Here is a 72,089-nt window from a genome sequence, read left to right on the forward strand (position 1 = left end):
TAAAGACATTTTCAAACATAATATTGATTAGAAAAGTGTTGCTGTTAAATGAGATGAATAGTGACTTTTCCTGAATTGTTAAATATTTGTCAAACTCAGCTCTGTCAATTCACAATAAGATTCAATATGTGATTTGATTCAAGTGTATTTAGTACAAAGTCCGGTAAAAATGACATTTGATATAATGAAAAAAAAAATTAAAATTTAAGTTTATTTTCATTATTATTTAAATGTTCTGGTTTTGTCCAATTCATTTTTCAATTTTTCTATTCTGACGATCATGCTTAAAGAAAACTTCAATGTTTTTGAATACAGAGGTAAACACAAAGCGAAAAAAAAACTCAGTTTATGATGACTCCAGCAAAAAAGATTCATTTTCTGTTCAAATCAATCTTCAGCAATTTTAAAATACTTGATCAGATAGGAGTTTTTGAATAGGAATGATGGCTAAACTAAATTGAAACTTGATAGATTAAGCGTTCTTAAGTTACCGGAAGGAAATAAGTTAGCTAACCAAAAGTTAGCGTAACTGATTTGTATATTGAACTATATTCTGGATTTTTTTCTGACACAAGGGTATCCACTTCTCAAAATTCTCAAAAATTCAGGCTCAACAAAGTTTGCCGGGTCAGCTAGTTGAACTACAAAACCAAACATATCATAATCAACATTGGTAACTCTCAGCATGCTTCATACAGTCCAGCAAGGACATGCACTTCAACACCACCTTCAGGAGAAAGTTCTTACTAAAAGAGTCAAGTTGGCGTGTTTCGTCGAGAAATTTCTTGATTTGTTTTTATCAGTCATTCTTTTTTTTTCAACAATGTTTTCATTTATAAATAACGATGAATACTACGGCTATATAAATCTAATATTTGGTATTGAAAGGCTCCCGTTATAAACAAGTAAGCAGTTACAATTAAGAATATTCCGGATATGATTTATGAAAATTATGTTATAATTCCGCAGATGTCTACAAATCCATCTATCGGTACCTGCTTTCGTTGCATCCAATTGCACATAATCCCGTTCTAATGAATGTCTCATCCACCCCGGGTTATTTGAACCGGATAGTCCAATCCGGGAATTGCCTCGTGATGTTTTTCCCGAGGAACAAAACTACTTTTCAACTTTTCGAATTTCGATGGCTTTGAAGCATTCTATGAAGATTGCAGATACTATTTTCGATTGCAGAAAGGCAAACAAATAAATGCTACAAATGCTGGTCAAAAACCTCCCAGAGACTTTAAGTAACTTCCGGACAGTCGAAGAGTGCCCAACATCTGGAGAAAAAAAATTGGCATTCTCTAATCCTTCTAACGGAAGATGGCCTTTTTTTTAAAACGAACCTTAATTAAAATAAACTAAATTAATTAAAACTTTCAACTATCTTTTCCTATTCCACCAAGCCGTAAAGTTTTTCCGAAATCCCAGACTGTGCCTCATTTGTTGCATTTTTCTGAATATCAAATCTAGGCTTACAGATTTTATTTGAAATTCAAGTTTAAGGTTTTTCGGTTTTATTGGAGTACAATATTCTTAAGGATATACACACGTTATTTCTAATGATTGCTATACTCAGCCTTATGCTTACCCCCAACACTGACAACTTCTACGGGTTGCAACCGCCTGCTTGAGGTTCAAACCTCGGGCAAAACTAGTGGACTTCGGAATTAATAAACGAACACAATAACAGCAGTTAGGGCAAAACTCGTGGATAACTAGGTTACCACCAAGGTGTGTATATATTCAGGAGGTGTTACCGAATATCGAATTCCCGATTCAGCCATTTTGTCTATGTAGGCTATGCAACTATTCGGAACTCATGAAGTTTGTTTACCAACAAACCACCGAAAAGCTGAGCAAAAAATAAACAAACTCATTGAGAGCCCCGCTCACTCCTCGCCTACTTACTGTGAAAGTTGTGGTTTTCTTGCCAGCACAAGGAATTTTACGTGACAGGGCGTCTTTCACGCTGTTGGTTTTTGGAATTCGTTCTGGGAATATGAACTAGAATTCTTTTCACAGCCATCACCCAGATTTTTTACGTTTTGTTGAAGTAGCTATTGGTTTCTAAGTCAGTCAGGTGATAAACTGTTTTTCACTTTTTAGTCACTAATAAATATAGACACTATAATTTCATACAGGTAGTCTGGCAAAGAGAATGACGGGAGCCAATCGAACTGTCAGTAGCGGGAGCCAATCGAGCAAACTTTCTAAATATTGCAAAATCATGGTTGAAGTATTGTAATTCACTAAGCTTTTTTTTTTTTTTTATTATTTATTAACAATTTTGTAGCAGTTGGATTAGTCTGAAGACTGTTGTCGACTGCTGAAGCCGGCGATACAGATGTGCACGTGATTAACACTTGACCCCTATGACTTCTTCGGGGGTAGATTTGTTGGTGTTCCGGCAGGTAAACTTCAAAGTCATACTTTGCTACAAGGAATAGGATGAGCTAAGGAAGGATATTGGTAGGGTTTGAGGATTGCAAAGCTAGAGGATAATTTCCTATCCTTTTTTGCTCCCAAGAGTCCATATAAGTAGGTTTTACCGCGCCTACGTCGCGTTGCTTTAGGAGATTGTCTTGGGAGTGCTATGCAAGAATTAAAGTTTTTTATGATGGCGAAGCGAAGAGATAACCAATCCCCCGACTAACCAAACTATCTTTGTACCGTAAGGCTTCGTCAAGGTGGATCAGTACCACTAAGCTGAATTAGTTTAAGATGCGTTGAAGAGAAAAATCTTAAGGTTATTTTTGAAAGTCTCTAAATTTCTTGCGTTCTTTAAGTCTGATGGAAGTGAATTGAACAGATTCATTCCACGATAAGCTAAGCTATTTTGTGCGAAGTGTGTTCTTGCTCTAGGCAAAAAGAAATTCATGTTTTCAGCGCTTCTCGTATTTCTGTTGTGAATGTTATTTATATAAATGAGTTCAAGGTTCGATTTCAGTAGGTTTCTTGAGATTTTGAAAAAGAAAGTCAAGGTTTCAAATTTGTTAAGCATTTCCAAAGGTAATAGTTTTTGACTGTATAGTAATCTAGTGGAAAATAAGGCAGGCAACTTTTTAACATATTTGAGAGCTTTGTTTTGAAGAATCTTAAGGCGTTGCAAGCGTGTTTCAGCTGCATAGCCCCAAATGGAATTCATGTAGATCAGGTGGGATTGTACATAAGCATAATAAATTTTCCAAGCTGTTTTTTCATCTAAGTATTGACGGATTTTTCGTAGAGCGAAAACATAGGGAGTTATTTTTTTGCAAATATGGCTTATATGAGCGTCCCATTTCAGATGTTCGTCAATGTATAAACCAAGATATTTTATTTCAGAGATTTGTTGGATCTGCGTTTCATTTATTGACAATGTCAATGTTCTAGAGTGACCTCTTAAGGAAAACACCATAAGTTTAGTTTTCTTTAGATTCATCGACAAATGATTTTTAGAAAAGTATTCGGACAGTAATTTTATGTCCCGTTCAATTAATGTCTTCAAATTCATCATTCAATTTTTTTTTGTATGGGTTTATGAGCTACCTGGCTGACCCGGAAAGGAAAAACAGATCGGGGGACAGAAGAGGAAAATTTACATGAGAGTAGAATAGCTTAGAGTAGGATAGCGGCAACAGAGCCCGAGGGTTCTGAAGCACCAGTTTAGGGAAGCGTTAAGATAGTGCTCGACGGACTGGGACAATTGGGCCCTACATGAGCTTCGAGTTAACCCAACCTCCAATTCAACCGAGCAGTAACAGTATGGTAGCAAAAGTTATCATATGCTAACGTCTCAATATCATTGTCTGAAGGGTTCACTATCTTACCGTAGTTGAGTTATCCCTACCTGTCACCTAACCTTACTCGATTTAATGAATTTGTGATCGTTTTTAATCGAGATTAACATAGATTGACTGATAAAACATATTCCCGAATTCAGCACAAAACATCTAAATAATAAGCTATCTCCCAATGCAGCAATTATTAAATTTCGCTAAACACAAATATTAATTGTACCAATTTTTTGGAAAATCAAAAAGTAAAATAGAGATACAATTATGAATTCCATGATCAATACCATTTGTACTATCATTGACTTATCAAAACGACAGGATATAAACCATAATGCAAATGGCGATTCTGTTCTTCTAAAACCTCATTGCTAATTTCGAACAACTTTTCAAAACAACCTTCCTCGATCTTTTGTTTGGTTAAAATGAATGTCAATATTTAAAACCCCGATATTATTTTCCTGGACGAGAAGGTTCTTGTTTATCAAAATCATACCTTCTATCTTCTACATCCTTATTTGAATTTCAAACCTAATCAAGCTATAGATCGAACTACAAAAAAAAGTATAAAAACGAGAAAGAACTAGATTCAGATGGATTGGGTAATTAAAGATGTTTCCCAATGTGTGATTCCTTAGAAATTCAAAATAAATACGCGGCTGCTCTGTAATTATATTAACAACTTGGATACCATAAAACAGAATTTCTAATTGTCTATCACTCCAACTTTTGTATTAATTTTACATTATACAAACCATAAAATAAATAGCATGATTGAATTCATAATCGGACCATACTGCTAATGACAATGCTGTTCTTCTAAAATCTCTAACTCTTAACAACTTCTCAGAGCAACTTTCCTCAATGTGTTTCTGATGAAATAAATTACACTCCTATTTATAAATCTCCAATATTATTTTCCTGGACTATCATCTATCTTTTACTTCATTATTTGAATTTCACACCTAACCAAAAAAAATAGACAAATCTTTCAAAAAGTATTGAAACGAAAAGGAAATATTCTTGACAGGAAACTGTCTAAACAGCATCTTGATCCAATTAGCCTCTAGTTCTTGTAAAATGCTTGATTTAAGAATAAGCCTTCGAAATTCATAAACCACAAATGCACACTTACTAGAGCATTGGGGAGAAGAATACTATTACTTTATCTTGCCTAGTAGCACATTAAACATTGAATACCTAACCATGTGCCAATTGTTAACATCCTCATCCAACTAATTCTTGTACAATTAAATTGTCTATCTAATTTTGGCAGTTATCATTCATTTACAATACTGTCTATTCTAATCTAACTTGCGCATGGTGGAAAAGTGGAAATATCAACATTTAAACTGAAAATTGTGATATTTCCACTGCGCAATGCTGTTGTTGTCCAACGGAAGGGAGGGCAAGTGTTTCAACTCCCATTCACCTTATCAACATGGATCATCAAAGAAAAAGTATACGATATTGAACCACCTTTTAATTTACTTTCTATGATCCCATATCGAATAAGGCTACGTGCAACCGCCCTTTCAGGTTTATGTTAGTTTAGAGTCTGTTTCCAAACCGTCAACTTCCATAAACACAGTAATGCACGCCGTCGCCGTGACCCATTACAGCCTAGGGTACGGAATTCACTAAGCTTTTTTGGCTTTTTAGTTATATTACTTTAGTTTTATTTAGCAAAGTTTTCACTATTTTTTCACCTATACATCATAATATATTTTTAAAAGCGATTTCGCGATGAAGTGACAAACATAGCATGTAATTTAAAAATCTGAGAAACTATTTTTTATTTTGAAACTAGAGAGAGCTATGAAGAGCTTGAACATTATCATAGAATGCTCGATTGGCTCCGCGCGAATGACATTTCGATTGGCTCCCGTCATTCTCTTTGCCAGACTATATGAAATTATAGTGTCTATCTATACTAATAAACTGTCTCCCAAACCGATAAGACCTGCTTACCTACTTCTTCACGTTTGTTCTCGGGGGGAGGCTTCCTTAAAATGGTTAGCTTCTCATTCAGGAAAAAATGGATTCCGCAATGATCGGTGTTCTGAAAACCTAAAAAATCAAGCAGACGATAAAACGCAAATTTTCTTGATGCTAATGTGCATCAAATTAATAAAAAATTGTATAGAATTAGGTTTTCAAAAAACTGCAATAATAACACATTGCAAACCAAATAAGAGATATTTCGTTTTTTCGCTAGCCGTTAGTATGCTCCATTAAAAAGCATAATTCAAATGTTATGAATCCAAAAATGGAACCTCATTCTACAAAATGTAACACAACACTTCCCGTTACTCAAATATCTATATTAAATCAGCAGAATTTTGTCTATTGGTTTTTGAAACATAAAATGTCAAATTTTGGAGCCCTTAATGTGTTAATTATGACAATACACTGGGAAAATATGAAATTTTATGCAGTTTTTTTTGGGGAAGATTATTCTTGAAAAGTAATTTTTTTCATAAAGAATCAATTCCATAATAGAAATTTTGTGGATGGTTTTTGAAATATTTTTTTTTGCGGATAGAACAAAAAATTCAAATTCTACTCTTTATGTGTGAATTTCAGCTGAATTGTGTTAACAAAAAAAATTTGTTTTGAAAAATTGGAATCTGGAAATTCAATTGACAAGCATTCTTTACACATTAAGAACCGCGAATAAATCTATGACGAGAAACACCGAATATCGCATTCTGTATCTCAGAAACCCTTGGACTAAATTTTACAAATTAAGCATTTTCAAGCAACGGCAAATGTTGTGTTCAATTTTGTCCAATGAAGTTTAGCACTCAAGTTCAGTCCTTTCGAGTTATACTTCGAAGTTTAGCACACTGTTGGTAAGCGAAATTCAAAAATTGCGCTTTTAAATTTCCATACGATTTCTGAAGATCATAATTTTATGAACGAAGTTATAGAGCCCTCATTCATGAATCTATTTTTTAAATCTGTATGTCAGGTTTAATCTAAATTCACTAAAAATTTAAATTATTCAATTTCGATCTGTTTTGTGAATCAGAATTAAAATAGAAATTTTAAAATGATCTGAATCTTACTTTTCAATTTTGGATTGCCATTTTAAAGCTTTTTTTTTCAACTTTGTGTAAAAATTAAGTTCAAGAAATTCGAATTTGAATATCAGTTTGTGTTCATACCTCGAGCGGAGTGGTCGTCTTTTTTGCTGCTACGTTTCATTTGCCCTTGAGTAGCCAAGCTACTGTGAAATTTTGCTATTGTCTAACACAATAGCATATATCTAGTCGGAGATTTGTGTGATTTTGGGATCCAAAATGGAGGAAGCGAGATCCAATTCGCTTCGAATTTATTTTGGACCAGGGAAAGCTGAGCCGTCGGTCTACGAAATTTTTCAGTTTTTGAAACTTAAAATGAATATTGTCGGTGAAAATCTCTTAGCTATGTATAAAGAGGCCAAAGAACATAGTGTTTACTTGAAATTCAAGAGTAAAGAACTGCTGAAAAGTACATTGTTGCGGTTACCATCTTCGATGAATTTTGACTATAACGAGAAAAGTTCAACTGTAGTGACGTTCTCGGAAGCATCAAGCGTGTTTAAATACGTGCGAATTTTTAGTTTACCTCCGGAGATAGATGATAAGGAGATTTCGGATGTGTTTATGAAATTTGGAGTTATTCAACGAATGGTAAGAGAAAAGTATGCGAGTGAAACGGGATTTCCAATCTGGACGGGAGTGCGTGGAATACACATGGAAATTAAGAGTGAGATTCCGGCGACAGTGCACGTGCGAAATTTCCAAGCCCGCGTATTTTATGAGGGTCTTGTAAACAAATGTTTTGTGTGTGGAAGCAAAGAACACATAAAGGCAAACTGTCCTAAGCGTATCACAGTCCAGAAAAGGTTGACTCAAAAATTTCCGCAATATAGTGATATTGTTGCTGGTACTAGTAGCTTATTATCGACGGCTACCGACGTAGAGAATGTGGAAGTGAGCACACAGAACCAGACAATTGAAATCGAATCACAAAGTAGCTCGTGCAATCGGAATAACGACGAGGTAATCGAGGCGGCAGGAAACGAGCTAAGCAGTGAAGGGAAAAATATTGATCAACGGTCTGAAGAAACGGAAACACAAGTTAATCCAGAGCGTGAGAGCAGAGACGTGGGGACTGAAGAGATGGATTCTGCATCTTCAAGAAAATACTGGGAGCGAACAAAACGTGGTCGAAAGGAAATTAACACTAATAACAGGAATGAATCCGAAACATCTACGGAATCAGATTCGGGATTGATAGTTATTCCTCCATCTCCTAGCTTCTTAGAAGCACAGAGTGCTCTAACTCGTACTAGATCAAAATCGAAACAGCAGAGGCAACACTGATAATCTTTCTTTCTAAGCTCATTTGTTTTGAGCTTTGCTAAGAAAAAGTTTTGTTTCACCTTTGGAGAATTAGTTTTGAAACATATTGAATCATTAAATGATCCAAAAGAAATAGTTATTTTGAAAAATAAATTAAAATAGATGTATACTGTTAAAAAACAACGATTGAAATAGGAGATTACAAAAAATTGTTACTTGTCACATGCAATAAATTAGTTTCAAATAATGTTAAAGATAATGAACACAACTGTAGATGTAAGATCTTGTTAAATAAATAAATTAAAAAAAAAAAAAATATATATATATATATAAAATCATTTTTTTTGTCATATTCGGAAAATAATTATCGAAATATTGAAAATGCATATGATCTCGAAAAACATGATTAAAAATTGATATGAAATGCAAAACCAAATTTGAACCAGGATTTCAAAACAGCTTTTCATTTCTAATTTCTTATAATTATTCGAATTGAAAATAAAGAAATATGAGCAGGATACATAATCCTCAATACGAAAATAGAAACACAACTTTGATTATGGGATGTACGGTATCAGAACCTCGGAAATGAGTTTAATTTAATTCGAAACTTAATATTCAGACCTTAATTTCGATGGTCAAGTAAGAAAATTTTGAAAAATTCAGCAGAATTTTGGACTTGATGGGTTTTTGAGTTTTTGGCATTAGTTTTTAGTCTAGACTTTTATTCTTGATTGACTTTACTGTATTATCAATATTTGGTTCTGAATTTGCAATTTTGAGTGCAGTATAGAGCTCGCTAAACCCCCCCCCCCTCATGGGGGGGGGGGGTTTAACCCCCAAAGCCCCCCCCCCCTTTCCTACGGCCATGTGTTTAGATGAACAATACAAAAACTCCACCGGTATACTTATCCGAAAATAATATTGTTGAACCCGAGCTTAACACAAATCCGACAAATTCTTCAAAACAACGCACCTTAAACAACAACGATGAAAAAAATGTTGACAACAACTGTTTGATTACTGTGATTCCTATATTTTGTTTTGTTTTGAAAAATGTATGCCTTTGGCAACTTCGGTTATTATCGTTTGTTTTTCTACGGTTAGTTTGAAATTCTTTTTTTTTTGGAAAGTGAGGTATATTGGTTTTTATTATATTTGATTAAACCCTTCCTGGGCCACAATACTTCACTGTATGCAAGGACAAGGATATCATCGAAACGGAGAAGGTCATTTTCACCAAAAAAATTGGCAAGAAGGTGATGGTGTGGCAGGCTATTTGCGAGTGCGGCAAAATCTCTAACCCGTACGTCACATAGGAAACAATAAACTCCCAGAAATCAATCAAGGAATGCCTCCAGAAGCGTTTACTATCGATAATTAATCAAGCAGCATGATGGACCCGTCATAATTTGGCCCGATTTGGCATCATGTCATTACGTCAAAGATACACCAGGGTCGTACAAAAGCCAAAACGTTTGTTTTGTGCCAAAAAATATGAATCCGCCAAATTGCACCGAGGCACGGCCAACCGTTACTTTTTGGGCTTTGACCAAAACAAAGCTGATGACATCGGAAAATTTAAAAAGGATTGACAAAAAGTGGTGAAAATGGTTGGTAATGCAACTGTGCAGAAGCTTATGAATCATGTTCGAGGATGAGTGCGAAATAAGAGTAAATCCAGCATTGGGTAGCACTTAAATAATGATACAGTGGGCCATTTAAAATGAATAAAAAATAATAATACAATTTTTTTTTATTTTGAAAGTATGCTTATAATTTCTGGAACAGTCTATAGTAATAAATGCATAAAAATATAGAAATAACATGTATAGATCTTACCAACTATTTGAACAGTTTAGTGGGGGAAGTTTTTTTTTTATAAGAGGCGTTATTTGGAAATTTGAAGCATTCAATTTTTAAGAATCGAAATGAAATATAAATGTTATCAACAAGTCATTCGGAAAGTTATTTTCTCGGTTTTCCAACAACACGAATCATGCTCGTGACCTCTCGTTAAATCATACAATGTGTAAACCGTGTCGTTGAGGTTCATTGGTCTTTGCAGGACATTTGCACACTATCATTAATGCTCTCGCCAGCCCTTATCAGTGACAAATGCAACTCGCTGCAACTGCCTGAGCCCATTCAGAGCGCCCGAATCAGAAACATTTTAATTATATTGCATCGTATAGGAGACCCTACGTTATTTATTCTCCTGTGGCAAACGAGCATCCATGTCTTTTGGAAAGCATGGAAATTTCCCTTTTCGGCAAACACGGCTACGAATTTAATGGCAACCGAAAGCTGCTGCAGCACCAATTGCAACACGCCTGACTGATAACAGGTTTCGGGCTGCCGAATAAATAAATTCACCGGAAAGCAGCTTTAATTAATTATAACGTGCTACCGTGTATAAAAGTTCGGTTCGATGTCTGATTGCAGGCTGTCGCTGAAAGCTGGCGCAGCTGCCGGACCTGTCCGAAAATAATTTGGTGAACACTTCTTTTGGGGCTTTTGGGCTTCTTTTTTTCGGGACGCACTGAGGGGGCAGCTGAGATGCCATTCCGGCTTGGCCTGGCCCGTCCATCGCGGTCGTCAGCCCATTGCTTCCTAAATGATATGCACAGGTCACGATGGACGATAATATGGCCGGTGGTGGTGACTGCCTGGCTCAATGACCTCAATAAGTCACAGGAATTTCGGCTCCCGCGATTCAAAAAACAAAAAAAAAAAAACGAGCGAGAAGGTGACGGAACTTGGCAGCATCCGGATGCATGAAAGCTTTCGGAGAAATTTCCCATCTTGGGAGACAAGAGACGCATAAATCACTTTGGGGGGGAACGTGACATAATCGGAATCATTCAGGGCGTTCCGAAATCGGTTCCCAAATAAGCCAAGCAAAGTGTTGGTCCTTTGAGGCACATTTGGCTAAAACCTGTTTGAATGGTTTTCTTTTCAGGTGTCCGAAAATGCTAGACAGATTTCGAATTCTTACAGCTCCAAATATCGGCGGAAACTCGGCAATCAAGTTTTGTGGGGAAGCTTCCACGGCTGACGTGCCGTTGACTTAATAGATTAAAGATGAAGCTTTCTCAATGATTTTGAATTTCATTTTTACTATTCTGAGATCAGATTCAGTTCTGAATAAGAAAAGTTTTGAATTAGAGAAAATTCTTATGATGGAAAAAGTGTGATTGTTTTACCTTACGCCTTTTCTGAGTAGTAATGTTGTATCCTGATGTGTACAACAGCACCGATGGAAAAATAGTTGCTTTTTTGGTTAAAACTGGGTATCGTTATTTATGGACCTGCATGCAATTCTACTGAGAAAGCCCCTGGAACCGAACCAGGGCGCGAGAATCTCAACAAATATGTCTGCTATTCAGCTTAATAGGTGCCTGGAAAAAAGTGGTTCCCTAAATGCGACAGCGTCGTCGTCGCTTCACTCTTTGGTCCCGATTGTGAACCTCAAAAAAAAGAACGATCAGCGAAAAAAAGGTAGATAAAATTAAAATCAAGCAGCGAGGTACAATGTTCGGACACAACAAATTGCTAAAAATAAATCTTTAATTTATGATCCGTATTTCAAAGTTATGTCCAGGTGTTTGGTTCGGTCGTCGGGACCCATAAAAGAAGCCCGTTAGTGACATGGAAAAAGGCTTATTTCGTCCCGCATCAGGATCGCATTTATGGTCGCAAAAATTGACTTTTTAAGGAGCTTTTACTGGCTAAGGCAGGACAAAACGGCAGGACAGATTTCTTCTCCTTCAGCAGAAGACTCAAAATGAAGTAAAAATGCACTAAATAAAAGCCGATTATGGGTCACTGCCATTTCACACTGCCTGGTTGAGGAATAAAACTTGCAGTCAATCCTACTGATTTGGGTTAACAAATTTTTATTCAAAATTTTCAATGTATTCCAGATTGTTTTGAATTTCTTCACAATTCCGTAAGGCTCCCTTGGCTGCCATCAGGTAAGATTTGGCTTTGGAGAACTGCTTCTGTCGGGCTACCATAACGGCCATATTGTTGAGTGCCGCCCCGTGAGAACCATTAGTAGCGATGCACAATCGCAAACAACGCCTGGCTAGGTGCTGATCTCCGGTCGTCTGAAACGGAAACGGAACAAAATTATTTGAGGAACCTTTATTGGTTCAATACTATTGAAAGAGTTTTGTTCAATTCACAGAGTCCTAATATTTCAAAACGATATTGGGGACTAATCTAAAAACTAATCACAAACATATAAATCGAGTATCTTATCATTCAGTCTTAAATAAAAGAAATGGAAGAAGAAGGTCAGAACTTGAGCAACCAGAAACAGATGAGTGTAAAATTTTGGATTTAAAATCACATAGGGGAGATAAGGGCATAACGAGCACCCAGGGCATAATAAGCACTTCTTTTTTCTACAAAAGTACGTATTTTCTTAAAAAAGTTTTCATGAGGATTTGTTGCGTACTACCTATAGTATAAATTTTTCACCAAAACAGAAATATCGTTTTCATCTTTACAGAAATATCAAATTATAATCAGCTAGGTTCTCAAGTGACGAAAAAATTATAATTTTTGAGCACCACCAAATAAGCTTTTATGACCTTTAAATCATCTTGATCTGAAATGTACGCACTGCAACGTTATTTACACATTGTTTCTCAATTTTCCCCCTTATTAAAATTTTATTTATAAAAAAATCACCCTGGCCAGGAATCGAACTCGAGTCTACTTATTACCTCTCTGACACCTTACCAATAGGCCAAATCGTCAGATGAAACAAGTCAAGCTGTAGCTCTATTATTCAGTTGACTTCATTTAGTCGAATTCGCTGCTAAATTCCCGGCAGAAAACGCTCATCGGGCCCCAATTAATGGTCCTTATACTGCCCCAGGGGGGGTTCTCATCATGCCCCTACAGTGACTGGTTTTCAGCTTTCGGAAAAAATTTTTAAAATGCATTTTTAAACGTTTTAATCTACTTCATTCAATTAGGCAATAGACTATTTGAGTGTCTGAACACGAAACAATGATGTAATTCTCATATTATAGCTGTTCTCTATGGTTATATAAGCGTTTTCCTCAAGGTGGCCATTATGCCCTTATCTCCCCTAATCAGGATTTAATACAACAAAACCCGAAATTTTGTAATAGCATCTTAATTTTTTCTATTTTTTTTTCGATACAAATTTTTCTCATACTTTGCCATTATATACTGTATCTAAGATCTAAAGCTTAAATTTTACGATTTGGCATATTTGTAGCTTTGAAAATGCAAACTACCGTTATTTTTTTTTAACCTTCCAAAGCCGTTCGCAAAATATCCGTTTCGGGGAAATTTGAGTTGTTGTTTGATTTTGTTCTCCTGGCTGTAAATGTTAACCGATTTTAATGATATTATATTCATTGAATAGGTAATTTAGTCTTCTTACTCAACATTTCAAAATAAAGTCGAAAACTATTACCAGGTTATCAGAAACTGGTTCAGAAAGTAAAAAGTTCGGAAAATCAATTTTCTTTTTAAAATACTCATAACTCTTGATAGCTTCTCTGTATTTAAGTGTTTTTTTAATGTTTGAAATCGTGAAGAATCTATCTATCCGACAATGTATAGATATGTTGGAGTCCAATGAAAGTTTTGACCGTTATCTCAGATCTTCCGATAGAAAAAAATCTTTCCTTAAAAAAACGACATTTAGTTTTGGCTTTGCTTAGCTGTATTTCACTTACCAATGAATCGATTTTCAAAACTCAAATTTTAATTCCTTGCCGTTAATTTGATCATTATTTTCATAGAACATACTTGGTTTGTCAAATTCCCCAGTTCTTCAGTATATTGGAATGATGATAAAGAGGTTTGAAATGTGCGTTTCGGGTCATATTGACCCGAACAGCTTTGGAGGGTTAAATAAACCTGAGTAACCGAACGAGTATATTTCTCCGATCGGCTGTCAATGGCGAGTACAATGGGAGATAATAACCAAAAAGGAGCGCCACAAAGTCCTCCATGGAAGATTTTAGTGTATTTGGGAAGCTTTTAGGAACAGACATATCAATAAAAGGGAATTAGCTCCTCATGTTATTTTTTAATAATTATAGGGCGATATTTTGTCATGAGAAGGTGCTTGCAAGACACGCCGACGGAAAACATTTTATGTTATACCAAAATTTACGAAAAATGTGAAAAAATTTCTCATAAAAGAGCAGACATTTCAGAAGTGCATTTTTCATAAATGGAATACGACACTTAAATAAATCTATAAAAAAATCTAAATCATTTTAAATCTTCTAACAGTACAATAAACAACTCAAACAGTCCGTTGATTCCAGAAAAAAAACATCAAATTTGTTTCTTCGGTTTACAGAAAACAAAATAAAATCCCAGTTTTTTCAACCAGGTTTTTTCCTTGTTAGAATGCTTTCCAAAACAGAACTTTCATAAATTTATGTTACAAATATCTTCAACATTTATTTTGAATGTAAGTTTTTGTGAAAATATCACTTTTTTATTCAAAAACTATTAAAATACTTGGGTGTGTTTTCAATGGCAAGCAAAACACCAGTTTTTGAAACTCAATTTACCGCTTAGTAGCTATCAATATTTTTCCGAAAAATATTCAAAATACTAAAAAAAGACCTAAAAACTGATTCTTCTTACTTTGTAAGAAATCCCTGGAGGAAAACCCGTAGTAAAATAAGTTTCAAATTCATCGAAAATTTTCACCTTTTTGTATATATTTTTTCCTAATCACAAAACGTCAAAGATTCATCTGGCATCCCCCATTCTGTGAACTGTGAACGTTTGACGAAATGCATACAGTATAAACTCAGGCAAATTCTTATTGTAATTTCTATAAGACACGTATTATGAACCGCTTTTTAAAGTTTTCATAAGAATTGAAGAAGCCTCATGGTGAAAAAAAATTAAACAATAACCATTTTTCAATCGTCATAGGAAGTTTTAAAGTTATTAATTTTGTTCTTTTAGTTGGTAAGTTTGAAGTGATATTTATTTTTCTTAGCAAACTTTGAAAATATTTTTTAACTCAAATTCATTTTTTATTTACTTTGGACATTGACCGAAAAATGGCAAAGGTTAAAGAATCAGATGCGGCAGAATAACTTTTTTGGGACCAGATGCCCGAACAACCTCTCATTGAAGTAGGTATTCATCTGCGGAATTCATTCGCTCCATAATGCAATCTTATGAATTTCAATGATTTTTGTTTTAATGGCGTTAGTTCATAAGAAAATCTAATGGAATACATAATAGCATTTTTCTGAGTGTAGGTATTCGATTTTTTTTAAATTTATCAGAGTTGTCAAATTTTTCATATGATGTTAAATCTATATACAGACCCCATTCGTTTTTGGCAACATTCGATTATGGCACTACCTAATAGTTTTCGCTATAACAGGTCAAATATAATTTAGGCAAACGCCATAAATTCGTTTTTACATTCTTAAAAAGTGATTAAATACAGCAACAAAAAAAAAATTACAAAACAAACTTCTTAAAAATGCCAAAAAAGATGTTAATTTCATATAACTAAAAAATAAATACAAACAAAAGACTGAAAATAACAAAAAATAAATAAAACAGGATGGAGAATGAAAAGATGCCAAATATGTAAAAAATCAACATCATAACAATAAAGAAAAAATGGACTGAAAGCAACAACATATCATAAAAAAAAATAAAAAGGACTAAAATTGGTCAAATGTTAACTAAAAACAACGTTAACGATAACATAATTAGTTTTTTTTATATTATTAAGTGAAAAAAAGTTATTTAAAAAAAATCGTTCGATTTTGGCAACACAAAATATTAGGGCGTGTTGCCAAAATCGAACAGCATCTGTATCAAGGTGTGTACATAATCAGGAGGTGTTACCGAATATCGTATTCCCGATTCAGCCATTTTGGCTATATAGGCTATGCAACTATGCGGAACTCATGAAGTTTGTTTACCAACAAACCACAGAAAAGCTGAGCAAAAAATAAACAAACTCATTGAGAGCCCTGCTTACTCCTCGCCTACTTACTGTGGAAGTCGGAGAACCTAGTGAATAAAAAAACCTTGGTCTGTATATGAAAATGGATTTCCGTCTGTCTGTCTGTATGTCTGTCTTTCTGTCTCTTCCCTATAGACTCGAAAACTGCAGAACCAATTTACGTGAAACTTGGCAGGTGGGGGTGTTGGAGACCGGAGATGATTTCTATTATGGTTTGAGACCACTTCCCCTCACAGGAAGGGGCAGAGGGGGTCTCCTAAACAAAAGACAAATGTTTGCATAACTCGGGAACCGATCAAGCAAATGGCATCAAATTTGGCATTGTGAGGGTATTTGGGTACGAGAAATAGTTCTACGATAAAGTTGCCAGAGCTTTATCAGCACGTACCCGTGCAATTTTACGTTAAAACCTGGCAAAATCTGGGCATTTGATTTAAAAATTGACGACCAAAATCCGGGCATTATCCGGGCCAACTCTGTCAAAACCCTAAAATAACTCAACAAAAATCAAGGAAAAAAAATTTAAAAAAAAAATTTCCAGGCTTCCAAAAAACGTTTCATGTTTATTTTTATAAAACTTCCTCAAAAAATTTCGTTTTGGAGGCAAAAATTAAAAAAAAAAGTATATCCCTTTTTTTTTTAAATTTGCCAAATAAAGTGAAAAATCTGGGCAAATCCGGGCTTTTATCAATGAAATCCGGGTAACTGGGCCGAGTCAGACTGTTCTCAAAATTTATATTGAATATCCGAGCAAACCCTGATAATACCGGGCAATCTTGCAACCTTATTCTATGATTATTTGAGACCCTTTTTCCAGTAGGGTGATAGGAAGAAGGGAAGTGTGTTCTCTTACAATTTTATTCATAACTCGATAACTATTCAAGCAAATGGTACCAAATATGGCATAGGATGGTATATCTAAGGATACGAGAGATGTTTCAATCAGTGTTTGGCACCCTTACCGTCTTTCAGTGGGGAAATCGATAGAAGGGAGGGAGGGGGATACAATTTTTTGTGTAACCGCCGAACCAATTGAACACATTGAACCATATTGGGCATGAGAGGGTCAAAATGTATGATAAATGGAACCCTTCCCCCTTCCAGTGAAGAGATAGGAAGAATAAGGGTGGCAGCTTGAAATCTTTTAGATAACTTCAAACCTATTCAAGCAAATGGAATAAAATCTGGTGTTGGAGGGTATCTAATGGAACCAAATTTGGCATAGAAGAGTATTTGAGAACAAAAAAAGTTTCTATTGATATTTAGTAAGACTCCCTCGTCCCAATTAGGAAATAGGAAAGGAGAAGGGCCTTTTCGATTTTTTGCATAACTTGAGAAATATTCTAGAAAATAAAACCAAATTTGGCATGGAAGAACATGTGAGAGGAGTTATAATTGTATTATTATTTGAAACCGCTCCATCTATATGTATAAAAATGAATTTCTGTCTGTCTGTCTGTCTGTCTGTCTGTCTGTTCTCTATAGACTCGGAAACTACTGAACCGATTTGGCATGGGGTGGTATTTGGGAACAAGGAATATTTCTATGAATATTAGGTACCCCTCCCTCCTCTCAATGGGATGATAGGAAGGGGGGAGGTTACCTACAATTTTTCATGAAACTCGAAAACTAATCAAGATATTGGAACGAAATTTGGCACGGGAAGGTATTTGGATACGAAAAATATTTCAATGATTATTTGAGACCCCTCCCTCTTTCCAGAAGGGAGATATAAAGGGGGGAGGGTGGCCTCTTTTATAATTTTCTACATAACTCAAAAACTAATAAAGCAAATGGAACCAAATTTGGCATGGGCGGGTATTTGTAAACGTGACATGTTCTAATGATTGTTTGATACTTATTCCTTCTTTCAACGGGGAGAAAGGAAAGAGGGAGGGGAGTTTCATACAATTTTTATAGCATAACTCAGCAAAAACGTGACATGTTCTAATGATTGTTTGATACTTATTCCTTCTTTCAGCGTGGAGAAAGGAAAGAGGGAGGGGAGTTTCATACAATTTTTATAGCATAACTCAAGAGCTACAACAGAAAATGGAACCAAATTCGGCATGGAATGATATTTGGGTACGAGGAATGTTTCTATAAATATTTGATATCCCTCACCCCTTCAAAGAGGTGGATGAAAAGGGGGATGGGAGGTCTCCCTTACAATTTTCAGTATAACTGGAGAGTTGATCGATGAAATTGAACCATATTTGGCATGTGAGGGTATTTGGATACGAGAAATGTTTCTATTATGAATTGAAACCCAACCTTTTTTCAGCGGAAAGATATAAAGGGGGAAAGAGGGGCTTCCATACAGTTTTTTTCATAACTCGAGAATTAATCCAGCAAATGAAACCGAATTTGGAACCAAAAAGTATTCTATGCGAAACAATTCCATTATTGCAGTAGGATGATAGAATTGGGAACATAGGAAGGGAAGAGGAGGCTTACATTTAACTTTTTTTACAAAACCCGAGAAATGGACAAAACTAAACATGAAAAATCATTTTAGTATGATTCTATGATTATCTGACACACCATCCTCCTTTCAGTGAGTAGGTACATAGGAGGAGGGAGGTGAGCTCAATACAATTTTGTTAGCATAAGTTCTCAATTTATGCCAACGAAGTCAACAAATGGAAACAAATATGGCATAGAAAGGTACTTGATTACGAGATATGTTTCTACGATTGTTATAGACCCGCATGGTTGTCCATTCCTCCCCGAGCGGCTTGAAAAGTGCAACTCAGTGAACTTTTCGTTCTGAAACACTTGCCCTGCTCTGTAAAGACGCCAGGCGCACACCCAATCTAGGAGCAGAGAAGGCTTCGCCAGGGTGAGAGCAAGAGAAAAAAAATCGTCATATTAAGTGTAGGAGAGCAGCGCTAAAACAACTCAGTAGGTTTTGTTCGTTCCCAACAAGAAAATGAAGAAGAAGAAGCAATATCGTTTCGTGCTGTTTGTTTGCCTACTGTGGTAGGAAGAGAAGAAAAAAAATGCACTTCAGTTGTGTGTTTTGGGATTTCTCCTTCACACACAGTAGCGTTGCTATTGGGGCACCGGTTTTGCTCAGCACTCGGCTTGGGTTGTACTCGGAAACGAGTGTAGAGCATTTTGGAAGGAAGTGTGATGCTCTACAAATCATAGAAGATAACGGTGCGATTTACACAGCGCACTGTCTGATTTGAGAAGTGCGGACCAACCATGTAGACCCGTATGCTTTACAGTGTAGAGAGGGGAAGAAAGGAGGAGGCTCTATATACATTTTGTTGTAAAGCTTAAAAACTTATCAAAGAATGGAATTATATTTGATATAAGAGGATTTTTGAGAACGAAAAAATGGGTATAATTATTACAGACCACGACCTCCATTCAGCAGGGGGTGAAGAGAAGGACAGGGGAGGGGCCTCTCTATCAATTTTTTTTTAGCATAAATCCAGAACATATCAAGCAAAAACAGTCATATTTTATAAGTTAGATTGAATAAGTTAGAATTTGAGACCCTCCAGACAGATTAAAATTATAAGATCTTTAAAACAAATTTATAAAGCAAGATTAAGAATATTATTTGAAGTTATCTTTGTGTTGCAATTCGAAACTCTAGCTTTAGCTCTCATTTTATAGCAATTGCTTACGAATTATGTTATAATTTGATTTAAAATAATGTCAATAAAACAATAAAAATTAGATTATTTTTGAAAATATTATTTGATTTTGGAAGGTGTAGCAAAGCACACCGGGTCAGCTAGTTCTTCCAATAAAAATAGAGGTTCCAACATTTTGTACAAATTGAGAACTCATCTCAGAAATGGAACCAAATTTCATATGGGAAAGGATTAGGGCCTGAAAAATGGTCCAATTATATGAGGCACTAACCTTCTTCTAATGAGTGCATAGGAAGGGGAGAGGGACCTTAATGAAATTTTTTTGGAATAACTTGAGAATTAATCAAGCGAGTGGAATCATGTATAGCATGCAGGAGCACGAGATATGTTTCTATGATAGTTATACGCCCAAGAAGCCACAAACGATCTGACCTCCTTTAAGTAAGTGTTTACATTTTAAAAATTATCTGATCTTTCAATGGAGCGTGCTGGATAAAAAAAAGGAGACTTGGTAGGCAACTGAATAATTTAACTATATAAATTAATCGAAAACATCGGAAGACATTACTTTTGACTCAGAAAGTCCGAATGATATCGTTTCCCTAGGTTTACTTGCCATTGCAACGAAGCTCAAATTGTACCAAATGTCAGCCTTCAGTTCCGGCGTCGTTGCCATCCGGATTGCTCGCTGAAAGCAGGGGAACACCAAGTCCAGCTGACCTCCGTACAGACAGCACAGTCCGATGTTGCAATAAAGTTCGGCACTGTGCGCCCCCATTGACAAAATTCTGCGATAGTACAGCAATGCCGTTTCCGGTTGGTTCCCATAGAAGTAGCTCACGGCTATGCAGGCCAGCGCTTCCGTGTTCATCGGATCCCATTGGGATATTTGCCGGTAGCGGCGGACCGAGGCCGTTAGATTTCCCACCAGCTCTAGAACCCGGGCCTGTTGCGTTAGCAGTGTGACATCATTCGGCAATCGCTCAAGTCCGTACTTGCAAACTTCCAGGGCCGCCGTAGGTTGATCAATTTTAATGTAGATCCTCGCTAGAAGCAGCACGGTATCGGGATGATACATTTGCGCCAGGGCAACCCGAAGATAAGGTTCCGCCTCCCGGGGACTTCCAGTAGCAATCAGACAGCGAGCCTTCTGGGTATTCCACCACCAGCCGGCTTCAGTTCGCTTCAGATTAAGCACAGCATCACAAAGGGCCATCGCCTTGCGGATTTCGCCCTCGTGATAGTACAGATACTGGAACAGTGGCTTCGAAAGGCAATCCTTGTCAGCGTACTTGTCCGGATGAAGCCGGGAAACGTGAAATAGTGGCCCAGTCGGGTCGCCAACAGCAAACATCGAAGCCGATCCCAGCCGTATATTTCTGGCTGATCCGGCCGTTCTTGCGGTTTTCATGGCCGTTTTATTGCCCAAAGTGGATCCGGGTCGTTGAAGGGAAAGCGTTCCCGGTCGAGACTGGATGGATGCAGAGATGAAGCAGAAAAAAAAACAAAATAAACACACATCAGTAGATCATTTTTAAAGGCCTATTAATATGATTTTGATTACGATGCCGGTAATTGGTCTGCCGGTCCCGGTGCGAGGTCTTGCCCCAGCTGCCGTTGCCTTTCCTGCTGCAGTTGAACCGGCCAGGGCCGCCGCAGTCCGGATCGAGGTACCGGGCCGTGGTGCAGTTGCAATGGTGTGCGTGTCCAAAATATCCTCTTCATTTCCCCAGCAAAGTCAGTAGCAGCATGCAAGGAAAGTTTGAACGTATGTAACTGAAGGGTGCAATTGAACCAATGCAACAAGTCGTAAATGGATTTTGAAGGGAAGAAAATTGATCATTATAAAATTTCTGTTATCTATCATGTACAGAACTGAGTTTTGGGGGTAATAATAATAAAATGATTAAAAGAAATAGTACGAACGATAATGTAAAAATTGTTTTAAGGAAAACGCAAAATATTTTCCATTGACAATGAATATGAGCAACGATAATTTTTACAAGCCAAAAAGCTGTGTGTGTTGCAACACGCTTGTTTATGCAAAACTAATACAAATAAAATCGTAAAATTTAAACAAGTATTAGGTAGTTGTATATTTTTTCTGAGCTTCTTCATTTCATTGCTAGGTAATCTCATCTAAATTTTGATGATTCTCCTTTTTACACACGCTTGGCCTACTAATGTGTGATGGTAGATGCAACTCTATCTGTATCTACCACTTCATAGTAGTTGGCCTTTGTGGAACAAAAATTTGATATGTGATAATAATGCTTCTAAATAAATTCTACCTGCTCATTTTCACCATCTTTCATTTCATCCTACATTCTATCCATCTAAAAAAAATAGTTTCCATAATTTTTAGATTTTCCCTACATCACTTTTCATCGATAAGGCCGATAAATTAAAGTAATAAACATAAATTACGGCGATTAATCTTTTCATAAAAATAAGGATACTTTTCAGATAGAATAAGGAAACTAAAATCACATTGATGCAAAATATTTAAGAGCTGTTTTTAAGTGATTTGTGAGTGTTGAATCATTTTTTTTTTTAAAAAGAATTGTAAAATGTAACCAAGATATTGAATAAAAGGTTTTGATTAAATAATCTACTTTCTCGATCACTGCGAGTAATGTTGACATCTGAGAAAAAGCTATATATGTTTTCTATTCTAAATTTTAACAGTTCTACGTAAATATTGGAATTAGACAAAATTTCAATGGAATTTTAAACCAAAATGAATCTCAGATATTTTCGAAAACAAATCGTCTTCTAGATAAGTTTTAAATAAATTAACATCTTTAATATCAAAAAATGAAAAACACCCTGTTGTGATGTCAGATATAATAAAAGTTATATCATTTTCAATTGAATTTTCAAATAATTTGCGAATGACAGTTTTTTAACTAAAGCATTGTATCACAGAGAACCAGAGGTCGGGCTGGAGCTCCAAGCGTGTGTAAGAACTAACCGTGATTTGAAATGATTCAACGCCATTTTGTACACAATGCAATAAACTTAGCCAAGAGCCACTAGGTATCGTTACTGGTACTAATATTTTTCCCATTTTTTCTACAAGCTCAGAAAATAGCAGTCTCTACTAATGACAAAAGCATTCGAAACCAAATCAATTGGTGAGTTTAAATCATGAGTATGAAAAAAGTATAATTTTTAGAATTTAAAGTTTTATAGAAATAGTAAAATTTTTAAAATACAAATTCAATAAACGGTTCAGTGAAATTTTTTTTCCCGAAAAATTGTATCTCGGTAGCATTGGTAAAAAAAATGTGATGTTATGTCGTTTCTGTTATGAGAATAACAAAAGGATAGAATATGAAATTGTAAAATTTTGTTGTTAAAATCCCATAAAAAATCTCATGGATTAAATAATATTATGAAGGTACGAAGTTATTATATAAACTCTAGAATCAAAATTCCAATGTTATATGAACGTGATGAGTCCACGTGCATATGACATGGGAATTTTTCGGTGGTGTTCAATTTCCTTAAATTCTCATAAACTGTCCGTATAAGTTGGATGCAATTACTTGGTCTGATGAAGGACCCATATTCGATATTTGGAGCTTTTAGAATATTTCCGGAAGTACTGAAGTCCTGTCTAGGAAGCAGGAATGATTCACAGTTCAAGTGTTATCATTTTGCAAAAATCAAACGACAATGGGTGGCAAGTTTTCAATTGATTAGTTTTTAAATGCTTCTTTATGACTGAAATTGGTGGAAAAAATTGCTTCCAATCGGAAAATTGAGCTCATCCACCCATCCATCTCTTAGTGTTATACAAATGATGTAATTCTTTTTGAAATTATAAACCATGGTATGCATACTCATAATTAAACATGGTCTTACCTTTCTCTTTCAACAGTTAAATAATTTTTGCTCTTTTTCCCAAACAAAGCCAGTGGCTAAATGCAAAACGATTACTAAATGAGACAACATTGCCAATAGAAAAGGATATCGTTTTATGAGCATATTAATGAAGTTGTCAATTTTATGTAGCTGCTTTTTGTACACCCCAAAAATTAGAAAACTAGCTAAACTTTGTGTTAATGCGACCTGTAAGTCGATTTTGGGTTGTTTATGTTCTAAGTGTTATCAAATGTTGACAATGGCCGATGATTTGAATTCTTACACACGGATTCGATTTTTCTTTGGGGTCCGATCTCTGATTCTCTACTCTGTGATTGTATGTCTGAAGTTACTAAATCTAGGAAAAACCTTGATCCTCCATGAAATAAAAGATCTTTAAAAGATTTAAAATCAGTTTTTAGTTTTCTTTCAGCTGCCATTCAGTAAGTATTGCTTAAATTATGCGAGCCATTGCACCAAAACGAGACAAAATCTGACGAAATATTCGTACTCATGACTTAAAAATCTTTCGAAACAGTTGATACAAAATATGCACAAAATCAGCTGTTCTCTTATGTATGTTTTTGATAACATTCTCTTATATAGAGTCTCAATCAATGTCAATTGCAATAATAAACTTTTTTTTGATTAAATTGGATTAGATATAACTTTTAATTTGTGAATCTTTTGTGAATGATCTGGAAACAATCTTGACACTCAGCCGAGTACGGAAAAAAAAATCAAAATATGATTTTTTTATATTATGATTTGTGGCATTGGGATATTTAATTTTAAAACGATCACACATACAGTTGCGTTCAAAAAAGAATGAAATTGCGTGAAGCTGCGCACCCACTTCGAACTTTGACAAGCTGCCATTTCTCTCGCGGTTGATATTTTTTCATGAAAATTTCACACAAATTAGTTCAACTATCCAACTAACACTCTACAAATTTTGAAGTCTTTACAATGACGGGAAATAAAGATAGAGCTATTTCCGTAAAAAAGGGAAATTTGGAGTCGCTTCACTAAACTTTCTGTATCTTCGACAATTTTCATTGAAAATCCTCGAAATTTGGTACAAAGATGTAAAAATGTTTGATCTAATATCAGGCCAAGTTTCGTCAAAATCGATGAACGTGATCAAAAATGGTTCTGGGTAGAAAATCAGGTTCGTTATCGCCCAGCAGACGATTTCATTCTTTTTTGGACGGATGTTTGTATGGAAAACATCGTAATCCATGTATTCTTTGTTTTTTCTTTCACAAAATCAAAATTTATTACAAAGAAGGTTGTAAATTGATAGAAACTTCATTCCTGCTTTATTTAGAAATAGAAATTGTTCCAACAGAGCTGATATTGAAACAGAAGAACGAATTGAATACTCGCTTTAATTGTATATCAAATTTAATATTTGTAATAATTAGCAGGTCATTTCTGAATCTTTATTCTTCTTATTTCGAACTCTATTAAAACATTTTCTCTTCCGAAACAAAGCAGGAATGAAGTTTCTATCAATTTACAACATTCTTTGTGATAACATTTTGATTTTGTTAAAGAAAAAACAAGAATACATGGATTACGATGATTGCCATACAAACATACGTCCAAAAAAGAATGAAATCGTCTGCTGGGCGATAATGAACCTGATTTTCTACCCAGCACCATTTTTGATCACGTTCATCGATTTTGACGAAACTTGGCCTGATATTAGATCAAACATTTTTACATCTTTGTACCAAATTTCGAGGATTTTCAATAAAAATTGTCGAAGATACAGCAAGTTTAGTGAAGCGACTCCAAATTTCCCTTTTTTACGGAAATAGCTCTATCTTTGTTTCCCTTCATTTTAAAGACTTCAAATTTTGTAGAGTGTTAGTTGGATAGTTGAACTAGATTGTGTGAAATTTTCATGGAAAAATATCAACCGAGAGAGAAATGGCAGCTTGTCAAAGTTGGAAGTGGGTGCGCAGCTTCACGCGATTTCATTCTTTTTTGAACGCAACTGTATATAAATTGTCATGATAATATTCATTTTCGAGTTTAAAATAAGTTAAGGAATTGTTCAATAATGACTAAATACAAATTTGAAATCTGAGTTATGGTACTGAAATAAAAATTCCATTCTTTTTCTCTCAAATTGATTTACTCGCTTGTACTCTGAATTTAAAAAAATTGTAACAATATTTTAATTTTGATTTTGGATTCATGATTTACCTTCGATCGCTTAAATATTTATAACTACAGAAAATCTAATAGACAACCTACGATAAAAGTAAGCAACAATGATACTTTATCAATTGTTTTATCTGATTGCCTTAAAATATTTTTAAGGTACACCAGAGCAATTACCGACAAGGGCAAACGAAGCTCCTATCTCCGATCGAAAATGTTATCCAAAAAAGATTAACGTTACCCTTTGTTTCTTTTATTAGTTTTATACTCGTTAGATCTGAGCTAAATTTTGATTCATTCGAGTGAATTTTTTGAATGATAATTTTTTCATATACTCTGATTCAATTTTAGTATTTCAACGAATATCAAATGCAAAGTAGAATGATTAGGACTAGAACTGATCTATCTTGGTTCGATTTATGCGAGATTGATCTTTTCAACTCAGATTTTCGATTTTTTTTGATCGATTTGTGGCATGAAAAAAATCGAGTAGATCTGTATATTTTCGATTCAATCTTTCGATATTTTGGATTCTTATTTTTGCTGAGCCGAGTTATTTAGATCCAAATTTTAATTACCGATTCAGTGTCAAAGAGTGCCATTTGTTGGACATTGAGTCGATTTCAATACTTAAAATAAGACTGCTTTTGATATTTTTATATAGAAATTTCCAATTTATTGAGGACTTTAATTAAAGCCTATATAAGTATTTATTTCCACCAAAGATAGAAGGTTGATGCATCTTTGAAACTTCGTGTTCTTTTTTTGTCCTTTCTATAACAAAAAGTTTAACTAAGTGGATAAGATCGATCGATTAGAGATTGATCCTCAAGCTTTAATTTTTATAGGTGGATCGATCCTACGACAGTCTATCTGAATCGATTTAATAGATCGAACTTATCCTGCAGATCGAACAATCCCAGTTAGGGTCCATTCCAGGCGACCACCCAGAATTTCAACAGTTATTATTTTTCATTCTTTGCAAAAAAATTAAAATTTTTAAAAGTGAATTTTCACAAATCCCTTTAATTATGACTTTTTTCGTTACATTTTTTATTGAAGATCGAGTGTTTTCGTTCGTTTTTAACGGATCTTTCACATAAATTTTATCAGAATTATCTGAAGTTAAGAGCATTCATGTAGCACTATTATGAAAAAAATGGCTAATGTTTTTTTGAAGTGGTTGAATTCATTTGATACTTTGAGCAAATTAACGTCTTGAATATGATCGAAATTTAGGAAAATGATGTAGATTAACTATTTTGATATTATATTTTAACTTACAACAATGCCTCTAAAACAGCGAAATGTATGAAAACCTTCAAAATCACCAAGAAAGGATGAAAGATTTTCATCAAACATATTTTATTTAAATATCCATGTAGGTTATTTAGAAGATCCAATTTGTTTTATAGTCTCCAATGTTTGTTAATGAAAGTCCTCACGTAAACTTGGTTCAAAGAATGAACTATTCAATATTCAAAAAAGCATTAGCCATATTTTTAATGTAAAAGATAGATTTTTTAATGTTAACATATCATCCTGAACCTTTAAACACTTTACAACCAATAACTAAGTCGTAAATATACTAATTCTATGATACCTCGATATTACACCGTCGATATAAATAAGCAACGGACTAATCAGTTTCTTGAACAAAGTTTAGCTTCCAGAGGCAAGATTTCTCACTTATCTCTGGAATAGCTGCTCTGAGGATTATCTGGGAATAAAATGGTCTTTTTTTGTTCGTCCAGCCAAAAGTTTATAAAAAAAAGTAAAATTAATGACAATAAAGTTTGAGTATTTCTAATCGACTCAATGACTGTTTGTTGTTGAATTGGATTCATCATTTATTATCTGTTTTTTTTTTTCACTTACGTGAAATGCGTAGATTGTTTTTTACAGAATTTTATATAATATGTGTGACTTTTTGTTTTTCTGTGATTTTAGTATATAAATATTTAATTACAGTGAAATTTCGGTAGAATCAAGTTTCATTGTGAAATTTATAACATTTGAGTTATGCTTCAAAGAGCAGTTCACTCGCCGCAAGCAGAAAAACGAGATATCTTGTATTTGGTTCACGATGTGTTTATATTTATTATTTGGAATATTTGGAAAATTCATATTAATGTTTTTCGGTCTTTTTCAAGGTAGTTGATGAAATAATTTTTTTTGTTAATTTTATTTTATTCAAATCTAAAAACCATACACAGATAAATATGAAATAGTTTTAAACTTGTTAATTTTTTTTTCATAGTCACATCACATCTTGAATTTAGTCGAATGCGGTTCCACCATGAGTTTCAATTCCTTTCAAAACCTGTTGAGTTCATCCAGCCTTGCTCGAATCAACCCTCATTTACACTCAAATCAATTCATCTTATAATTTATGAAATTTTCCCTTCTCAAGCATTCGAAGTAATCATTTTGATTACGAGAAAAAATAACAAAAAAAATTACCTTACCTTACCTCTTATTACCTAGTTTTGATCGGCTTGTGCACTTCCGAATCTGATTTCTGAAGCTGAATCTTTGCGTCAGGATTTTAGGAAAAAATGGAGCAAAATCTTAAGCATGAGCCTTTTTCGATGAATAAATTTATATTTGTCTAGTTTAAAATAAAAATCGGGAAAATATCATAACTTATATTTTTATTCTTAAAGAAAAACTTAAAAATTCAAACCAGTTCAAACTTTGAATTTATATTGTCTTTATCATAATTATCCAAATAAAAAAAAGCAAAAATTTTCAGTTGAAAAACATTAAAAAACTAGAAATCAAATAAGGTTCATAAACTAAAGGTTTGAATTATTAAAAGTGATGTTTGAATTGACCTTAACCTAAAATAGAATGATAATATAAAAAAATCCAATAACTACGATTTAATTTTAAGAAGAGTTTAACCACCGTAATTCATATTTGTTACTTGATTTTTCGGCCTTATCAGTGAAAAGTGATGTCCTTTTTAGTAAAACCATCAGAAAAATTTGAAATTTCAAAAACAGATAGAAAGTTAGAAGAAATGAAATATAGTGAAATTTGAAGGGTAGAATTTTGTTTAGAAGCATTATCATCACATACCAATTTTTTGTTCAGCACGGGTCAACTACTTGAAGTGGTAGATAGATACAGATATAGTTAGATCTACTAATGTGTGGTGGTAAATGCAACTCTATCTATATCTACCATTCATAATACTTGGCCGGGCCGAACAAAAATTTGTTATGTGATGACAATGCTTCTAAATGAAATTCTTCCCCACCCCATTTTCGCCACTTTTATTTCTCCAAAATTTCCAAACGTCAATAAAAGGTCAAAATCTTAAGTTGTTCTTACTAAAAAGGACACAGTGGTTAATTTCTTCTTAAAATCAAATCGTTATTTTTGGAAATAATGTTATAAATATTTTCACACTTTGTAGATTGAGCAAAGTTTAATTAATAATGAGACCCAATTTGTTGCTCACAAGTTCAGAAGTTCATCAAGGAAAGTGCCCTTACTGCATACCTCGATAAAACTCATCGAAATATTTTCTGATCGCGATAAAAGGGCAACGACGAATTTCAGTTACTGCAACCCATTGAGGAGGTGCAAAATCTTGATGCAGGTATACCGTGGTACACGAGATAATGTTGCGTTTTAAGGCGTTTTTATACATTCATTCCTGCACAGAACTCAATCCACGAATTTTGGAGGGAAAACATCCACGAACAAAACACAAACAAAAAACTCACCTGCAACATCATCGTCCGCCTCGATATCGTCGATGTACACTCGCTGGGTCATAGATCGCATCTTCAGCTCCCAAGGACCTTGATGAAGGGCATTATTCTGCAGTAGTCCGTTGCACACCTCGATGCACTCATCATATTTTCGACGACGGAATAATGATATGGCCACAAAAAATGTGTCCATTATATAATTTTCTCCGATGGAGAGCCCACTTGCTGTTATTGTTGATGGAGGATTGCTCTTTCCCAGCTGATGAGGGTTCGAGACGATCTTCACCTTTCGCCGGTGTGTTTTCGAGGATTGTCCAGGGTCGTCGGTGAGATTTGTTTAATCTATAAATATAAAACTGAAAACATATTCTTGTTTACTATTGAAACCGAAATGTTTTAGTTTATGTTTCGATCAGTACGTATTTGAACTTTAAGGTTCCATACTAAATTACTGCAGAAAACCATCCGACGCCCCTGTTTCGAGACCAGAATCGAAACACATTTCAAAAAGATTCTCATTCCCAAACCAGCAGCCCACAACAGCTCATTGTTTCAGACAATGGATTGATTCTTTTGAGCAGGAGAACCATTGTGGTCAGTTTTATGTTTTCCCATTTGAATCCAACTGTCCGCGCGCGGATCCTCGCGGGTCAAAATCTCTGCCCAGCTTCGAGGGTCCGAACCTCAAAACAACAGTCAGTCAGTGGAAGGTAATAAGAATGGAAATGGAAGAAAAAACAAACGAATTCCTTTGCAATCTTTCGCGCAATCTCCTCCTCCAGCTTCGGCTCTGCTGGAGCATTGGAGCATTTTTCCGTTTGGTGGTTCTGGTTTGACCACTTTTTTTTCCTTCTGCTACTCCGTTCTTCATTCCTCAAAAGCTCGATTGGGGTTGTTGGTAGGTTGTTAAGGCAGTGGAGCTTGTTTCTGCTCAGGATAATTCGAATTAACATATTTTATTTAACACAGTTTTGAGAAATTCAATTCAACTCATTTGATTCGATTAGTATTTAAAATTAGCCAGACCTGGAACAGCATCCACGCATATTGTCTTATCTACTCTAAAGGTAAGAAACCGTTTTTTTGGTGGTCCTTACACATACTCCAGTGAAATTTGAAACTGTTAATAATAATAATCAACTAGCTGACCCGGCAAACTTTGTTGAGCCTGAATTTTGAGAATTTTGAAAGGTGGATACCCTTTTGTCAGAACAAAATCCAGAATTATAGTTCAATATACAAATAAGTTACGCTTACTTTTGGTTAGTGAACTTATTTTCTTCCGGTAACTTAAAAACGCTTAATCCACCTTAATCTATCAAGTTTCAGTTTAGTTTAGCCATCATTCCTATTCAAAAACTCCTATCTGATCAAGTACTATAAAATTGCTGAAGATTGATTTGAACAGAAAATGGGTCTTTTTTGCTGGAGTCGTCATAAACTGAGTTTATATTATGAACCACCTTTTTTTTAAATCAAAGCAATTTTGATTAAGTTTAATGTTTCCTGGAGCTGGACCTTCAAACAAATTTAGCCGATTGTCCTCCTTAGCACAAAAACAACAAATTTGACTTTTTATCACTCCACCACCGTTTTTGCGTAATGGCACGATTCCAGATCCAATTTATACAGAGTATTAGTTAGCCTCCTCAAGTACTAGACATTGAATTTTTCAATTTTTTCTCCTTGTTCATCTCCGGGAAAAAAACATGTCAGACTCGTCAACGAAAAGTTTCTGGTTGGCAACCTGCCAGGTGACCGCGAAAAAGTTCGTTTTGCTGTCCATCACAATAATTTTCAAGATATCTCCCCACAAGCAGTCCAAATATTTTGCGCACGATTTGACCACCGTAATTTGTTTACTTTACAGGTGGGCTGCTTCTCTTGTAGAAATGAAGTCTCAGGCCTATTTATAAGTCAGCTAGACGAACCAGTCAGAAAAATTTGTCTATTTTCTATCACTTCCTCTATTCATATTTTAGGATTGAGGTTGAAACAACCTTTTACATTCTGCTCACCTCATGGAATCAATAATCTTCACTTTTATTCAAATTTTCGCTCACTATTGGATTTCTAGGACTTTTTAAATGATTTACAGTCCCCCCACAATCATTAGTCACTTAACGTATCATTTCACCACAAAATGTTCGTTCATTCGGGTGTTAGTGGACCAAACATCAAGTTTTGCATGAACTTCAGTCATAAAATATTCCCTCTTTGATTTCAAACATGATTTTGTTTCCAATTTTGTTGAAAAATACAATAATTTACCGAAACAATCAACGTTTTTCAAAACCACAATTATGGGTCAAAATTAAAGCTTGTAACAATTATTAGTCATATTGCCCACAATTATTAGTCACATAGAAGTCCATGGCAACACCCGAATATCAACATGAAAATCAACAAGTTTCTGGCAAACATTCAGGGGCATTCTTCGCTAGTATACGTTCAAGGGGCAATTGGGTTGAGCTAGCAACCAAGAAATGTTTTGTTTTGCTTGCGAAAAAGTGACCCATGATTGTGTGGAACTTGGTGGATTCTGTAACAATTATGGGTCACTTTTATTTTGCTAAATATTATTGAATTTTCGCATTTCATTCGCTCAGTTTTATTTGGAAAATGTAAACTCTTCTTTTGTGCTTATATGGGACCAATTCATTTGGTTGGAATCTTTGAAATACCCGCATAAGGGGCTTAACGGTTTAAGATGTCAACCTTATAACATTGGAATTTTATGCGATAGTTCTACAGCTTTTAGTTCACCTTTGATAAAAAGTATTCAAACAGCAATTTTACTGTTATCAAACGCACAAATAATATTTTTAATGCATTTTAATGATATTGTCGATAAACTAAAAATAATAATATGATATTATTTCTTTTGGTTTAGTAGATATCAGCAGTTCTAATGATCGGTGACTAATAATTGTGTGTGACCCATGATTGTGGGGGGACTGTACCATGTGAACTTTGGTCGAAAAGTTGATTTCAGTATTGGACGCTACCTCAAAAACCACTTGACAGATTGTTAAATTTTGTGCACGTACACATTACATTACTAGGCAGCTTCACTGAAAATTTCATCAATTTCCATCCATGCATTCAAAAGTAATTCACAATACGAAGTGTTCCATTTTTTTTTTTCTTATATAATCGCCTGAAATTAATCGGCATATTTGTGGCTATTCAACTACATACTTACGAGCAAAGTTATCATTTGCTCGATTCGAAATGTTTTGCACATGGTGTGTCGTAAAAGAATCATGAAAAAGTCGAACATTTAGACGAAAGCCACAAAAAATCTAAATATGAACGTCACCTCTGATTTTTATTACGATTCAGGTTACCTGCGTAATTTTTGTATGTAAACCCCCTCATATTAAAAGTAGTGGACAAGGGCTCATGCCCTAATGAAATAATTTTGCATTGTCAAAACTTATTTGCAGTGTTCGGCATCGCTAACTGAAAAGTTAGCGGCGCTAATTAGATCGCTAACTCAGCCGAAGTTAGCGATCGCTAATTAAAACCGCTTAATGTTGCAAAAAAGTTTTCGATCTATAATAAAGCGCTAACCGCTAATCGATAGTAGAAAGTTTTGAAAAAGATAAGCAAAACAAATTTTGCAGCCATCTTTAATTTTAATATTGACTAGAAAAGTTGTTAAAGGATATCAAAAGGGGCAGTTTTCGAACTTATTTTGTAATATTTCTGTCCATATCAGTTGCGTCAGTCCACTTTAAGTTTAAGTTAGCGTATTTGGTGGAAAGTAGAAGGAAATACATTTGAATCAAATTCTTCAAAATATTCACCCGTTTATAAATTTTTTTACATTAGTTAATACAAAAATTCTCTTTAGGTAGATGTTTTGTTTTGTCCGAAATAGTTTTTCATCTTTTTTGACATTAATACTCAAAATATTTATTGATTTATTGACTTATTTTGTCCTGAAAATTTCAAACTTTTCACCTCTTCTAAATGCAAAGAAGACTTATGCTTCAGACATAAATTCAAGTGAAAACAATTCAAAAAGATGCTTATTCCTATGATTCCATTCAAAATTGAGATCGAATAGCTTCTGAAATCAATCTTTAACGGAAATTTAAATACCTGATCGGATTCAAAATTTTAAATCTGAATTAGCCGAATTTATGATCTATAAGTCTATGGCCAAATGAACACTTCAAAGAGGTAGCGTGCTTCAGTTAGCGGAACTAAAAATTAGCGGAACTTTCTTATCCGCTAGCTGAAGAAAAATTTAGCGAGAAAATAAATTCGCTAACTGAAAGTTAGCAGACTAATTAGCGATTAGCGGATCAGCGTTTTTGTGCCGGACACTGCTTATTTGTGTTTCATTCTCGATGAAAATCTTTGAAAATTTGTTCGTAATGGATTACTTTCAAATGATCTTGTATTTGGCAGTAGACTGAGTCGATTTGGGATCATTCTTAAATTTCTCAAACCCTTGGGTCTAAAAATCTTCGTTTTAATCCTTAACTCATCAATGATTTTTTGCAAATTTTTTATTTAACGTTTAAATGAGTAAATTTTAACTTTTAAAATTGTATTGGGAAATTATATATTTTTGTTTCTTCTGTGGAACCAATTTATAAATTCTTCAGAGGGAATTTTCCGTTGAACAACTTTATCGAAGATTGTAACACCGTATTTTATTAGGCAAAAAAGTTATTAGTTGTCGAATCAGGGTATGTCTTTTGGCATTGAAAAACAATCAATTCAGCTGACATCACTGTTGGAGCCTAGCGAGGTTTTGCTGGACTGCTTTGCAAACAAAACATTGGCTAGGCACCCGCAGTGATGTCAGTTGAATTGACTGTTATTCAATGCCAAGACATATCCCTATTCAGCAGCTTTTAACTTTTATGCCTAATGATATAGGAGGTTGCGATCTTGAACAAAGTTGGTCAACGGAAAATTCCCTTTAAAGAATTTATAGATTGGCACAAAAAAACATTTGCAGCCTCGGTTTCACAGAAGAAAAAAAAATTACAATGTAAAAGTTAAATTTTATTCATGTAACTCATCTAAGAATAAAGTCCGATTTCGTTTTGCAGTTTGAGAAATTTATGCAAAGATTCTTTTGTTTCTTTAAATCTTATTTATGTTTCTAAATTTAATAGAAAAACTTGAAAACTATAAGTGTGTTTTATGTAAACATGGTTTTAAAGTGGCTGCGGTAAAAACCAAAATAAATCATATTTTGTTATTTTATGTCATTTTTTGACTAAGGTTGCCAGGGTTTTTTCAGCACGTATTTAAGCTATACAAATCCGGACTAATTTATCGAAAAACCTGACAAAATCCAGACATTTTATTTAAAATTGTCGACTAGAATTCGGGCTAATTTGGTAAAAACCTAGGAATTACTCATCAGAAATCATTTTATCTTAATTGAATCGCCGCTGAAATCATATTAGTTTTAATCTGAATTGCCATTCCGACATATTTTTTATAGAAACTAAGTAGAATTTTAAATGAGAAAGAATATGAAACTAATGCTGAGCAAAGAATCACACAGGCAGTTTAAAAGCTGTCGATAACACAAAGCCCTAGCTAACATTCTTCCAACATCAATTCGTATTTTCTACCCAAAGCGCTCTAGCTTTGACCTGTACAACTATCAGTTTTATATTCTTTCTCATTTAAAATTCAACTTAATTTCTATGAAAATTTACCACAATGCAAATTTAAATTAAAATTAATCATCAAAAATCAAGAGAAAAAGTTGAAAAAAAAATCATGGTAATTTTGATGAAACTTGCTCAAAAAATTTCATTTTGGGCGCATAAATAAAAAATATTACAACACAATTTGTTTTTTTTTTTTTTAATTTTGATTTGACAATGAGAATGAGAATAGACCCGGGCATAATCGGGTTTTATAGTAAAATTCCCGGCAAAGCAGGATAAAACCGGACAATCTGGCAACCTTGGTAATGACCAAACTTGATTGTGTTATATTGATGCAAATCACATAAACATTATATGAATTATCATAATTATCATAAACATTATATAAATTATGAGGGACTATTACCTCCCCATTTTTTAAACGTGAGGCGTCATTGAATACAATGAATGATAAGATTATGTTGAGGCTCGCATGAATTTTAAATTGAATTAAAATCTCTACTATGACTCTCCAGTTTTAAAAGTGAGAATCGAGAAAGGTCACTTATGGTTATAGTCACACTTTCTTGACAAAACTGAGTCAGAAATTGAGTCGTTTTTTTTTTTTATGGGAGCCCTCCATAAATGTGAGGGTCTTGAAACTATTTAACAAGCTAGCCTTGGTCCCAAAACCTTCGGGTAGCATATTTCACCTCATTCTACAAGCCCGTTTATTCGTGATAATTTAAAAAAGAAAACGCTTCCGTTTTTATATACAGAGACTCCCGATCCCAAAGATTTTCACTTATTTTTATCGATATATTGCCTTCTTACAGTCACGAGAATTTCCCATTGAAATGTTTTTTTTTATCAGTTTGATGAATCACACAGTTTACACATAACCTGAATTATTGGAATGTTTATACACATCAGGTAACACGATAAATTTAAAAAATAAAGACAAAGTCATGTTTTTGAGGGTGCCAAAATTGATATCTTACTTTTTTGACATTTTTGTGATTCAGTAATGATACAAATTCAATTTTTTTTTTGCAATCTCTATTCAAGAAGGTCATAAGCAGCGTTTACTGTTTTATATACTTATTCAGTTTATCCGTGGCTCTTACATGTGTTGTGGCTCTAATATGTGTGGTTGAATAATTATACTGAATCAAAGCAATCGAAAGATTCCCTTTAATTCACCCACGGTCAAAAATGCTATACCTATGTGATTATTTTTAAATTTCGCAAAAATACACGAACCAACTGAATCATAGCAATCGAAATATTCCCTTAAATTCAATCACGGTGGATTAAGGGGGGGGTAGGGTCTAACGGGTATAAAAAAACCACCAATTTCACGATTTTTTTCTAGAGCTATCGTTCAAACAAATGTATTCAAATTTTTTGCATTATACAAAGCATTGTTAAAAGAACATTTAGTAATTTTTTAGTAGAAAAATATTGAAAAATGAGCCGGTGACGGAGCACTTTCGAGGATGCCTTTTAGAAAACAGGATTTGCGGTGGACACTGTATCTCAGCACAGAATCATCTGAATTTAAAAAATCAGAGCAAAATATTTTTAATAGATGTTTTTCTGGACCCCAACATTTTTATTTAACTTAAAATTTTTTTTATGAAATTTTTGTGGCTGTTTGAAGTAAAAACTACGATTTTTCACGAAAAAATCCGCCATTTTTCACCTGTAAAATCTTCCCAAAGTAAAAAAGAACAAAAAAGAAAAACGTTGGGGTCTGGTATTTTATGTGTAGAAAATATGTTCCAAATTTGAAAAGAATCGGATAAGTAGTTTTCAAATGACGATGGCCACGGACCTTAAAAATGTGCTTTCGAGAAAAACGCGTTTGAAGTTTCTGCTCTTGCTATCTTGCAGTATTAGATAGGAGGAGATAAAGGCCTATAATTTCTACAGTTTTGCTTCAATTGACTTGAAAATTTGACACAACATTCTTGAAATGTTTTACAATAAGAAAATAAAAAAATAAAAAAATCGATTTTTTGAAAGTGTTAGACCCTACCCCCCCCCTTAATAAAAGGGTATCTTTCAATTGGTTAATATTAATGTGCTTTTCATAATGGAAAGCATATAAAACATCTTCTTTTCAAACAAGTCAACTGGAACATACATTCAAAAAAATCCTTTTCAAATTGATAAAAATTGTTTTCAATGTACTCTTGAATCACTTTTTTAAAATTGTATACACACGTGTGTGAACATGATGCTAGATTCTTTTTATGCAGGTTCTCATTATGCAGGTCATTTTCATGCAAGTCAACTAGAATAACTAAAAATCTTCATCGGAAATTTGTAGGTTTCTTGAAACTTCAATGAAAATGGAACTAACTCTGCAGAATTTTATTCCAGGAAAATTGGTTTATCATGTAAATGTTGATATATAACGTTTGAGTTTTCTATTTTTATGCCTTATTCCTATGACTTTCCACTTTTCTTGTCTTATAGAATTATAATTCATGAGTCCTGAACTGGTGAATATTGCCTCTGATCCTGAACTTAGAAAACACATTTGAATCCAGTTTTACTTTGGCCGGAGTTGGGATTATTCTCATAACAACATTATCACAGTTTAAGTGATACCTGAATTTCATTTGACTCGGCCCATTCGGTGTCGATTTGGAGCCCTCTCAACGCAATTGCACTTCGCATCCAGTAGTGATGCAATTTCCTGTCTGTCTCGATTTCCGCCAGCCCAATTCGATCGAATGTGGCGAATCAACGAAACATTCCTCTTCTGCTTTTAATCCTGAACCCGGTTTCGGAGACTTGACTTGTGGAAAATAAGGCAGCGAGAAAAAAAAACTTGCGAGATAAACTTTAAATACCTTAGGCTCGATAATTTCCTTTCGCCATTTGATGGAACTCGTTGGGTAAGTTTTTTTTGTTATATTTTCGATGGCTCCGACTGTGTGGATATTTTACACTTTTATTGGATATTTTCGTTCGTTTTGTGTTGTGTTTTTGTATACACACGGTCGTGTCCATGGCGATTTCGATTGAGGCGAACTCATCAAAACGGCGCGCGAACGCATTTCGAATGCAAATCATGTCTCTCCCAAAAGCGCCCTCCCTTCGTCGTTTATGTTTCAGCTCCAGCTCCACATCCACCCCAACTCGTTTCTTTCTGTCTCTAAGTATCTAGTCCAATGGCCGCCCAGCTTAGTAGATAAGCTTCCTCATGTCAATCACGTTTGTTATCGCTCATACCTACACCTATCGGAAATAGGCTTAAACGATTGGGAATTAAATAATCCGTTTACAATTTGAATTTCATAAACTCCAATCGGGGGGCGAGTCAACATGGTGTCTAACAATCGACACATTCCGAATGCTCGAAACAATATGTCCGAAATGTTCCCATGATGTATGCAGGGGCCTCAGGCATTGCGGTTTCCTTACGAACGCGCGACTCCCTTATGGTAGCCAGCTAGTATGAAAATGTTGCCAATAATAACGTTATGCTGCGCTCAGCTCATGGTTCCGAACCAAGAGTGGGTGGCATTTCGCACCACCATCGGAATGCGGAAAACATATATGGAGGTACCTACTGAATCAAACGACTAGTACTCAATAGCGACCATGCAAGCAACGAACGTTTTGTTTTTGGAACTACCAACAACAATCACATGGCGAGGAAACAACAAGAAGCACCAAGGGCGAAAGACAAACGTTTGGTCAACGGAAGCCTTCTCTCACCTCGCTCCTGTAAATTTTGCTCTCGGTGCTCTCAATTCAATGTTTCCAAACAAGAGATTCCGTAAAAACGAGGCGAACAAGCAAAGTTTAGTAGCGCCATCTCTGATCGGCTAGCTGTACCTAATTGTATCGACAATTTGGAAATTTTTTAGGGGTGCTCCAGTTCTATTTGAAGTTTGAAATTCTGATTTTTATGATTTAGATTTATTTTAACTTTTTTTCTGTTGTAAATGACAAAACCTAGCGAGACTAAACTTAAAATCGTGACAATAGCTCGAATCGTGACAGAGGAAAAAACGCATAAATATTTGCGGTCAATGTAACGGCGTGTAGCAAAAAATGGAAATAAAAAGCTTCGATTAAAATCAAAACATTATTCTTTTTTGGTTTTCCATCAGCCCTTTGATACGTCAAGAAGTATTTCTTGAGAAAGCATTGCTAAAAATGAGGTATTCGTAAAAAAAATCCAACCTACATTTGATCAGATAAAAGGGGAGAATGAGGATACTTGCTATATCTCCTAACTGGAATGTTGTTCTGGAACGAACCACCCTTACACTAGACGAAATGACCCAGTAGCAACATGGCGATGCTGCGCGCATTAACGGCAGTAATGCGCCAAAATCATCGGCTTTTCCTCGGCAACGAAGAGGGTTTTCCGAAGGGTCCAGCCAAAGTCAGCCCAAGGCTCGGCCTCTTTTTCCAACCAACCACCATCGGAGACGGTAACATAGTCAGAGGCCGAGCGGTCAAGTCAGAGGCCAGAATGGCCAGATTCAGAGGTCCAAAAGGGACCATTGTGTCAGTCGGAAAGTAATTGTAATTAGTTATTAAGTAAAAATACAGTCCATTTAAAAGTTTGTGATTGTTGTTTGAAAATGTGTGTACGGTTTTTTTTTATTTTCGGAATATCTGATGCTATCGATCTAAACCATCAGGGCCAATCCTGAACAAATGTCTTACCAAGATGAAATGTTCTAGAAAAATGTGCCAAATGGAGCGAAACAACAATGCTTAAAGCTCAAATTTTTTTTAACAAAATAATAGTTTGAGTTATTGAACTTTGTTTAAAAAATTTTACAAATTGTTACTTGAAGATCTTTTTTTATCACTTTAAAAGTTCCTTAAAAGGAAAAATTACAACAAAAATATTTACTCCAACAGATCAATCGTTAGAGTATAATATGAATTTCACTATACCATATTTTCAATGCAATGGAAAACTCTCAACTTTTTTCAAAAAAAATTTGAGTACATTTGATCCCTAGTGTTCAAAACGGTACATTCTTCTTCTGAATGGATCGTGATCATTGCTGATTTTGAGATTACTTATATTTATCCAATAAATAACATTCATCCAACACTGTCTGAAGAAAATGGCTAAAATAATTAATTTTTTCTTTATAATAGAAAATAGCGCATTTAAGTATGTAATGTCATTTGGGTAGAGATAAAGTATTTTCTTTTTCTGACAGTTATAAATTGAGAAATGAGAACAAACATCAAGGAATATTTAAAGAAGGTAGTGTCGAGACAGCCCTGCTTTAGTATTAGTACATACTGCGACGTCACAATCACGAAAATTCTGATAATTTACTAGGAAATTTGCTTTTCTCGTAGATAATTTCAAGAATTTGCTGGAAATGTTCCACTTTTAATACCTGTTATTTTAGAAGGATTCTTGCTCTTCAAGATCGGTACGAAAAAAGTTGAATTTTCGAGTAATTTTTGTATTAAATAGACCATCGAAGTTCGAAAAATGGTGGATTTTCCTTACTCAAATTTGCAAAACTTTAAAACTAGTTCAAAGTCTTCCATGAAAATAATCAAGTCAGTGCAGTTTAAGATCCTTATTACAAAAAAGTTATCAAAAAACAAACTTTTATAAAAAACCACAATTATTTATTGGCATTTTAGTAAATCGAGTTAACAATCATCAATTGATGTTAATTTAGTTCTACATAAGAATAGAATATGGTAAACCGATTGGATAAAAATCATGACAATCTGTTGAACACTCCTTTTAAAAGTAGATTTTTTCTTCGTTTTGGAACGTTTTAGTTTCAAGATGACATTGCGTTCATTATTAGAAAAAAAAAATAATGAAATCTTCAAAGGACCAGAAAATTTCATAACATAGTGAAATAGAGGTCTTACAAAACAATCAGAATGAAATTGGAATTAATGTTTGTTCTAAAACAATTTTTTCTTTGAAATTTCTGCCATTCGCATATAAATTTTCAATCCATTCGTTTTTGTGACGTCACAAAAAAATCCAAACAACAAACATGACCAAACAAAGTCAATTGACATTCTATCTTGAGGTTTTGTTTAATTTTCTTCCAAGGATTAGAGCATGGGTGGCCAATATTTACAACAAGCAGGCCAAATTATGGAGATACGATAGGAGGGCGGGCCACACCATCAATTTTTTCAAGTATTCAGAGCAAATAAATGAATAACTAATTTTCAACGAAGAAATAATTACAAAGTTTTTGTTTTCATTTATTTCAAAATATATAGGTATGTATGAAAGACAGATTTGCGAGATTCGGTACAGCTTTGTACTGATTTTACATAGCTTGATTTTAAATAAAAATGAAAAATTTTCAAGAGCTCGTTTCTCAGACCAAATTATTATTTTCATTACTAAATTAAAAATTTTTTACGACATAAATAGTACTGTGTTCATCCCGACTAAATTTAATATAGATATGTATGTATGTACGTATGTATGTATGTATGTATGTATGTATGTATGTATGTATGTATGTATGTATGTATGTATGTATGTATGTATGTATGTATGTATGTATGTATGTATGTATGTATGTATGTATGTATGTATGTATGTATGTATGTATGTATGTATGTATGTATGTATGTATGTATGTATGTATGTATGTATGTATGTATGTATGTATGTATGTATGTATGTATGTATGTATGTATGTATGTATGTATGTATGTATGTATGTATGTATGTATGTATGTATGTATGTATGTATGTATGTATGTATGTATGTATGTATGTATGTATGTATGTATGTATGTCAAACCCACCAATGGCTGATAGATCTTTCGACCCGTGTCGGTACGGGAAGTCTCGATCGCACATTCAAATATTGTTCATGCTTAACACGTTCGTCGCCACGCTCATTTTGGTAGTTTTACTAGCCGGGCCCAAAGAAATTCTGGGAGCGAGTAAGAAAAGAGGGAGAGTTCCCAGATTTGCAACGTGTGGCTAAACTGAGCGGCTAACTTGAGTAAGAGAGCGTCACCTGCTTTTTGATGTGACGGGGCCCCCCAGGAAATACACCCGTCACCCGAATATGGGTGCCGTGGCGACGAACGTGTTAACTCATCAACAATAATTGCAGCACAACCAAGGGGTCCGTTACCACTGGCTTGGGACAGGTTTGACTCATCTTACTCCCTTCCAACTATTCGAAACAAATTAAAACCCTAAATAGGTACCTGAGTAACCTACTCAGGACTCCAAATTTACCGAGATACTCCAGCTGGCTTGAACCCACAATCCATTGTATATCAGTTTTCCGCTCGTTTGATGTCCTGTCCTACCCCCCCATTAATCCCCAATAGAGTTAAGCTATTTTACTTAATAATCAATCAATAAATTCAAAATGTCTAAATATGTTTCACATATGGTTATCACTTGCAATTCAATTTCAGAATTATTATTTTCCCTGTTATCAAATAAATATTGAGAATCTTTCCATCTATGCATGCCACTTTATTTTTAAATTATACAAGTATGATTATCTCTATACGAGAAAACAATAAAACATAATTTAAAAAAATAAACATAGAAATCAAGAATGTCTACATACATGTATTAATCGCAATTCTTTTGTCTTTTAAAATTAAATTTAAATTAAAAAATGAAGCAATCTAACCCTTTTACGGGAGAATTCAACAACCATACCAGCGTGCCTACAGCTACGGGTGGTTGCATATTGGGGAAAAGTAGGCAAGGGGTACCAAAAGTTTCTCATTGGTGGGAGGTGGAGACGGAGCGCTTTTTGACAGGGAATTGTTCGCCTACCATGCCTACGATTACGATTAAGATGGACGATTCCGTGTATTGGTATAAGAACACACCCGAAGCTGTACACGCCCTGAACCATACTGCACAGAATTCAAAAAGTAGTTAAGGTCGCAGCAAGCGTAGCACTACCAGACTGCAGTTTGAAAAAAAGCATGGAAAAGAAAAAAAACACCCAATACCGGCGATCGCAGTTATTTACCTATGTTTTCAATTTATAATTTTTATCAAATCTATCATCACTTTGATACAAAATTTTATATTGTTCACTACACAATCTCCACTTAACACAGATTCTTTTGATAACAGATTTCCAGATGGTAACTAAGAATAATGCAAGGAACGAGCTCACCAATTTCTAAGCAGCAGAATCCGCTAGCAAACCTCCAGCAGGTATCTTCGTACGATTTGAATGAGATCAGTTGGAGATCTTACAGAGAAATTTTTACTTAATATCCTGTGAATTCTGTAAATCTTCTTTGAATTTTCCAATAAATGTTTTAAGCACTGAAGTTTTTCTTCATTTTTTAATTGCCGCATGCATTGCACTTTTCCATTCCGTTCATTAATCAATTGTTGAAATTTGTGGAGGATTCTTGAATAACAGCACTTTAATCATATTCATCTTGTGAACTAACGATTTCACTACCTTATCAATATAAATTTAATCGAATTTATTGAAAAAATCCTGAAAATCCATGAAATTTCTGTAAATTTTTGGAAAAGCCGAAAAAAAACGTTCAAATCTGGAATCGGATTCGGTAACCTTAGACTGAATCTGAAATTTCATAAAACGAATCTGCATCTGAATCCAAAATGTGTGTCCAAAATTATCTGCATATGAAATAGATATGAAGAAACATAAATATGTGATTGTTGATTCTAGTGTAGTATTAATGTTTTTTTTGTGTTACTTTGAAATGGAGTTCTGAAGAAAAATGTGTGTACAGTCCACTTCTTTTTTGAAGAAGTTATTCGCGTGGAATCAACGGTGTTACGCTCCCGGAACATAGGACCAACCCTGGAATGGTAATCTGCATGCAGACGAGTTGTCACAATGAGCTCCAGTTACTTGATCTGGATATTCAGATAAGTGGAATTTATGATTGTTTTTTACTTCAACATTTCATTAATTTACAGAAATTTGAATAAAAAGCAATGATGGGAAAAAATTTGACGACTAAGCTCTAAGCAGCAAGAGTCGTTTCATTTTCCCAGGCTTGATAGTCATACAAAATTAAATTTCAATACCGAACTCAATGGGCAATCAAAACAGGGAAGTTGATTAATACTTGGTGAACGATAAGTACTTGTTTCCATCGCATATTAGAGCTGATCCATTATTGTTTCACTCAATAGTGACATGTTTTACAACTATTGATTATCAACATTTTAATTGATGTGTACTTAGCACATATAAATAAAAAAAATGTATGCCCTTTTATGCTTAGTTATATTTTGATTTTGAATCCTTTTAATAAAAAATCGATATAAAGTTTGTGAAAAAGTATCAATGATCAACAGAGGAATTTGTTTCAAAATTTATTTTTTTTTAATTGTATGCCTTCGTTAAGGGTTGTAATTTAAAAATGAGATGCAGGTAGTTAAACTTCGATATATGGATATTCAACGAATGTATATTTATATGAGCAATGTCAGTTTTAAAAATCTCTCATTTGTTTTGATTATTTTTATTTATATGGCACTTATAGAGCTTGTTCTGTGGAATTCTGTGAATTTTTATTTCTACATACACAACAATTCAAGAAAAGAAATCTTGGGCACTTTTAACTGTCTTCTGGATAAGATAAAATCGTTATGCATTTGCTAGAACTAAAAAAAAATTTTTTGGTTATTAGTTTCAAAAAATCAATAAAAGTTTAAGGCAAACCCTGTAATTAACAACTGAAATTATAATGTAAATCCTGCATTTTTTTTCATTTCCGTATGATATTTGTGATTCTTACTGTAAAACAATTCTTTCAACAAGTATTCTTTTACCATATTTTTCTGCTTAATTAATATTTTATGCAACAATGTGTATGATAAGGAGATAACAAATCCGTAAATTTAATATGAAACATAAAAAAATGGATTTATTGAAAAGTAGTATGCTAACTTCTGGACTGAATGTGTTACATTTTAGGTGGCTGTAGGTAGACCTACTTTATTGTTCCAATTCTCAGCAGTTAAGTTAAGAATATCGAAAAAGATGTCTAGTCAATAAAACCGTGTAGAATCTCTCATCAATTATTTTTTTACCTAATTAAACCATGATATATTTTTGTAAAAGGCATTTGGTATTGATAAAAATTATGAGTTTGATAGGTACTGAAGTTTTATTTTTGAAGTGATAGGAAACATCAGTTCTAAGGAATAGGTGTCTTTCCTTTTTAGTTTTAAACTTCCATTTTTTTATCCAATCGCACCAAATCAGGAGCTAGGGTTCAGAGGTGTTTAGGTGCCCAAATGTTTCGAGAAAATTAGCTTCAAAGTTGTCAAGGTGCTAAATTTCAAAGAAATATTTTCCGAACTCGAGTGAAAACTTTCAATCGGAAAAATTTTGAAAATTCATTTTCCTAAAAATTTTTCACCAGATATAGATTGAGGTATGAAGAATTGATTAGTATACTTTATTCAAAATTGATGATTTTATCATTTGTATGCTTCTGATCCAAATGACTTTAAATAATAGTTTGAGAAATACTGATAATTTAAAGCTTTGTTAATTTTTTTTAAATCGGATAATCCTTTACAATAGATTTGATTTCAAGGTTTCATTATGGTAAAAGTTAAGACAAAAACAGGGAAACTAGGAGGAAAGCAATCAGTTTCATGCTTAATGAGCTTCTTTATTTGCCAAGCGGATATCGGTTTTTGAAGATATTTTGAAAAATTTCGTGCTACAGTGTTTCCACAACACCATTTTGAATTAATTACAAATAGATTTGATTACAACACCAAATTTAGACATTCAATTATATGAGGCCAAGTTCAGCTAGGAAAACGTTAGTACAGTACAGCCTTAGTTTGTAAACATACACCTTTTTAAGGCCTCTAGGTTTAATCAGTAGGAAACGTAGGTGTCTTAAGATATTAGGAGCTTAGGTCTCAAGTGACTTAATCGTCTACTAAGGCGATTTTCCATTCCGCACTACCTTTTCCCAAAACATTCAGCGTGGAGATTTGTTAAAGGATGGCGTACAGCCGGTCTCCATTAAACATATCTCCACATTTGCTGCACTCCCCTACCTCCTATCGACTACATGGACTTGGCCGGCGTCGTTATTGATTCATTTTAAAGTAGGAGATTCTGAAAAGTGTACAGTGAGATTGCGATGCTTGTTCCCAGCACCTTTCATTTGGTTCATTGTACAACATTGATTATCTCGAACCAATCACGAAGTGCAACCATTATGCCATTGGCCAGGATTGGGCCGCAGGTGGACCGTCGTTGATAGCAAGCTCAAGCTCAAGCTCAAAATTATCTGCATATGAAGTATTCAAAAAAAAAATTTCTCGTACCTGATAAATTTATGAAGGAATGGTAACTAAACATAGTAGGCTTAAAACGCTAATAAAGCTAGAAAAAAGATTTTCAGAAAAATAACTAGGCTAAAACGTTATTTCTAGAAAACTAAATAATTTTACCCCAACCAATAATCAAAAATATGGCATTTTGAAAAAAAAAACATCATTAAACTTTCCTATCAAATGACTCAGGGAGGATGTGAGTAGTCAATTAAGCTAAGCTAAATAAAAGCCTATTAAAAGCAGGGACGGAAAACAGCACGAACACAGTAAGTGCAACACAATTTAATGACACAGCACATGCGAAACGAAGCTGTGCTGTGTCTGTGTTGATCTACTTTTGTTGCGTGTCGGCCGCAACACAGCGCAGTATTCCACACAGTTGACGACACAGTGTTTTCGTGTGCCGGTCCCGATAGGTACGATTATCATTGTTGCTCCTGCTAGCTAGCTTTTTTTCAATTCGTCGTCTACTTGCTAGCAGCCGAACTGGATATTTTTTTCTTTTGCTTTTGCTCAACACAATGTGAGTGAAAAGCTTCGCCATTGACAATACGGAGAAATGCTGTCCAGTCAAGTGCGATGGGTGAAAAAATAGCCTTGCTCGTAACAACACCCTGTTGCGTGTTGAGCACAACTGTGTTATCCTCGACACGACACAACTGGGAACTGTGTCGTGTTGATTTGATGCAACACAACATAATTGAAGTGCTGTGCCAAACCAAAGTGTCGCACACAAAAATTTATGTGTCAGCACTCCAGGATTTGTGTTGCACGATATGTACTGTGTTGTGTTTGTGTTTTTTGTCGGTCTCTGATTAAAAGATAGTTTAAAATTTAGCACAATAATTAACCCCTGAACAATTCATTTTTTTTTTCTAAAAATGAAATAATAAACGTTGTGAATGTATTCAATAGAACTTTTGAATGAAAAATTAAAATGTCATATTTCGGACGCGAAAAGGGAGTTATTATTTTTCCAAACTTATGCATCGTTTAAGTGAAAAAACGGTATAAAAATTAACTGTCCAATGACCACATTTATACCCTGCTGTCCATTGGGAATGCTCTCTTTTGTTTCTTTCGCTTCTCCGTTTTGCCAACAACCCACTTGAACTTTTAATAAATTTTATTGTTGTTTTTTGCAGTATATTCGAAACACCCCAGAAAAAGCTCTATTTTGATGAATAATGAAAATAATAATTCATTGAACCAACAAACGATTAAAACAATCCGATTGGATTGATTTTTAATTTTTCAACGATGAGTTTATTTTGACACCTTTTTTCTCTTCACTCTCATCTGATTCACAAACAGGAAACATGAATAAAGCGCTCAGGGATGACCTGAAATAAGTGTGTCATAATATGATCGATATTTCTTTCGTACGAAACACAAGTTAGCAGGTTTGTTTTTCTTCTGCTTTTGAAAACAGTTAATTTGCCTAACATTTCCACTCATTCATCACCACCGATTCTTTAAAGGAACTTGTTGTAACTTGTCAATACTTCTCTCGTAGAACATATTCCGTAAAGCTAATGATAAGGATAATGTTTAAACGCTTTTCTTACAAACCACTCGAAAGTCGTTAACGATCCCTCCCCCCCCCCCCCCCCCCCCTTTCTCGGAAAAAGGGTTCTCAAACAAAAAAGTCGGTAAATAAATTTTAAAAGCAAATGTCAACGTCTACATTAATTTAAAAACTAGAGAAATTATTTAACATTTGTACAATAAAACTTATTTTTCATAAACTTTACGTTGTTTTTATTACAAATAAATAAAGCTGTACATTTCAAATTCATTAACGACCAGAAATTGTTTTTAATGTACGAATAAATACCGAAGTTTCTCCGATGGCATCACTTGAATTTTCTTTCTCACTCGAATACAGTTTAAGAAGATTCAACGCACTGGCCATTTTAACTAAAGAACGGAATTTGTTCCAATTGTACGACAAGACTTATGATAAATGTCACTCCGATGGAGAATCGTTTATACGCCGAAATGACGCATATCCATTTGAAGCAATTGTACGAGTTTTACGCAAAATGAAGAGTTGTGTTTCAAAAGGCTGAATTTGTCATATATCTTTGCATAAATTCTACAGATCACATTTTATGAAAAGTCCTAGATAAACGAATTAAGAGGAAATCGCTTTTATTCACTAAAAACAAAAATGGTTTATGCGTCACTTCGGCGTAACACGGCAGTGTATACGTTCTTCCCGATTGTCACATCATCTGTTATTTAGTTTTATCATGCCTACATCCACTGTTCCAATAAAACAGTTTTTCAACTTGGCTTGAGCGCTTGTTTTAAAAGCGCATTGAGTGCTTTATTAAAACAGGTACCAAAGCCTTAAAAAGCATGAAAGCATGTGTCTTATTGAAGCTTTAGCAAAACTTTTGCAACTTTTTTATAACCCTCTTAAGAAAGTGTTTTATTCAAGTTCCAGCAAAAAATTCAGGGCTCTTTTAAAACACCCTATAAATTAAGCATTCCCTATGTTACAATAAAACCATTTTAAAAATTGGATGCAATGGAAACGTCTTCATAAAACAATAATAAAACTCAAAAAAGCCAATCCGCTGAATCTGTGTTACTTGGATTTCTAGCCCCCGAATCGATTTACATTTAATTGGTTTTATTGAATTGTTTGAAGTGTCTTGTTTGAAAACGTAAAAAGAATCTGATGGCCTGAGGTCGATTGTTTTCAAAATCTGACTAATAAAATCAATGCAACTTCTCAGCGTTGCTGTTGATATACCATATTACCCTCATATTTCAAAATAAAAACCCAATTATTACACTGCACTGATTTGATTTAAAATCCAAATAAGAGTTTTATTTAATCAGACTGAATCTATATACAAAGCTTGCCATCAGGAATAAAAATATTATAATTGATTTCTTGTTCATATATTCAGATTTCTTTGAAATTCATTTACAAATTAACGTGATTTTTTTTAATTAATCCCGATGAAAAAAGAGCAATTTCTTGTTTGTTTTTCACCAAAGTAACATCAAACTATCGTCTGGAGCCATTCGCAGTTCATAAAGATGCTCGTCTGCATACTCACCTCCTTCATGCACTCAACAAGCGATACACAACATGGCAAATATCCGTTGGCTGTTGCTATCGCTATGTTTCACCCACCACAAGTTCTGCCATCTCGTATCAAGATAGTATCTCTCTTGCACTGAAACTTTTCAACATCATGCAAACGCCCAAGTTTATGCCCAGCCAAATTCAACACCCCACCAACTTTCTTTGCCCGCCGAGTTAGCGCTTAAAAAGAAGGGGGTTTAAAACTCATGCGGGAAAAATCGCGCGCGGGAATAACATCAGCTCCATTCAAGTAACATTTCGTTCGCCCATCAAGTGGGGAAGTTGAATGAAGCTTTCATTTTTCTTCTCGCGCCGCCACGTGCTTTTTTGCTTGCTCAGGCCAGGACTGACTTTTGCGCTCTGTTGCATCGAATGGTTTTTAGATTACTTTATTCCTCGATGGTGCAAAACCAGCGATAACAACCTTATTGCAGTTCAAAAGTCATTTCGCGTGCGATCCAGACCTGCACTGTAGCGAGTTGCAAAACTTGGCGCACAGTGGGTGGAAGTAATTTTATTTTTAAATTTCCTCCTTTGAGATAAGGATGAGAACTTGTAAAGGAATAGTTTTTCGAATTTTGGCTGATCCTTAAATAAATCAGTAGGAATGCACAAGTTCGAACGAAATTTGATAATGTAATTTTATTTGTTGACCACACTGTTCAATCGACTTTGGCGATTGCAAAGTTTTATATCGCTCGGCGATGCTCCGACAAAAGATTACCTCTTGTGACGTTCTCAATCCTCCATTTTGTGGAGCATGTTGCTGAAAGCAATTTGCCAATGTTTTTATGCTTGGTTCGTTTATTGTCTTATCAGATTGCAACTGGGTCTTTTTCCATCCCCCCACTCTTCGAAGGGTTCCCATCCTAGAGAACCGCCCTTCCAAAAGCTCAATCCAATTGTTGATTGAGCTACCATATCCAACTGGGACCAAAAACATTCGTATATATATCTACTTGTATTTATATACTAACGACTTGGATTGGAACACATCACCAGCTGATTTCTTTTACGATTCCATTCGTCCATTATCTTTACTGCTGATGATGCGGTTTCCATTTTTCGACTGTAAAGAGTTGAGCGGTAGAATGTGGGTACTTGACTTTAAACTTTTGTCGCCGAGGACTCTCTCGGAAAAGTAAAGTAGCAGCAGCGGCAGCAACAGAATAAGCTCCTCGAGATTTAATCTGGGAGCTAATAAAAATGTTTGAAGAGAGAAATTGACGATTTGATACTTTTGAAAGTACATTAAATTTAATGACCAAAGAACTCCCCTTGTTAGTGGTCTATGACTTTGTGTGAGATGGTTACATATTACGTTCTAGTATTTTTTTTACGGATGAGCAAGCTCTCAACTCTAGCTGAAAATAACAAATTAGTTTGGGATCCTTTGTTCATAATGCTAATTAATTTTCAAAAACATATACCTGTTTGATTCTAAATGCTTTAGAGTCTCGCTTTGGTACTAGTCTAGTAAAGACGTATTCCGGAGTAGTGGCGTTTCTATAGAGTGTTTTCGGTTTTGAGAGTCTCTCACCTACAAACACCAACAACAGACGTGCAGACACTGCAACAGGCCGGTACACTGGGGGCGGAAATGTATGGAGGCAGGTTACATGGAGCTCCAGGTCCAAGGAGGAAGTGTGAGCGACAGGTTGATAGCATCGGGTGTCAACTATGCGGGAGCAGTTCGAAAGCAAGAGACGAGAAAGGTCACTCAGATCAACACGGAGTTGGAGAAAAATAAGAGTTCATCGAGCGAAGACGGTCCATCGAAATCAACGAGAAATGATACAAGCAAAGAGGTAGCTCTTGTTTTCACAAATCTAAATGAACTAGTTATGAAGAAATCTAATGTCAGCAATGTTCCACAACACGATGCACCCATAATACGCAGACCTAAAACACGCTCCTCTTCACAAACTTCAAGGTCAAGATCAAACGTGCGTAGCTCAGGGACACGGGTTGAAAAAAATACTAAGCGTGCTGAAGTTGATAAAGCTCCCGCGAGTGATCTGGACTTAACTCGGACAGTCCTGCACAGCAATGTGTATAAGGGACTCATGCTTGATGACGATAGTGATATTGAGACACGGATGAATGATTTTGAGTGATTGCGATTTGAGTGAGTGATACGTTAAAACTTGTGAATCAGAGGGTATGATGAACATGCTCTCGTATAATATCTGTACAATAAATCTCAATGGAATTTCAAATACTAATAAAATAAATGCTCTTAAAAACTTTATTTTCGTTATGGATTTGGATATAATTTTGCTTCAGGAGGTGTGTAACCAATTTGAAATTAACGGTTTTAAAACTTTTTTCAACATTGATAACTCTAATTGAGGAACAGCTATTTTAGTGAAATATCACATAAAAACTTCAAACATTAAAAAATGTATTGATACTCAAATTATTAGTTTAAAAATAAACGATAATATAACAATTGGTAATATTTACGCCCCATCTGGAAGCCAAAATAAAACCTCAAGAGAAAAATTTTTCAATCAAAACTTATCTTCATATATTAATAACGGTTACGAAAATTTAATAATCGGAGGTGATTTTAACATCGTGATGAATAAAAAAGATGCAAACCACGTCTCGAACTACAGTGCATCTTTAAAATTTGTAGTTGAAAATTTGTATCTTAATGATGTTTGGGATATAAAACATAAAAGTAAAAATGATTTTACATTTATCAGAAACGGATCAGGAGCTAGACTTGATAGATTTTATATCTCACAGGCATTGAAAAGTAATATTGTTGACGTTAAATCAAATGTGTGTTCGTTTTCTGATCATAAGGCGGTTATTTTGAAAATTAAATTAGAAAATCTTGGAAAGCCAATTGGTAGAGGCTTGTGGCGTTTAAATGAAATTGTATTGAATGATGAAAATATTATAGAGTTTAGACAAAAATGGAATTATTGGGTTACTCAAAGAAGATATTTTGACTCTTGGTTATCGTGGTGGACGGATTTTTGTAAAATTAAAATTTTTGCTATTTTCAAATGGAAACAAAATTCAATAAAGAAACGTTTTAGAGATACTGAAGAATTTTATTACTCAGCACTTAATCATTTATATAACAATTATCTGAATGACCCATCGCTTCTGGTTGAAATCAATAAAGCTAAAGGAAAAATGTTAGCACTTCAAAAAACAATGACTAATAGTTTATTCAGTCACAAAATAACCTTCATTTCAGGTGAAGACGTATCGTGTTTTCAAATAATTGAACAAGTTAAAAGTAGACAGAAAACTTTGATAGATAGTTTGGAAATAAATGGTATAGAAGAACAAAACAAAGAAGTTATGAACAACGAAATTTTGAAATTTTATGAAAATAGTTTCAAAAGAAAACCGACTAGAAGTGGTGGAAGAAATTTCGACCCGAAATACAAAATACCACAAAATTTTGCTGAAAATAATGAACTGATGAATGAAATAACAAATAATGAACTGCTAGCCACAATTAAACAGTGTCAATCTAAAAAGTCCCCTGGAAGTGATGGTCTTACAAAAAATTTCTATATGAAATGTTGGGAGGTGATAAAAAAAGAATTTCTTTTAATGGCAAACGAAGTAATCAATGGTAGGAACTCTAAAACGTTTATGGATGGAGTAGTTATATTGATTAAAAAGAAAGGAGGAAATAATTTAAGTAATTATAGACCAATCACACTGCTAAATTTTGATTACAAATTAGTTTCCAAAATTATTAAAAATAGATTATCCAATTTTAATAATTTAGTGCTCTCAAAAGCTCAGAAATGCTCGAACAAAAATAGAAATATTTTTGAAGCGACGTGTTCTATAAGAGATAAAATTTGTGAATTGAATATCAAAAAGAAACCTGGACTACTAATATCATTTGATTTGGAAAAAGCGTTCGATAGAGTAAATCATGAAAACTTATTATTAACTTTGGAAAAAATGGGATTTCATAGAAAATTTATAGTTTTTTTAAACAGTTGTCTAACAAACTCTTTTTCAAGAATTTCGATAAATGGAAATTTATCACAGGAAATTAGAGAGATTAGTACGTCAAGGAGACCCCTTATCTATGTTACTATTTTGCTTCTATCTAGAACTTTTAATTGCAAGTTTATCTGAAATTTTAAATGAAAATGAAGAATTAATCAATAGTTACGCGGATGATATTAGTATCGTAGTAGTAGATTTTAACAAAATTGGAAGAATAAAACAAATTTTTGAAGAGTTTGAAATTTTTTCTGGAGCCAAAGTGAATTATCAAAAAACTAAATCAATTGCAGTTGGGGCTATTTCTAGTAGCAGAATACCGGAATGGATTGAACTGAAAGATGAGGTTAAAATACTTGGAGTTCGGTACAATAATTGTTATCGAAAAATGATGGAAAAGAATTGGGATGAAGCTATACGGAAATTAAGATTTGTACTTCATCAAAATAAATTTAGAAAACTTAATTTGATCCAAAAAGTAATTTATTTAAACACTTATGCATCTTCTAGAATATGGTACCTAGCTTCTATAGTTTCAAATAATAAGAAATACATAGCCAAAATTAAATCAATGTACGGGACGTTTTGTGGTTTGGAATATCTTTGAGAGTGTCATTTAATCAAATAATTTTGTCTAAAAAATTAGGAGGTTTAGGATTATTATCGCCTGAATTTAAATGTACAGCATTGCTTATATCCAGATTTATAAAATTAAGAACAATTTCTCCTTTTTTTGTCAACATGATTTTTAGCGCAGGAAAACCCCGAAATTTGAAAAATCTTCCTATAAACGCACATTATCTCAAAACTCTTCTTTTAGAACTTCCATATTTACCCGAGAGAGTAGTAGAAAATCCATCGGCGTCATATATTTATGAACTGTATATTCAGCGTTTGCCGAATCCACACATAATGCAAAAATACCCTAACAGAAACTGGATTAAAATTTGGAAAAATGTTTTTTCAGAATCAATTTCTTCTGAACATCAGATGTCATGGTATCTTTTAGTGAATGAAAAAATAATGTGCGCGGAGAAACAATTTCGCTTCGGCTCGGGTTCATCGATGTTTTGTGAATTTTGTCCTCAAGTCATTGAGGATATTGAACATAAAATTTCGGTGTGTCCTCTAATACGGAATTGCTGGTGGTTGACTATAAGTAAAATCAAGATCATTAGTCGAAGAAGTTTGCGTAATTTTGGATTTAATGAATTAAAGTTCCCTGAGCTGAGCACTTTGGTTAGATCAGAAAAAAACAAAAGTAATACGCATTTTTACACTGTACCTTACATATACATTGAACACAAACAGAGCTGACATTAACCTTGATGAATTAATTTTTAAATTTAACTGTGATTTGTGAAAGCAATCCCTACGTAGGTACTTAAGCTAATACAAGTGCTTCCTTAAAACATGAATGTAAAGAATCCAATCATAACATAAATAAACATGCTTGTATAAAAGTAAAAAAAAAATGCTTTGATTTCATCAGGAGAAGAGTTAATTTCCGAACCTTCGGAAAAACAGATAATTTAAAACCTGGAAATTACACTTTCACTGAAAGCAATTTTATGCAAAAATAAACAAAATTATGCCTATTTGAAACTCAATGTATAGGCATTCAAGCATAAAATAAAACAGTTTCCAGATATTTAAAATCTATACTCAGTTATCGGTTATAATGAGGGAAAATTGCATGTTGATGAAACTTCAAGTTACTTTGAAGAGATCTAATTTCTAACATTCAACGTACTTTCTAAGGATGAAATGCTAGCGAATTACAAATCCTTAAACCAACGATCGAAAGACAAAGTCTACTAATCTTTGCTGTAACCGAGATTCGATCTCCAAAGCTATCCACTCTAGGCTAATGTCGGTGACTGTGTAAAAACTGATAAATGAAAAAACACATGTTTAGCGTGTGATGCATTTTTCATTTCTTAAATACTTGCTTTTCTTGAGACTCAAAACTTGTGTAAATGGTATGCCCAAATAGAAAAATTCTTTGTATGCAAATCTGACGGAATCCGTCTGAATAGAGGCATAAAAACTTAAACTTAATATCGCAAAGAGAGAAACAGTCCTTATCCAGATAAGTAATTAAATGTTTAAAAACTTGAAAAACTTTATCAAATTTGTAGCGTACAGAGCCAATTTAAGACGCAAGTTGATTGTGATACATATTTTAAGACTCTCCCATGAAGTTAAAAAAGTCTTCATTTAAAAATTGCTGGGGAGCATGGGGATACTTGAACCCATTTTCTTATTTTCATTATATCTTTTTCAAAAAAAATCAACAACTCGTCATCTTTTGCATTTTCTTACATGTCATGTTAATTTTATTTGCTTCAAAAGTTAGAATGATACATGAACCCGTAAATGAACTAGAATCGTTTTCGCGAGATGAAAAAATTATGATTTTAAGTTAAGGTAAGTTAAGAAAGACTTGATCCTTTATTCAAGGAGATTTTATACTTTATTATACTTTATACGTGTTACAATTTTTGACTGCTTTATCGTTCATTACGAAGACCAAGGCCTTTTCTATCGAAACATATTGTCGTTTTTTTGCAATGTAACATAATTTAAGCCTAAAAAAGCGTTTCATCGGTCATAACTGTGATCGGTATTTTGGACTACCAGGTTTCTATTTTGGACCATCCTTTGGACCTATTTTGGACCACCCTTAAACTAAATAGGTTTTTTTTTCTAAATTTTGCTGAATTTCGACAGCGATTGATGCGCAATTATGCGAATTATTCTGTTAATCTTGTGTTGTTATAGTTGAGTTTTGTTTGTTCGATACGAATAGAGTAGAAACAGTAAAATTCCTCCAAATGTTTTAAAAATTCTGACTGCAATCTCGACAAAATTTGCTCTGCAGTGTTCAATATTGGCCTGTATTTAAGACTCAATTTTCAGAACGCAAATCTCCTTCAGGCGACCCAATGATAAGTTAAGAAAGTCTGACATCATGAACTCCGCGACATCAATTGATGCACTTTGACTTCCAAAACCTTAGTGGATTTGGTTTGGCTTCAGTTCTGTAGTTAGATTCAAAAAGATAGAAATGTGCGAGATTTATGCTATCTGTTTAACCATCTAAATGCCAGATTTTATCGCTGAAAAATTTACAAAAATTTAGTTTTAAGTTTGATATTAACATTGTTCTAGGAGAAAATTTATCGTAGGAGTAATTTTTCAACAGTTTTTTTTTTTAATTGCTTTACCACAGGGGCTGAAAAACAAGATTTTCAGTACCTTATCACTTGTAAACTTTACACATTTCAACAATTTTTCCCAAGTTTTGAAATATATATAGCTATAATTGAATATATTTTTTGTTAAAATTGTTCTTTTATTAACTGAGATATTTCAACTTTTACAAAGATTAAACTTCTTGCATATTTATCGATTTTTGTCTTTTTTTCCGAACCCCTTCTTTAGACGGGTTTTATATTTCGTCTCTTCAATCCTGAATGGTTGAAACTTTTAGACCGTACTTTCAATAATTTTTCATGAAGCATCAAAAATAATGACTTAATCAAAAATTGGTGCTAGTCCAGTATTTTTTCATGTTTTTAAGCTTCTTAAAGCTGTAGCTCTTAAAAACTTTTTATCAAACAGTTGCCATTAATGTAGATTGTTAGATTAACGTGATTTAAAGCATAGTGCACAAAAGTAAGTTAAAACTATGATTGGCTTAGTTTTATGCCGATTGAAGTGAACTTCGTCTAATGGTGAGTTTGGGCTTTGGCGAGTTGATTAAATAAAATCATGCTTAAATTCCTAATTTTAATTAAACTTTCTATTTTTTTCCTAATTAACATTTACATTTCAAATCGCGATTTTTTTTTCAAATTTTAAACACTACAGCGGATTTTTTCAATCAACCCAGTTGAAAATTTAAAAAAAAGTATTTAAACATATTTTCATAAGGAACCAGCGCCGATTGACCGAAGCATAGGGCTGAGATAAAATTCTTCACAGCTGGTGACATTAAGATGAATAATAAATAATGATTATTATTTTCCTAACAATTTATTATGGTTAATTTTTTACCTGATCTGACATTTATTTCACAATTCAGTTTTTTTTTAATCTGTGTCTACTAATAATTTATTTTGAAGCATATTTTTAGTTCAGAAAAAGAAACATCATTTTGAAAATTTTATCGATGACTTACTGAAAATATCACTGATATGAGATATGATATGAGATATGGAAGATTTATTTATCATTACATATTAATTTTAAGTTTATGTGATAATTATGAGTAAAAAAATGATGTTAGTAATCCATTTGCAAACTCATGTATTTTTGGTATTGTTGTTATTTTTAGCAAAATTTGATTTTCATAGCCCGCCTGCTCCCCTTCGCCATAGGCAAGTCCTTCGCACGGGCCTGGTCCTTTGGCTGTTTTTAATTCTAAGACATTGAGAGTTCTAAAAGTATGTCAACTACCCTACCCCCCGCGATTTTCTAATGTTTAGATTAGTGGTTTTCAAACTTGTTTCACTCACCGACCCCGTTTGTTGAGTTTTCAAGCTCACCGTTGCCCTTAGCAAATTTTGTGAAAATTTAGCCACCTATAGTTGAAATTTTGAGCTTATGTACATATGAAGATTAGTAACTACAGTATCGTTCATAATTCTAGAGAAATTTCTGCCCCTTCAATTTCCAACTTACATGACTCATTATTCTGATGATATTTTTTTTTTAATTTTCTACGTTAGATAAATCAACTGTCGCACTATTATCTCACAAAATTTCTATTTCGATTTAGAACTGTTTCAAAATTAAAGCTTTGAAATAACAATAAAGAAGCCGCGTCCACCTGAAGCCTTTCAACACCCCCCCAAATTCTAAATTGAGCACCCCCCCCCCCCCTAAGAAGATCTCAACGCCCCCCCTGGGACCATTTTGAAAATCACTGGTTGAAATTGAAACATTTTTTTAGTCCTTTTTATCAGGCAATTATAGATTAATGTTAATTTTTGAGAAAAAAAATTGAAATTTCGTGCTACGTTATGATCACGATCCTTTCAGTTGACAAATAGATCTTTTTGGAATCTAGGGTTCTATTTAATCCATTACATACATTATAAAAATCGTTCTCTTTGAAAAATTGAGAGTTATTAATTGCTTCAAAAATATGGCATAGTGGCAGAGTGATAAAAAAAGACCTCCAGGTCACATTTTGTTAATTTTTTTAAGCAAAGTTCAGCAACTGAAACAATTAAATTTTTTTTTTTTTGAGATAACAGCATTGGTGTTTTGTTATATTTAGCATTTATTTTTTTGGACTTTAGATCTTTTTAAGATTTTCGGTTCCGAAATAAATTGAAGGAATCAAGCTTAGTATTTTTAGGCTTTCTGAGAGGACTCTGATAAGAATCTGAAAAGATTCTGATAAGATAAAGAAAACACTTTAACCTTATGTTAAGGAGATAAGGGCAAAATGGCCACTAGACTGCTACGAAAAATGACTTTTCGCTCCCATATGTTTTTTCGATACCTTTTGGGTCACTCACTAAGCATCAGTATAAAATTTGAAATGGTTCGGTTGATTCCTGGGTTAACGCAACGCGTTTCAATTTTGTCGTGTATGAAATTAAATGTGGTAAATGTTATAAATCATACATAGGTGAAACTAGTCAGTTTTTGGAAAAAGATTAAAACAGCATAAAACAAATGTATCTAAAAAACAAATAAACGCACTGGACACAACACAGTTTGGAAACTGGTCACCTTTTCGACTTCGACAATACAAACATTTTAGAATAATTACAGGCTATAACGCAAGAATCACAGCTGAAACTTTTTTCATTAAGATTAGAGGTGACAACAATGTAGTCATTAGGCAGATAGACTCCTGTAATTTTAAGACAGCTAACGACTCTGTAATTAAAAAATTGTCACAAACACTAACCTACAAATGTAAACGAAAATCAAAACAAACTATCCCGTATTAAATTAGTATAGACGAAAGCCGGTAGTTTGTAAAATTTTGAATATTGTAAATTAAATAAAAATTCATTGTATATAATTTAAGTGTCCACTGCAAAGGAGCGAAAGTCATAGTAGCTCGAAATGTCTGGACAACTGGTAAAAACGTTTTTTGATTCTAAAATCCGCCGGAAAACGTCGATGAATTGAATCACATTAAAGCGCGACGATAAACAAAATTGCAATTCAATTTTGTTTGGAAATGTATATAGAAGAAGAAATATTTGCACATTAAATTATCTAGAAAATTGAATTTATCATGAATTGAAGTAGGTCTTTGATTTTAGGTTTTGACTAATGTTAAGCTTCATTTTTTGCTAACATGACAGGCAGCTAAGCATTGCATGAAAAAACGTTATAACCATTTCAAAATAAAAAATCTGAATTTTCTGAGTCCATTGAAAAGTGTTTGAAAATTTCAGACTGCTTGCTAGAGCTTGTAATAATTTAATGAAATGTTTTTGCAAAAGTTCAAATTTCCTGGCTATGCAAAGCAGTTTTTTGAAATAAAAAAAGTCAAAACGCAAAAATCATATTTTGAAAAAAATATTGTATAACATCGAATATCTTTTCTAGGGTACAAGTTAGGTTTGTGCTTTTTTCACATAAATGGTACTGCAAAAAAACAAGGATTATTTTTCATCCAAATTTTTTTTTTTTGACTTTCAGCACATCTCTGGCGATTATTGAATGATAAATTATGTTTTCCCATACAAACTTCCAAACAGAATTAAAACTTGTTGCGCTAATTCAGGACTGGATGGATCGCTCTCAAATTTTGTATTGCAATTTCTGGCAGAAAAAACAATCAAAAAAAGATGGAAGATGTAAAAATTTAAGGATTTGAAATTTTTAATACAAAGAACGCTTATTTAACCACAAAAAAAACAGTAATAATATGTAAGTTACATAATTTTTTCGTGTTCAGACAATAAAAAAAGTCTACTTCCTAACTGGCTGAAACTTGAACAAGGTAAATTAGATAAATTAAGTAAAAACGTTTAAAAATGAATTTTAAGAATTTTTGCTGAAAGCTGAAAATCAGCTACTGTAGTGGCATAATGAGAACCCCCCTGGGGCAGTGTAAGCACCAATTGTCGAAGCACGATGAGCGTTTTCTGCCATAGAATCTAAAAGCGAATTCAACTAAATGAAATGAACTCAATTATAAAAGAAATCAGTAGACTCTAGCTCGATTCCAGGTCGATGCGATTTTTTTTATTTTCCATTAATGACCGAACCCATTTCGCATTAAACGGTGAGTCGTAGATCCATAAAACAAAGCAATAACAAAATGATATATGCCTGTTTGTAGAATACAAGCTCATACATTATTTTTATTTCGCGAGTACGCCAAAAACGTGGATAAAATTCAACAACAAAATTATAATATTTTCGTCATTTGAGAACCAAGTTGGTTTTATTTTTCAATACTCCTGCAAAGATGGTAAGGAGTTTTTTTAACTTAAAAATTATAACTATAGGAACTCGGCCAATCAGTGTTTGTACGAAAAGTAAAGACACTAAGCATTTCTGGAAGCGGCAGAGTGTAACTTTATCGAGATTTTTTTTAAATTTTCGTGGTCCCAATAACTAGGCTCTGATGTTGATGGCCATCATGTAAATTGTAAATTACTATGTATGTATGTAAACTCTTTCTTCACAAAATATTTCATGATAGAAATTTAACTGTTATCTCAATATCTCACCTTGCGTTGAGGTAGAAAATTCAAAATAATTCACCTCGTTTCACCTTTGCTAGACACCATCAAATTCGAATGTAGCATTGGGAAGAATCCAGCACCAATATGGAATCATAAATTTCATTCAACAGAAGACTTCGCTACCATTGTTACAAACTAGTTTATGCGGGTATCCTTTTAGTGATTTTAATCTCCTGAACCTGAGCGGCAAGCCAAAATAATACTTAGCTACAAACTATCAGCTTCCCAGAACCGACCCAGAGTAGATGTAGGGCTGCTGCTTATCAGAGGATAACCATCATGATGTCGGTATGCCAAAAAATACAAAGCACATTGACCTTCCGCCTTCGTAAGAGCAAAATAAAAACAAACACACACCTCCACCCACACACACCCAAACATAAACTTCAACTCGAACGAAAATATCTCGGTTTGTGAGCTTTGGGACTCCAACAACGAACCTGCTGAACCCCAAACGATGTTTGTGCGATAGTCGAGGAGGTTTGTTTGTGTTTCTGAACGCTTTTATGACCAGGAACGTGTGGAATTGATTCTTTGTGTGTCGTTTTTCCAGAAACGTGCCCCCGTCTGGGTTTTTCGGGGGGAAATATTGAATCGTATGAAATAATCATAAACTCGGTTGAATGAATTCGACTTTTTATTATGTCTACTGTAGGGACCTCGATCTTCTTCAATTAAAACTACTTAAAACACGCTTTAATATGTGCACAAAACTTCAGCAATCGTTTATTGAAAACCACCACATTCATTCGCAACCTGCCGTAAACTGACCGTTACAATTCTTTCTCCCTCGATTCCTATTGTCATCTCCCTCTTTCAAAGCTATTCAAACCGGGCATCACTTTTCGTATTGACATAAGCTGTATATTTGTAGCATCACATTTCATCAAGACTCCACATCTCATCTCATCCTCGAAAAACAAAACGATTTTATTTTAATTAAAAAAAAAACAAAGTAGGTAGCTCCTCAAATAAGAAAAAAAATCAAAGCAATCCTAAAATTTTCTCTGGCATGAAAATCATTTTCATTAAAATTTTCAGCAAGTTTGGAAGTCTTTCTAATGAAGTCTCGAATACTGAAACTGGACTTAAGCAAGACCTGAATTGAACTCAAGCAAATGGATTTAAGCAACGACTGGGCCGAAGTTAAGTGATACCTAAACCGCAATCAAGCATCCGAACTCTACTTAAGTACTCTAATTGTACTTAAGTACCCGAACTGGAATCAAGGCTTGAAGAAACTCCCAAATTTATTCCGCAAATCGAATTGGTTTCTTAAGATTTCGTCTTGGCCTCTCCTTCGAAGCTGCGCTTGGATCATCTGCCATCGGTTCCTTCATCAAATCGGATTCAACTTTCTCAGATTCTAAAAGATAAGTATATAAGTGAATAGCTCAGGAATATTATACGTGCAGAATAAATTTTAGAAACCAAACCAAATGTTCAAGTGTAATATGATCAACCTTACCGAACGATTTTGAAGATTTATCTTGTGTTTCCTGATCCTTATCGGAAGAAGTGATAGCCTGTCGCGGAATTGGCCAAAGCCTAAGGTGACTTACCGGACGTCGGTACACAACGCCATCTTCATTTACTACGCGTACGTCCACTCCTTTCCTTTTGATTACTTTAAATTTTTCCGGTTGGAAGCCTGGTTGTAATTTACCGGAATCGTAATTTCTTATCATCACCATATCTCCAACTTTGATACCGGATTTTTTTGCATGTCGACGTTTATCGGCATACATTTTTCCTTTCATTTTTTGTATTGAATCGTTGTCCCGTACTTCATCATCACGGCTCCAATATGCCTCGGTTCTTAATGAGGGCAGAAGGTCCTTTGCAGGCCTACCCGTTAACAGTTCTAAAGGAGTCTTACCAGTTACGGAATGAGGCCTTGTGTTGTAGAAATAGACATATTCTTGAACTGCTTTTCGCCAATCTTGTTTCATCGATTTTGCTATGCGCAATGTACGGAGAATGCCTTGATTTTGGCGTTCAACAAGCCCGTTCATTTGGGGCCAGTAAGGGATTGTTCGTATAAGTCTAATATTTTTACTGATACAATAGTTCGCGAAATCCTGACTTGCAAAAGGAGGCCCATTGTCAGCTCTAATAGTTTCCGGATACGTGTGAATTCTGAAAATCCCTTCCAACGCATCTACAGTTTGAGCCGCATTTGTAGTTTTCATTTCTATGACAGTAAGATATCTACTATAGTAATCAACTACGACTAAAAACGTTGCACATTCTTTAGCAGTAAAAAAATCTACCGCCAATTCCTGCCACGCTCGGTCTGGCATTTCTTTACGTATCATCGGCTCAGGAGGATGCTGGGAACTAACAGCCGCACATCCAGCACACTCTTGAATTCGCCTGTTAACATCTTTGTCCATCCCTGGCCACCAAACATGTTCTCTTAGGATTCTTTTCATAGTCACCGACCCTGGATGACCACGATGGGCAATATCGAGCGCTTTCTGTTGCAGGGTGGAAGGAAGTACTATTCTATGTTCTCTAATTAGAACGCCATTTATTATTCCAAGCTCTTTAGAAAATGCCTCGTACTGATACAGATCGGGAGACCACGAACCAGTTTCAACAGCTTTAAAGACCGCCTTTAACATTTGATCAAGCTCAGTTTCTTCCTTTATGTTCTCTAAAGTTATAGCTGAAAGGCTTTCTCCTATTCCACATATGAAATGTTCCGAATTTTCATCAAACGAAGTTTCTGATTGTGGGCATAATCTTGAAAAACAATCAGATATATTCATGTTACCAGGAATATATTTAACCGAGAAATCATACGGCTGCAGTCTGAGTGCCCAAGCTTCAGCTCTTGAACATGCACGCTTTCCTTCGCGATGCTTTCCGCCATAAATATATTCAAGAGTCTTATGATCCGTGTATACCGTGAAATGCATTCCAAATAAATAACAATAAAATTTTTCCACAGCCCAAACTAAAGAAAGTGCCTCTCTTTGAGTTTGTGGGTAAACTCTCTCTGCTTTTGTTAGTCCTTTTGATGCATAACTAATTATTCGTGGCTCATTTGTTACATTCCTTTGGACTAAAACAGCCCCAAGGCCAACTGGAGACGCATCCACATATAATTCGGTTCTATCTTTAGGATCAAAATAACCCAAACGATGAACGGTATTCGTCAATTCGTTGCGCAGATCATTGAATGCATTAAGCTGTTCTTGCCCAAAAGAATCCACATCCCCTCTGATGAACTTCCTGATTGCCTCAGTTCTGGTCGAAAGATGAGGAATAAATTGACCCACAAAGCCAATCAAACCTAGAAAACTCCTCGCTTCTTCTTTGGTTTCAGGGGCTCGAAAATTTTTAATGGTCATAAGTTTGTCATCAGCTGGGCTTATACCAGCACTGCTTACCTTGAATCCGAGTATTTCTAGTTCTTCAACCCCAAATAAACATTTGTCATGATTTAACATGGCATTATTATTTTTGAGCACGCTAAGTACCTGATTCAATCTTTGATCATGCTCTTCTTGAGTCTTGCCGCTTACGACAATGTCGTCAATATAAACTACTACATTGTCTATTCCCGCCAACATTTCACTCATGATGCGCTGAAAAATTTCAGGCGCGCAGTTTACACCAAAGTTGAGTCTTTTGAATCTCATTAAACCTTTTGCAGTCATAAAGGTAGTTATGTCTCTTGATTCGGGGTGTAATTCAACGTGATGATAAGCAGAGGTGATATCTAACTTCGAAAATAATCTCGAACCTTTAAATTTGTTCAGCAACGTTTCGATAAGCGGTAGGGGATAGTGCTCCCTTTTGATAGCTTGATTTGGATAACGCATATTGATGCACAGACGGACATCATCGGTCCCCTTCGGGACAACAACCATAGGAGATATCCAATCTGCTGGTCCGATTACTGGTTCTATTACGTCAGTGTCCAGCATTTGCTGAATTTTTTTATTCACTTTATCTTCCATAGCCACAGGAATCCTCAAATACGAGATTTTCCTTGGGACAACTGAACGATCAATAGATAACTTTACTTGTACGTTAGGGAACTTTGGAAATATTTTTGGTTTCTCGTTTATGTGTTGCACATCCAGACCTACTTTCAAAACTTTGAGATCTTCGGAAGTTCTCTTGCTTAGTAAGCATCTTCGAGCACCTTGTACTACAAAAAATTCGGCATAGTTTGTTGGTTTTGTCTCATTAATCGAAATCCAGGCTTCAAAAATGACTATAACTTTGAGCGGTTTTTCACACGCATACGCTGTAAATTCCCTGTCGCATTGGAACTTTTTTTTAAACAATTTTGCATTGGTAGATAATAACTGCTCCCAAATATTTTCGGTTACGGTATTAATAACCGCACCCGAGTCGATTAAAAAATCCACTGGCAAATGATCGATAAAACAAGTCAAAACCCCATTACTTGATGAGTTTTCCTATCAAAATAAACAAAGCGCATTACTTTCGGGTTTTTCTTCTCTTTTTTTTTTAATTTATTTTTTTTTAAATAATTTAATAATATTAAGAAAAGTTTTAAGAATGGTATAATGTAACAAAATGTAAAGTACTCATACCTCTGGATTTGATAAATTGTTGGTTGAATGACCACCGTTATGATCTGCTGCCGTTTTTGAAACTTCCTTCCAACGTAAGGCGTTTGTATTCTCAGGGTTTTTCCATGAATAACGATTTCGAGTGAAGCTATTACGACCGTTGGGACACTTACGTAAGAAATGGCCTTTTCCTTGGCATCTGTTGCAGTTAGCATTCCTAGCTGGGCAATATTTGTCACCTACACGATGTCTCCATGACCCACAGGCTATGCATTCTTTAGTTTCACGACTTACATCCATTTTGCGCCCACCTTGGAATGATCCATGGTTTCTTCCAGTTCTGAATGCATGATTGTTACGCCAATTTTGGTTTATCGCTGCCACAGGAAACGAATCTGTTTTGGATGACCCACAATTTTCCTTTTGTTTCAACAATACCTCTCGATTCATAGCGTAATTAATCAGTTCATTTAAAGTCATAACGTCTTCCATTCCCTTATCTCTAATTTTTTCGTCATATGCCCCAATCGTTATCTGATGTAATAGCTCTTTTTCCGTGCGGTCTCGAAAATCACACCGTGCCGCTTGTGTGCGTAACCTCAATATGTATCGATTGAACGATTCGCCGCTAGATTGTTTAAGAGAACGAAAGACTTCTAATTCCACCCTTTCATTTCGTTTTCCAACAAAGAAAGCGTTGAGTCTCTTGACGGCGTTGTCGTATTCAGGGACTTCTTGCGGAGCAAACGGAACTTTGGCTGGGGGCGGATAAATTTCATCTGCCACAGGTACCAGATGACAAAAAATTCTCTGAAGTCCCCGACCACCACGAGCCAGCATGAAAAGAAGCTTTTCATTTTGCGATTGAAAGTTCATAAGTTGCATAACTAATTCGCAAGACCTATGCCATTCCTCCCACTCAATGCGAAGATTTGAAGAATCAACAGAATCATCGAAGGGTTCAACGTTAACAAACTTCACAGCATCCATCTGTAAATAATATTTATTGAGTATCTAAAGTCAATTTCGCTCCCCGTTTTCAACAATGAATGAAAATGAAAAAATTAACTCTAAAACTTCTTTATTTCTTTTTTTTAACATGACTTTAATGAATAACCTTAATGATAATATTTTTCATGATTTTAATTTCATATTTTATGGTCGGCTGAAACAAACATTCCATTCTACTTCCATTACCGAATTTATTGCCGTTGCGGTGCTTAACCGAACTCGGATCTTTTTTCAATCTAAATACTTCGTACAATAATAAACTTCAGGTATACCTCGTTTTTTTTGCCTCTTCGGTTTTTTACCGGACTCGGATCTTTTTTTTTTTTTTTTTTTAATTATTAAACTTCATTGCGATGGTCTTCAGCCGAACTCGATTGTTTTTTTTTCTTAACTTCATGTTTAACAATTTTTAATTTTTTTCTAGAAACCTCTTCGGTCTTCAGCCGGACTTGGTTTTTTCTTTTTTTTAATATGCCGTTTCGGAATTAAACCGCTCTCGGATCTTTTCATTGAAATGCTTCATGATTTGTTATAGTCACTTTCTCAATTCCATCCATTATCCATTTTTATGAAAACTCATCGATTTCATTCGTTTCAGCCGCCATTTTGAAAAAAAAATCACCAATGAAACAAAGCTTCCGAAAAAAATTGAATATGGGTTGAAAATCAAAGGAAAAATCACTCACCATCGTACCGGCTGCGCCAAATTGTAGGGACCTCGATCTTCTTCAATTAAAACTACTTAAAACACGCTTTAATATGTGCACAAAACTTCAGCAATCGTTTATTGAAAACCACCACATTCATTCGCAACCTGCCGTAAACTGACCGTTACAATTCTTTCTCCCTCGATTCCTATTGTCATCTCCCTCTTTCAAAGCTATTCAAACCGGGCATCACTTTTCGTATTGACATAAGCTGTATATTTGTAGCATCACATTTCATCAAGACTCCACATCTACCCGGAGCGAGATCTCATTTAAAACTTTTCGATTTTAAGAAGGACCCATTTCGGAGAGCGCTTTGTTTTGAAAGCTTCTTGTCGGCGAGACGGTGCTGATTAAGGGAGTTTTCGAAAATCATTCGGTACTGGCTTATGAAAAGTCATCTAGAGGTTGATGCACTTTTCATTTCAATTTAAAGTTTCGTGTGGTTCGAAGCAACTTGCGGAATGTGGAGCTGTGAAGATATGTAAATATATCGGTAAGGATGTTCAATATTTCCACTTTGAATGTAATACATCGTATCTACTATTTATATAATAATTGGAAAACAAAACAGTTTCTGAAAATTTTTGTTTGAGGTAAATTTATCGCAAAGCAACCAAAACACGATCTTTAAATAATCATTAACTGTGTTATGATTAACCGACATTAGCAACATTTAATTACGTTGACTAATTACGGTTTCACGGGGCTGCAGCTTCCACCGAAACAAATTACAAGAAAACCTATCTGTAAATCAACAAACCGTTTCAATTAATCCTTGAAGTTTCCACACCTCATTAGCCAGGTCTCGTGAAAAGGGACCTCAGAAAAGCTCACCTCATCGTTGTCGTCGCCTCAGTGGCTGTCGAAGGTAATAATAGTGAATAATTACCGGAAGGGCACGGTATTCACGGCTTTCCGGGTGGAAACTCATCATTTCGGAAGGGAAAATTTCCCTACCTTTAACCGCAACAAGAAGAGACCGACAAACAGCTAGGATTTCGATGCCGGCAGTAATTAATCTAGTAGGACACACGACCTTGCGGCAACTGAAAGCGCTTTGGTGTGACTCTACTAGCGAGAGAACGGGCGAGTCAGGGTATTGTTTCGGATTATTAATGTATTTGCACAAATTACTTGGAGAAATGACCCAGGATTGTAGTTTCCAGAGTGGATATATGAACCTGTCAGCTCATTTACTCTGGTAAAAATAATGCTCAAAAATGTTTCAAATTGAAGAACGAAGAACGAAGAACGAAGAACGAAGAACGAAGAACGAAGAACGAAGAACGAAGAACGAAGAACGAAGAACGAAGAACGAAGAACGAAGAACGAAGAACGAAGAACGAAGAACGATGAACGAAGAACGAAGAACGAAGAACGAAGAACGAAGAACGAAGAACGAAGAACGAAGAACGAAGAACGAAGAACGAAGAACGAAGAACGAAGAACGAAGAACGAAGAACGAAGAACGAAGAACGAAGAACGAAGAACGAAGAACGAAGAACGAAGAACGAAGAACGAAGAACGAAGAACGAAGAACGAAGAACGAAGAACGAAGAACGAAGAACGAAGAACGAAGAACGAAGAACGAAGAACGAAGAACGAAGAACGAAGAACGAAGAACGAAGAACGAAGAACGAAGAACGAAGAACGAAGAACGAAGAACGAAGAACGAAGAACGAAGAACGAAGAACGAAGAACGAAGAACGAAGAACGAAGAACGAAGAACGAAGAACGAAGAACGAAGAACGAAGAACGAAGAACGAAGAACGAAGAACGAAGAACGAAGAACGAAGAACGAAGAACGAAGAACGAAGAACGAAGAACGAAGAACGAAGAACGAAGAACGAAGAACGAAGAACGAAGAACGAAGAACGAAGTACGAAGAACGAAGAACGAAGAACGAAGAACGAAAAACGAAGAACGCAGAACGAAGAACGAAGAACGAAGAACGAAGAACGAAGAACGAAGAACGAAGAACGAAGAACGAAGAACGAAGAACGAAGAACGAAGAACGAAGAACGAAGAACGAAGAACGAAGAACGAAGAACGAAGAACGAAGAACGAAGAACGAAGAACGAAGAACGAAGAACGAAGAACGAAGAACGAAGAACGAAGAAAGGAGAACGAAGAACGAAGAACGAAGGACGAAGGACGAAGAATGAAGAACGAAGAACGAAGAACGAAGAACGAAGAACGAAGAACGAAGAACGAAGAACGAAGAACGAAGAACGAAGAACGAAGAACGAAGAAAGGAGAACGAAGAACGAAGGACGAAGGACGAAGAATGAAGAACGAAATGAACGAAATGAACGAAATGAACAAAAAGAACGAAATGAACGAAAAGAACGAAAAGAACGAAAAGAACGAAAAGAACGAAAAGAACGAAAAGAACGAAAAGAACGAAAAGAACGAAAAGAACGAAAAGAACGAAAAGAACGAAGAGAACGAAAAGAACGAGAAGAACGAAAAGAACGAAAAGAACGAAAAGAACGAAAAGAACGAAAAGAACGAAAAGAACGAAAAGAACGAAAAGAACGAAAAGAACGAAAAGAACGAAAAGAACGAAAAGAACGAAAAGAACGAAAAGAACGAAAAGAACGAAAAGAACGAAAAGAACGAAAAGAACGAAAAGAACGAAAAGAACGAAAAGAACGAAAAGAACGAAAAGAACGAAAAGAACGAAAAGAACGAAAAGAACGAAAAGAACGAAAAGAACGAAAAGAACGAAAAGAACGAAAAGAACGAAAAGAACGAAAAGAACGAAAAGAACGAAAAGAACGAAAAGAACGAAAAGAACGAAAAGAACGAAAAGAACGAAAAGAACGAAAAGAACGAAAAGAACGAAAAGAACGAAAAGAACGAAAAGAACGAAAAGAACGAAAAGAACGAAAAGAACGAAAAGAACGAAAAGAACGAAAAGAACGAAAAGAACGAAAAGAACGAAAAGAACGAAAAGAACGAAAAGAACGAAAAGAACGAAAAGAACGAAAAGAACGAAAAGAACGAAAAGAACGAAAAGAACGAAAAGAACGAAAAGAACGAAAAGAACGAAAAGAACGAAAAGAACGAAAAGAACGAAAAGAACGAAAAGAACGAAAAGAACGAAAAGAACGAAAAGAACGAAAAGAACGAAAAGAACGAAAAGAACGAAAAAACACAAAGAATGAGAATCGCAGAACGAAAAAGACTGATGGAAAAGTTTAAAGTAATCAGCAAAACATTTTATCTCACATGCTGATTGAGATATGCAAAAGAGAAAGTTTAATGAAGAGTGTCACAGTGCACAATTCAATTAAACAATTGAATTTTTAGTTTTCCAGACTTAACTAAAGTGGAATTTCCGAGACAGGAACTATTCTTCTAGCCGACATCTGATGTGCCAGGCTTAAGGCAGTGGATCGTGATACCGAGCCGGTAATGGAAATTTTTCAGAACTACTCTGCCCAAAGCTGACGTTTGGGACGTCGTCGTTGTTACCCACAACAACTGAACAACCCAACCATCTGACAGCAGCAGCCTCGCTCGACTGTCCGATGTGTCGGTTCTGGGCGGCGAGAAATGAATATTAATGAAACAAACATGTCGCTGCTGGTCGCATCATGTGTCAGTCAGTTAGTTCAGTAGAGCTCTTGAAGCGCGCCGCACAGCTTCCATTCCGGATCAAATTCGCTCCAACGGGTTTAGTCCGTTTGTCACACATTAGATGCAGCAAACTTTGGGCTGGGAAAACGATGCAAGAAGAATGCACAAGTCTGTCGGTCGGTTTATGGAAAAGCACTTTTACGAGCTGGCCAGGACAACCATGTCGTGAAAATGTGTCACGATTCACCACTGCAGCCGCCGTGTGATAGCTGTTTTGTTGGCCGATGGCAGCTTAAGGGCTATTGAAAGATAGAATGGGAGCAGAAAAAAGTATACACAGGAAATAGCAAATTCTGCAGAATGGTGACCGCGAGTGTAAAAGATGGTTGACTTTGCAGTCATCACGGTTAAGGACAATAAACTTCCGTCTGGCTTGGTTTGTTGTTTTTTAGTCTGCCAACTGAGAAACTCATCTGTCTTGTAAATTAAAATTTTCCAATAATAATGTAAAATCATACTTTTCTATGAAATCCAAACAAATCACTGTCTAACATTCTGATTGTTTCAGATCGCGACTTTAAAGGCATTCTTATAACGATTAGGCCATCTAAAAAAGGGTTTAATAAGAATTAATAAGAATGGTATTCATCAACGTCAATGAGGCGTCAAAATATTTGACCGCCCCGACCGACCGACATACATGCCATTTTGTCAAATAATGATCGATTTCAACCATTTTTATTGCGATAGATTGAAATATCTTTAGTTTTTTTCAAATATTTGGTAGCGAATCATATTCACGTGATGGTTTGAGAGTAGTTCTGGCGAAACTGTGAGGGAAGTTTGGATTACTGATCTACTTTTCCTGTTTTTGCTTCATATCTTTCAGCAAAAGTTACATAACTAA

General features: G+C 34.7%; 1 protein-coding gene across 1 annotated transcript; it reads right to left on the reverse strand.

Moving 5' to 3' along the window:
- Positions 1 to 12,030: 12,030 nt before the first annotated feature.
- LOC129747354 (tetratricopeptide repeat protein 8) lies at positions 12,031 to 38,171 on the reverse strand. The gene is made up of 5 exons (XM_055741507.1): positions 38,018 to 38,171; positions 29,536 to 29,879; positions 21,318 to 21,472; positions 20,370 to 21,224; positions 12,031 to 12,243 (listed from the first exon to the last, which is right to left on the reverse strand). Exons 2-5 carry the CDS (start codon positions 29,714 to 29,716, stop codon positions 12,031 to 12,033), a joined length of 1,404 nt encoding a protein of 467 aa, XP_055597482.1. The 5' UTR covers positions 29,717 to 29,879; positions 38,018 to 38,171.
- Between the last annotated feature and the right edge of the window lie 33,918 nt (positions 38,172 to 72,089).

Source organism: Uranotaenia lowii, chromosome 2 (assembly GCF_029784155.1).
Source record: "Uranotaenia lowii strain MFRU-FL chromosome 2, ASM2978415v1, whole genome shotgun sequence".
Classification (NCBI taxonomy): Eukaryota; Metazoa; Arthropoda; class Insecta; order Diptera; family Culicidae; genus Uranotaenia; species Uranotaenia lowii.

Excerpts from the sequence above, each read along its gene's own strand:
- LOC129747354 (XM_055741507.1), bottom strand. The coding sequence starts at position 29,716 with ATGGACACATTTTTTGTGGCCATATCATTATTCCGTCGTCGAAAATAT. Across the intron at positions 21,225-21,317 it reads GCAGACCAATTACCGGCATC|TCTCGACCGGGAACGCTTTC; the intron begins GTAATCAAAATC and ends GCATCCATCCAG. Across the intron at positions 12,244-20,369 it reads ATTTGAGCTTCGTTGCAATG|ACGACCGGAGATCAGCACCT; the intron begins GCAAGTAAACCT and ends TTTCCGTTTCAG.